Source organism: Rhipicephalus sanguineus, chromosome 8, assembly GCF_013339695.2.
Source record: "Rhipicephalus sanguineus isolate Rsan-2018 chromosome 8, BIME_Rsan_1.4, whole genome shotgun sequence".
NCBI lineage: Eukaryota > Metazoa > Arthropoda > Arachnida > Ixodida > Ixodidae > Rhipicephalus > Rhipicephalus sanguineus.
Window position 1 is genome coordinate 161,950,298 of NC_051183.1, and position 72,089 is coordinate 162,022,386.

At 49.5% G+C, this 72,089-nt stretch overlaps 1 protein-coding gene across 1 annotated transcript; it reads left to right on the plus strand.

Annotated features, from left to right (window-relative positions):
- The first annotated feature begins 4,514 nt into the window (after positions 1-4,514).
- LOC119403652 (trichohyalin-like) lies at positions 4,515-53,809 on the plus strand. The gene is made up of 4 exons (XM_037670568.1): positions 4,515-5,092; positions 36,466-36,595; positions 36,641-37,675; positions 53,663-53,809. Exons 1-4 carry the CDS (start codon positions 4,515-4,517, stop codon positions 53,807-53,809), a joined length of 1,890 nt encoding a protein of 629 aa, XP_037526496.1.
- Positions 53,810-72,089: the final 18,280 nt, after the last annotated feature.

A 72,089-nucleotide genomic window follows, 5' to 3' on the forward strand; every position in this document is an offset into this window, starting at 1 on the left:
GACATGTTGTTGTCGACACGATGGCAAAGGGCCCGGACGTCAAGGATGTAGGAGACGTATGATTCGGTCGAAGTTTGTGCCCGACAGGAGAGTTCTTTAGAAGCGGCCCGCTAGCGTCCGACGGCTCTACCAAATAGGTCGCGAAGCTTCTGTTTACAGGCATCCCAACTGGTTAAGTCAGCTTCATGGGCCTGAAACCACGCGCCTGCTGTTCCACAGAGATTGAAGTCAACTTTGGCGAGCATCATTGTAGGGTACCACCGGTAGACCACTGCAAACGGTTCGTACTTCGCAATCCAGTCATCGACGTCAACGTGGTCGGTGCCGCAGAAGTTACCGGGATCGCACGGTTGAGTCAATACGACCGGCTGTACCGGAATCACGGTCGAAGTGGCAACAGCAGAGTTGTTTCTATTGACATATTGAGGCTTTCCAGGACACGTCCGCTGCGGAGTTCCGTCTTGCGTAGTACCCAGCACCTCCACCAAAATCTTGCGAATATATTTATAGCTTATTTACAGTATGGAATAGTCCAGCAGTCAAGATGGCGGTTGTTATTTTCAGAACACCGACACGTCGTCTGCCTCTTCATCGCACACCTCACCATAGTCATAGCTGCAACCCCGCTACAAGATAAACATCTCTGGTTGCCATTGTTTTTGGTTTTCGCACAACTTCAACACATCTTTGCTTTGAAAATCCTGCCTGAGGTACACGCTAATACTGTACCCTGATATATACATAATTCTCACGTTGCATGACCTCAGTTGTTCCGGATTGACAAGCTTTCGCGTGAACTGAGAAAGTATTTAAAAAATTTCGGTTTAACTGCGGAACGAAATAATAGATGCAGTTTCGGTTACTTCTGTAATAATATATGGTGCGTGCGGTTTTCAAATAGCCAAAAACGAAACAGTGCGCCGTGCGGTGGCGACTTGTGTTACGACTTTTGTGGCCCTTTGAATGTGTGCGCCGTGCGGGGGCGAATTGCGTATGTGCCGTGCGGTGGCAAAGAGGACGGCGATCGTGTGCGCGGCGTGCCTCGAGACAGCGTGACCAGCACGTGGGCCGTGCGCGAGAGTCGAATTCCAAGGCTGGGATCTCCTTCGCTGGGCGTCCGGTCCATGGGAGAAACCACAGCCGTACCTCCTGGTGCCTCGACGTAACGGAGCGTTCCCGCTACGGGAAGATCGAGCCAGGGACCGTGTACGAGGCCGGGCCAAGCCTCGACGCCGTGTGCAGACGGGCACACTCAGGGTTCGGCCCACGAGCCGAGGCCGTCAACCCTGGAACGGGTCCCTCGGGCGCAGAGTTCCGACATCAACGGCCACGGAGTAGACCCCGTGACTTCACGCGGCCAGACCAGCACCGAGCTACGGCACCGACACGGTCTACGCACCACGCCGTCAACTCGGCAACCTCATAGGCTCCGACGGCAAACTGTACGCCACTGCTTGAGTGTTTCGCGTAGCAGCCATCACGTCGCATATGTAACTGTTTTTTATATTCGTTGAGTCCTTTCGTGTGTGTAAAGATGTCTTACGTGTGCTTGTCCACCTGCGTGCTGCGTCATTCTTTCTGGAGCGAATCCTGAACCCAAACACAACATCACAAACTGGCGAGCCTGCCAGGATTCGCTCAGTAACAGTGAAAGAAAGCAGTTTCGCTCGTGTACCAGCACACGTTCGGACTCCAACATGGACTTAGAAAAGCTTACCGCTATAGGCATTCAACTGGGGCTGACAGGCGCAGAACTGAGCAGGTGGATCGAGGCTCAGCAGGCAAAGCAAAGGGATGAAAGAGCTGCGGAACGAGAGGCACTGAAAGAAGCTGCGGAGATAGCGCGCTTAGCTGATGAGAGGCAGCGTGAGATCCTCCAGCTAAAGCTACAGCTTCAGGAAGGAGCTCGGAATGTACCGGCTGCAGCTAATGACGTTCTGCCTGTACCCAGCACTTCATCACCGCTTAATCCACAGAAACTACTTCCTCTCTTCGATGAAAAACGCGACGACTTGCACGCGTACTGGCAGAGATTTGAGCGAGTAGCAACCGGTCAGGACTGGCCGCAAGAGAAATGGGCCCTTGCTGTGAGCATGTGCCTCACTGGCGACGCTTTAACTGTTATCGGTAGGATGACTGCCGCCGATTCATTGGACTACCAGAAGGTGAAGAAAGCCTTGCTGCAGAGGTTCCAATTTACGGCGCAGGGTTACCAAGACAAGTTTCGCAAGGCAAGAGCTGCGGATGGCGAAACTGGAACGCAGTTAGCCGTGAGAATTGCGAGTTATTTTGATCATTGGATCGACATGGCCAACGTGTCGAAAACGTACGAAGGGCTACGTGATCATATAATCTCCGAGCAATTCCTACGCTGTTGCCAACCGAAACTAGTTATCTTCTTGAAGGAGCGAGAGGGCAAATCACTTGACGAGCTTGCTAAGCTAACTGATCGCTTCCTCGAAGCACAGAATTTGCCAAACATTGGAAAAGGTCCCGATACCGGGAAGGATTTCGGTGAGAAACCTAATGAAGCGCCCCGAAAACCGCAAGTTAAGTGCATGCTCTGCAATCATTTCGGCCATTCGGCTCCCGACTGTCGCAGCCAACCTAAACAAATGGTAAAGTGCAAATTGTGCGGCAAACCGGGACACACAGCTGAAAACTGCAGAGGTCAGCGCTCAGACAACAAACCGACTTCGTCCTGTGCATTCACAGAAGCACAACCGACTGGATCTCGTCAGGGCAAAACAGCAAAGTGGCCACGAAAGCAAGCTAGCCGCTCCAGTAACGACGACGAGAGCAGGAAACCCGCTGTACCTTTCCTAAGCGACGGGATGCCAGTAGTCGAAGGGCGATTGCTACGACGAAAGGTTCGCGTGCTTCGGGACACAGGCTGCAATACAGCAATTGTCAGGCGAGAGTTAATTCCTGAGGAGTGCTTGACGGGCAAAGCAAGCAATGTCGTTTTGCTTGATGGTTCAAGTAGTCGCCTCCCCGAAGCCATCGTACAAGTGAAAACGCCTTACTTTTCAGGCAACATAAAAGTGGCTTGTATGAACCACCCACTGTACGACGTGGTTTTAGGAAACCTTCCAGGAGTCAGAGGACCATACGATCCTGATTCTGACTGGGAGCGAGCAATTGCGACTGAGGAAGAGGAGGAGTTGTGTAAAGAACCGAACGTGACCAGAAACCCTCCACAGGCTTCAAGCGTGGCTAAAGCCAAGGCTCAGCAACCAAAACACAGCAAGATGCGTCTCTTGTGCGTCCAAGAAGTTGTGTCGAGTGACATTACCAAAGCGCAACTGATTGAAGGACAGCAGAAGGACCCCAAGTTGAAATCGCTTTTTGCGAAGGTGAACAGAGAATTTAAATCTGGAAAAGGCCACAGCTTTGAATTCGTGGAAGAAAATGGATTGCTCTACCGACGTTATCGCCTTGCGACAGGTAGAACATTTAGACAGGTGGTAGTTCCAAAGGCATTCCGACGAAATATTTTAGAAGTTGCCCATCAAAACATCATGGCTGGGCATCAAGGTATCAAAAGAACAACCGATCATATTTTGCAAGAATTCTACTGGCCTGATTTACACGGAGACGTAAAACGCTTCGTGAAGTCCTGTGACGTATGTCAACGAACAACACCTAAAGGAAAAGTAGGAGTCGCTCCATTGGGCAACATGCCTCTGATCCGCACACCTTTCGAAAGAGTGGCAGTGGATTTGATCGGCCCCTTTTCACCAATGTCAGACCGGGGAAACCGATACGTTCTGACCTTAGTTGATTTCGCAACTAGGTATCCGTATGCTGCAGCACTTCCTGCAATTGATGCCATTCATGTTGCCGAAGCGCTTATAGAAATGTTTTCCCGCATTGGTTTGCCCAAAGAAATAGTCACTGACCAGGGAGCAAGCTTTACCTCCGACTTAATGAAAGAGGCCAGTCGGCTTCTCTCTGTGAAGCTCCTCAAGACGACGCCATACCATGCCATGGCGAATGGCCTCGTCGAGAAATTCAATGGCACCCTGAAAATGATGTTAAGAAGAATGTGCCAAGAGAAACCACGATCATGGGACAGGTACCTCGCACCGCTGCTTTTTGCGTACCGAGAAGTGCCACAGACAAGCCTCGGGTTCTCTCCCTTTCAACTTATCTATGGCCGTCATGTCCGAGGACCACTGACAGTATTAAGGGAACTGTGGACGAATGAGGACCTCGACGGCGAAACACGGACAACCTACACGTATGTCTTTGACTTGCGGAATCGGCTGGAGGAGACGTGCAAGATCGCGCACGAACAATTAGAGAAAGCTCGCGCCAAGCAAAGAACATACTACGACAAGAAGAGTCGTCCTAGAAATTTGTGTTCAGGCGACAAAGTTCTCATATTGTTGCCTACTGACTCCAATAAACTTCTAATGCAATGGAAAGGACCATTCCCAGTAATTGAGCAAAGAAATGACGTGGATTACCTCATTGACGTCTTTGGGAAAAACAAGATATTCCTTATAAATATGCTCAAGAAATACGAAGAACGGGAGCCTAGCGAGCCCCAACAGGTGTCAGTTGTCACAGAGGTTACCGAGAACATCACCGAAGGACAAGACGACGAAGTGAATCCTATGCCAGTACTGAACCTGCATCGCACGCAGTTTTGCACCAATGTCAACCTTTCCACAGACCTTACTGCTGAACAGGATAAGGAAGTGGAATGCTTATTGGAAGAGTATGCCGACATTTTTTCAGACCTGCCTGGAAAGACTGCGCTCGTAGAGTGTTCCCTTCGTCTTACATCCGATAAACCGGTGCACGTCCCTCAGTACCCTATACCATTTGCCTTGCAAGAAAAGGTCGAAAACGAAGTGCAAGAGATGCTGAAGTTGGGTATCATTGAGAAGTCTAAGTCGCCGTACCACGCACCCATTGTTGTGGTGAAGAAACCAGAGAACACGCTTCGGCTCTGCATCGATTTCAGGGAGCTAAACAAGATACTCATCCCAGATTGCGAGCCAATACCACGCATTGATGTTGTGCTTGCGCTTGTTGGTCAAAAGCGGATTTTTTCCAAATTTGACTTTACGAAAGGATATTGGCAAGTACCGATGTCAACAGAAAGCCGTGAGAAAACTGCTTTCTCCAGCATGTCTGGTCTCTACCACTTTATTTACATGCCTTTTGGTATCAAGACGGCGCCGGCCGTATTTGCGCGCCCGATGAGAAATGTACTGGGTGGTGTCGAAAATGTTCATCATTACTTCGACGATGTTGTCATTGCGACCGACACATGGCAAGAACACGTAGACACCCTCAGGAAAGTGTTTGATCGAATCAAACAAGCCAATCTCACGATCAAGCCAACGAAATGCGAAATAGGAGAAAGCAGCATAGTGTTTCTGGGACATCGCATCGGGAAGGCTACAGTCGAACCCCTTCTCAAAACCCTGGAGAATATTCTGGCAGCTAAACGTCCTACAAGCAAGAAGGCAGTACAGTCATTCCTGGGCTTGACTGGCTATTACCGGAAGTTCATACCGAACTACGCCGAACTAACAAAGCCATTGACAGACCTCACAAGAAAAGGACAAAGTCACAATGTATCGTGGGGCCCAGCTCAAGAAGAAGCATTCGCAGCACTGAAGGAGAAGCTTGGTGATGCGCCCATCCTCCTCGCTCCCGACCTTTCGAAGGAGTTTGTACTTCGCACAGACGCCTCAAATACGAGTCTGGGTGTGGTATTGCTTCAAATGGGAAACGATCAAGTGCTACACCCTGTAGCTTACGCTAGTCGTAACCTATTGCCCAGGGAGACCCGCTATTCTACAATCGAGCGGGAATGCCTCGCACTTGTATGGGCCATACAGAAGTTCCATATTTACTTGTATGGAAAGTCTTTCATTGTGCAGTCAGACCACCAGCCCTTACAGTACTTGAATTCTGCCAAACACCTCAACAATAGAGTGTTGAGATGGAGTCTCCTTTTGCAAGAATATTCCTTTTATGTTGAGTACATAAAAGGCTGTGACAACGTAGGAGCGGACTACATGAGTCGTGCTTGACATGTTGCAACAACCTGAACCGCACAAACTCGAAAGCGTGCTGTGCACTAACTGTTTATTCCCGCGCTTCTATCTTAGAATAGTTGTAAACAACTTTCTTGAAAAAGGGGGTATTGTAATAATATATGGTGCGCGCGGTTTTAAAATAGCCAAAAACGAAACTGCGCCGTGCGGTGGCGACTTGTGTTACGACTTTTGTGGCCCTTTGAATGTGTGCGCCGTGCGGGGGCGAATTGCGTATGTGCCGTGCGGTGGCAAAAAGGACGGCGATCGTGTGCGCGGCGTGCCTCGAGACAGCGTGACCAGCGCGTGGGCCGTGCGGGAGATTCGAATTCCAAGGCTGGGATCTCCTTCGCTGGGCGTCCGGTCCATGGGAGAAACCACAGCCGTAGCTCCTGGTGCCTCGACGTAACGGAGCGTTCCCGCTACGGGAAGATCGAGCCAGGGACCGTGTACGAGGCCGGGCCAAGCCTCGACGCCGTGTGCAGACGGGCGCACTCAGGGTTCGGCCCACGAGCCGAGGCCGTCAACCGTGGAACGGGTCCCTCGGGCGCAGAGTTCCGGCATCAACGGCCGCGGAGTAGACCCCGTGACTTCACGCGGCCAGACCAGCACCGAGCTACGGCACCGACACGGTCTACGCACGACGCCGTCAACTCGGCAACCTCATCGGCTCCGACGGCAAACTGTACGCCACTGCTTGACTATTTCGCGTAGCAGCCATTACGTCGCATATGTAACTGTTTTCTATATTCGTTGAGTCCTTTCGTGTGTGTAAAGATGTCTTACGTGTGCTTGTCCACCTGCGTGCTGCCTCATTCTTTCTGGAGCGAATCCTGAACCCAAACACAACATCACAACTTCTTTGTTCCGGTCAAAAATATTGTTACGGAGAGGAAGTGAAGGAAGACGAAGGGCTGAAGAGCCTGACTAGCGCGCGAGTGTGGCGGTCAGCCATCTTGACTCTTTTACTAATTCCTCTGTAAATACATATTTTATATACTCATACAACCCCGTATCATATTGGTGGAGGTGTTGGGTACTGCAGCAGGCAATGGAGCTCCGCAGCGGACGTCGCATCGCCCTCCCAACCATGGCTAACGTTGAGCCTCCTGCATCAACGTCGCTGTCTCCATCAACGTCGCTATCACCACCACTTGTTTTTGTGCCACCTAAGGATCCCGGTACGTTCTGTGGGACCGATGGTGTCGACGTTGAAGACTGGTTGGCCATGTTTGAACGCGTGAGTGTACCGTACAGATGGGATCCCACACTTCAGCTGGCCAATGTGTTATTTTACTTGAGGGACACTGTGGAGGTGTGGTACGAAAACAACGAAGAAGAACTCACTAGGTGGGACCAATGCAAAGAAAAGTTGCGAGAGGTATTTGGCGAACCCGCCGGCCGTAACATCGCCGCCAAAAAAGGCACTGGCCTGCCGTGCCCAATCTGCCACGGAATCGTACCTCTCCTATATTCAGGACGTGCTCGCTCTCTGCCGAAAGGCCGAGAGTGATATGACGGAAAGTGAAAAGGTCGGGCATGTGCTGAAGGGGATCACCGACGATGCATTCAACCTCCTGATGTGCAAGGGCTGTTCCACCGTGGATGCGATCATCAAAGAGTGTCGTCAGTTCGAGCAAGCAAAAAGCCCCCGCATTCTGCAACCGTTCGCCAGACTTACAAACACCGCTGCCACGTCGACATGTGAAGAGCAGTCAACACCGCAACATCCTTCGCCGCCGGAAGACCTGACACGAATTGTTCGTCGTGAACTGGAAGCGATGGCGCCCTCAGCATTCTATTCGCGCAGTACCGATGCCACCCCTGTTACTGTTCCTCTCGTTCAAGCCATCGTTCGTCAGGAGCTGCAAAATATCGGAGTGCATTCTGTGTGTTCTGTCGCCACGCCCAGAGTCAGCGAACGCCTTTCTGCCACGCCCTCCTCAAACCGACGATTCTCTCCACGTTCTCGCAACCCGGCTGAATGGCGAACTGCAGATGACCGCCCAATATGTTTCACCTGCCACCGCGCTGGACATATTGCCCGCTACTGCCGCAGCACATGGTCCTCGGCACCTCGTGCAACGACCAATATGACCCGTTTTGACAGTAATGCCCACCATTTTTCACCCGCTCCCGAGTCCAACGCCGCTGACAATGCCGCTAGGAACACTTGGTACAGCCGCTCGCCTTCGCCACGTGGACACCAATCTCGTTCGCCGCAAACACGTCGCCCACCGTCCCGTTCGCCACAGCCACGACGCCTATCGTCCCCCGTGGATTTCGGCCGCACCATTTCGGAAAACTAAGAAATGCAGCCCCCGGAGGTGGTGCTGCATTGACGACTACGGCAGCAAATCCTCTCTCTGTACCCACCTGACGAAGTCTCCTCGACGTTAAAGTAGACGGCGTACCTGTTCAAGCACTTGTCGACACGGGAGCGAACCTATCTGTAATGAGTTCACGGCTACGCACACGTTTAAAGAAAGTCCTCACACTAGCAGCTACACAAGTGCTCCGTGTGGCCGATGGCGGCACGCCAATCGTTCATGGTATGTGTACTGCCCGCTTAAGTATAGTCGACCAACCTACTTCAGTCATCTTCGCCGTGATTGACCGCTGCCCTTACGACGTTATCCTTGGACTGGACTTTTTTGTCAAATCACTCTGCTCTCATCGATTGCGCTACCGGCGTCCTTCAGCTAGAACTGCCTCAGCTCGTCGCTGCTTCCAACACTACCGCGCCGCGACTGTGCTCTCTTCAAGACGTGCGTCTCTCACCTCAGGCAGTCACCTACGTCGTTCTGACAGCAGAGCCACAGGTTCCCGACGGTGAATATGTCCTCTATCGCCTCGTTGACGTGCTTTTGAGCCGGAACGTTGCCGTTCCGCATACACTCGTCACTGTCACTGACAACCATACCTCGCTACCACTTCTAAATTTCAGCTTGTGCCCTCAAGTACTTCCTCGTGGCATGTTCTTGGCCAACATATCTGATACTGAAGAATTTGAAATTGCAGCTCTCAGCGCCGAGACTGATTTACTTGCGCCTACTGCGACTCACTGCTCATCTTCTTTGCCGGCTGATTTCTCGAAGATGATTGTCCCGGACCTCAACCCTGCAGAGGCCAATGACATCCGTCGCCTCCTCGCGTCGTACAGTGACATTTTTGATCTTGACGACAGACCTCTAGGGCAAACGTCTGTCGTTCAGCACCGTATAAACACCGGTGACGCAAGTCCTATTCGTCGGCGCCCATATCGTGTCTCCCACACTGAGCGCAGAGTGATCCAAACGGAAGTCGAGAAAATGCTTAGCAAAGGTGTCATCGAACCATCAGACAGTCCTTGGGCCTCCCCTGTCGTCCTTGTAAAGAAAAAAGATGGTAGCTGGCGCTTCTGCGTTGACTATCGCCACTTAAACAAGATCACCCGCAAAGACGTATACCCGCTACCACGCATCGATGACGCGTTGGACTGTCTGCACGGAGCTACATACTTCTCGTCTGTTGATCTTCGGTCCGGCTACTGGCAGATTTCTGTCGATGCAATGGACCGCGAGAAGACTGCTGTCATGAGTAAAGGGGCACGGGGCGCGCGCCGGACAGCACAAGGCGTCGATGGTGTGCGGGGAATGGAAAAATACCCGATGGTGTGCACCCCCGCCACGTCGACGCAAGCCATTGGCCGGAGGAAGGCGCGTGCCACGCGACCCGAACTGAGGTGCGGAACCCCAGAGGATCAAGCAGTCATTGTTCGGTGGGGTCGTCGGGGAGCAAGGTGTGGCAAGCCAGCGTCGCACCCGCGACGAGAGCAGTAGGGCCTCGTTCTGGGGGCAGCGGCACGAGAGGCTCGGGAGGGTAGCCGTCGACCTTGGCGTCACCCAAGCGAGGCTCCCCGAGCTTGCAGCAGCCTCATTCAGCAGTTCGCAGGGCACTTACGGCACTACCACAGCTCGACGAGACGGCAACCCGCCGACAATCACCGGAGAGCCACGTCGGCAGTTTGACCCAGTGGCACCAAGAGGATAGGCCGAGGGTTAGGCCTAACCGGACGAGACGACGTTCTCGAAGAAAGACCGACGGGTCAGCGACGACGACGACTAGCGAGGCGGCAGCTTCGACGACGGCGACTCCCAGACGGCGAGGAGCAGCGTCGACGGGACTCAGCGTCGACTTTGGCACGGAAGCGAGGCGACGGACTCACGCGAAGTAAGAACGTTCTATTCGCGTAGCTGCGTAGCTAGACCGAGACGCCATAGTGGCCAGACTTTCGGGCCACTCAGGCCGAGCTTAGTTAGAAGTGGTTGTTGTATTCAGTTGTACCGCTGGGCGTTTTTGAATATGTTACTTCTAATTAATTTTTGGTGTTAACTTCTTGTTTGCCGTGCTGTGTGATAAAGATTTGTTTGCAGTGACGCCACGGTCTCCCGCCTCGCTCACTCTCCCAACTCCATCACACATTGCAAGCGCTCCCGAGATACGTGACAACTGCCTTCGTAACACCTGATGGCTTATACCAGTTTAAGGTCATGCCCTTTGGCCTATGCAATGCTCCTGCGACATTCGAACGGATGATGGACTCTCTGTTGCGAGGTTACAAGTGGTCTACTTGTCTTTGTTACCTTGACGATGTGATTGCCTTTTCTTCCACCTTCGACAGCCACCTGACGCGTCTCGCTGCAATTCTCGCAGTCTTCAGAACAGCCGGGCTTCAACTGAATTCCAAGAAATGCCAGTTTGGCCGCCGGGAGATTACCGTGCTGGGTCATCTTGTAAACGCTGACGGCGTCCAACCAGATCCTGAAAAGATCAGCGCTGTTCGCAGCTTTCCTGTGCCCTCCTCTACTTCTGACGTGCGGAGCTTCATCGGCCTATGCTCTTACTTTCGTCGTTTTGTGAAAAACTTCGCCGACATTGCTAGGCCACTAACAGACCTGCTGAAGAAAGACACCACATTCTCATGGGGCCCTGAGCAGGCTCAAGCGTTCACCGCTCTCATTGGCTTCTTGACTACTCCCCCCATACTTGCCCACTTTGACCCATCTGCTCCAACAGAAGTTCGCACCGACGCCAGCGGGCACGGTATCGGAGCAGTTCTCGCTCAACGGCAGCACAGTCAACAGTGCGCGATAGCTTACGCCAGTCGCCTGCTCTCTTCCCCCGAGAGAAATTATTCCATCACCTAAAGAGAGTGCTTGGCTTTAGTCTGGGCTGTCGCTAAGTTCCGGCCATACCTATTTGGCCGCATGTTCTCCGTCGTTACGGACCACCACGCTCTCTGCTGGCTCACTTCTCTGAAGGACCCGACCGGACGTCTTGGTCGCTGGGCTTTGCGGCTCCAGGAATTTTCGTTCACAGTCACCTACAAGTCTGGACGTTTGCACAAGGATGCAGACTGTCTTTCCCGTCATCCGGTGGATCCTCCTGATCCCGCTGCGGATGATCCGGACAGCTGCGTAATGGCTTTTACTGACATGAGCGACATGCGCACCGAACAACGTCGGGATGAGTCATTGCGCACCATCATCGATGCCATCCAGTCTGGCAGCACCGACGCCGCGTTCCGTATGTTCGTGCTGCATAACGGCATCCTCTACCGCCGCAACGTCAGCATTGAAGGCCCTGAGCTCCTGCTTGTCGTTCCTCGCCATCTACGGCCCGTCATACTTGAACAACTTCACGACGCACCGATGGCGGGACATCTCGTAGTTTCGCGCACATACGACCGCGTGCGACGTCGGTTCTTCTGGCCTGGGCTATACCGCTCCGTGCGTCGTTATGTTGCTACTTGCGACCTATGCCAACGCCGGAAAAGGCCTCCTCTGCCGCCTGCTGGATTTCTACAACCAATTCCATCGCGTCGGCCTTGACCTGCTTGGCCCTTTTCCGACGACGACTTTGGGAAGTAAGTGGATCGCGGTCGCTACAGATTATGCGACACGTTACGCCATCACGAAGACCATGCCAACTAGTTGCGCCACTGACATCGCCGATTTTCTTCTTCACGACGTCATCCTCCTCCACGGTGCACCCCGACAGCTGCTCACGGACCGCGGCCGCTCTTTCTTGTCCAGAGTTTTCGACCACCTACTTAGATCTTGTGCCACAGAGCACAAGCTGTCCACCGCCTACCATCCACAGACTAATGGACTTACTGAACGTCTTAACCGCACACTCACAGAGATGCTTTCCATGTACGTCTCTCAAGATCATCGCGACTGGGACGCCACGTTGGCCTATGTGACTTTTGCATATAATTCCTCTAGACATGACACCACGGGATTTTCACCTTTTTATCTTTTGTATGGTCGCCACCCCATACTGCCGTTTGACACCGTCTTACCTTCCGCGCCATCTGTTACCATGTACGCTCACGACGCTATTGACCGGGCTCACATGGCTTGTCAAGTCGCCCGATCTCGTCTCGCCACGTCGCAGGAGATGCAGAAAGCCCGTTATGACCACCGGCATCGTAATATGAAGTTTGCCGCAGGTGATTGGGTGCTCCTTTGGTCACCATGTCGCCGTGTAGGGCTCTCCGAGAAACTCCTGTCCCGCTACACAGGACCCTACCAAGTCTTGCGTCAAGTTAGCGACGTGAATTACGAGATTGCGCCGTTGCACTTCGATTCGTCAAGTACGCCACCTGTTGACATTGTGCATGTTTCGCGGATGAAGCCCTACTTCTCTCGTAATTCATCGCCGGACCTCCGCCGAGACGGCGCTACAATGCCCGAGGGTCCTGTTACGGAGAGGAAGTGAAGGAAGACGAAGGGCTGAAGAGCCTGACTGACGCGCGAGTGTGGCGGTCAGCCATCTTGACTCTTTTACTAATTCCTCTCTGTAAATACATATTTTATATACTCATACAACCCCGTATCAATATCGTTGCTTTTTTTTCGTTTTTCGTTTTTGGTTTTCGTTCCGTTCCGACACCCTGCACACTACTATTGTCTACAACTCGGGAAGCGGCAGCTGCTACTGACAGTGGCAAACAGAGGTAGTGTGTGGTACACTGCAAACGCAAACTACCCTAATTGGGCATTTTAAGTGCTACAATCCTCCTTAATACTACCTGCACGTGGACCATGCTCCTTTTCAATTTTACTTCTTGAAGAAATTATGTAAATAAAAGGTGAGAGAAAGGAGGTAAGTTCGGGATCTAACATCTTTCATCACGAACGAGACCAACAAAATCTCCAATTTCACCTTCTCTGTCACGTTTTCTGTCATTTGTATCCGAAGCTGCTACAATGCATTCTGTGCTGGCGGGCATGCATGCAGCTGTGCAAGGGAAAGAAGTGAGTCGTCTCGTCCTACGTTTTTTCGCGCAAATTTTATTTATCATGAATTACCAACTCGCCCAATGATCTATTCTTCTAGGAAGAAGTGTGTTATCATCAGAAAGCAGAGATTTCTCAGAATGCTTAATAAATTTATGAACGCGTTAATAAGTTATATCTTCGTCTCGTCGACTGATGTACAATATTGCACGGAATGCTGCAGGGGGCAAACTTTGGACCATTCGTCTCATATTCACAGAGCACTTCGACCACAGAATGACTTCGCTTGTCGTTTTTTCATCAAATTAAAATTCAGAATTAAAAGGAAAAGCCTACAAGCCCTGGATACGACCAATTGGCACGGTATGCACACTCAGTATACGCTTTTCGATAACGAGCTCGCCAAAGGCGGCGTGCCTCAACGCATGGTATAAAAAATTGGGGGACCCTTAAGCTTCGCTTTAAGGAGTTGAACGCGATAGCGAAATCCGGCCCCCAGTGCGCACTTCAACCACTAAGTGCATACTTATTATTGTGCACACACACACGCGCGCGCTATGTATCTATAGTAATGGTACAGGCACTGGTACAGGTTTTCGATCTAAAGCACTTCCCTGTGCTAGAGTCGAGGCATATTTCTCACAACTCCTCACTGATGGCAGCACATTATCGAATGTTTGCTGTTTGCTTGATCAACGCCTTCTCTAGAAAGGAGCATGGCCTCCAAGATGGCAGAGACGCCGTGCGCCCGCCATCTCGGAGGCCATAAAAGGAGACGTTGGCTTGATGTGTCTTCCGCTAGATGGACATCGTTGTCCATTTTTGGAGCGCTTTGAAAGTTCGTGTGTGTTTTTAGCGGCGATGGCTGCACTATCCCGGCTTTTTTTCGAAGCATAGCGTCGCCCAAAAAACGTAGTTTGATGGCCTCGCCAATGCGCCTACAAATCGCCGATTGGGCTCATTTGCTTCGTGACACCAGCCGAACAAAATGCGTTAAGGAGACTCCTTCCACTACATGGCATTTATGTACTGTTTTTTCCCGAAGCAGTTGCAAGTAACATTGTGGCTTTGTGGTAGGACACCTGCTTTGTCACGCAAACGGCCCGGGTTCGATCCTTGATGAGACCGAAGGTTCTTATTATTCACTTTATTCGCATCTTTCTCGATTTTTCGGTCAAAGACGATTTTTCGCTTACAAGCGACGTAGCGACACCGACACCGACGGCAGCATTTCTGCGAAACGAGCTCTCTAATACCCGTGTCGCATGGGCGCGCAAAAAGTCTTTTACGTAAGCGGCCATTTACTATGTTGAAAGACGTTTTAGAGGCGAAGCTCCTTAAGGCGGCACCCGTTCATCCCTCGTAGTCGTAGTAGTGCGTAACCAGTCGTAACGCTAGTACCAGATCTTCACCTCCAAGGTGGTGCCGGTGGGAGATTTTTCCTGTGCGTTGTTGAACAATAAAAAATTCGCAGCGTGCGCGTTAACTAAAAGCCGAATTCTTCTGTCTCTCATTCCCCATTAGCAGCCATTGGCATGTTCCAGTAGGAAACGTTAGTAGAAGTAGAAGTGTAAGTGTTAGCTAAAAGCCGACTTCTTCTGTCTCTCATTCCCATTAGCAGCCATTGTTTACCTCCAAGGTAGTGCCTGGTGAGATTTCTCCTGTGCGTGATTAAACAATAAAAATTTTGTTCAAAACACCGTTGACTGATGAAATAAACCAACGAAAGACGCCAGATGTTTCTAAAGCAAAACGAAAAGACGCCAGCTGCTTAACGAAAGACGCCAGATGTTTTATAAAGCAATGGTTTTCTAAACAATGAAAATTCACAGCGTACATGTAAAATTAAAGTGAGCTGCAAGTCGTCATAACTCATCGAACCTTTAGTATAAACGCGCCCGATCTCACGTCGGTGATGATGTACTGGGCAGAATTCACGGAAGATTCACGGTTTACCGATGAACCTACGCAGCTTCGCCCACTCATCATCATTCACTCCGTGGATATGCTGTGACTTTTTTATGAAGAGGTGTTCCCTCGTAGTCACACGGCACCGACGATCTCTTTTTAGAGGTTCCTGCCGAATGTGCTACCGAAATAGCGGTGCTCGCTTTCAAAACAGAACCAGCGAAAAGAAAATTATGTATCTCGATAGAAGATGTACAAATTCATTGTATGGCACGTTTGTTGACATGGATTTAACAACTCCAGCTGAGAAAAAAAAGGTTCACGCAGTAGTATACTAAGAAGCGTTTGCACAACTTGCGGCCTTTATACAATATTCTGGCAACAGTGGGCGTCTGTTTTCCTTGCTAGTGCTCTTTGCCTCGCCATGGATGATCGTAAGGAGGAAAAGTGACAACTGCAAGTCTTGTAGCGGACCATCGCCCCCTGGAAAACGAGGCAGACGCGGCGAGACGCGTGCAGGTTATCCTCCCATAGCCTAATTAATGTCCCGGTGTCCGCCTCAGACCATTGTACCCAGGGCTTCTTTTTTAAAGACGATAGCCTTTCTTGGGGAACTTAAACGCAGAAATTTTGGTCTGTCTGTCTGTCTGTCTGTCTGTCTGTCTGTCTGTCTGTCACCCGTTTCAGCCACCCGGCAAAAGTTGAACCACTTTCCCATGGGCGAGCCATCTTGAACTGGTTTGTAGGTTCATAATTGTCTACACTGTCGAACAAAAAGCAAACATTACGCATAACTGAGGCGCAATATTACTACGTAAGTATTAGGTAGTGTGTCCCTTTACCAGAAAATACATAGATACGTAATTCTAAAGACCCTAGTTTCTTAAGCTGCGCTTAAAATGGCGGCTGCGCTGAAAATGCGGCTGCGTTGAAAATGCAGGACGGCGACGAACGCCGTCTGCCACGGAAGGAAACCCTCTGTACAAGCTAATGTTTCCCAACGTATGCCATATGGCGCTGATATCTCGCGCAGCGCTCGTCTATCATCTTTCGGCGGGATTTGCAGCGTAGCACGCAGATACGCGGCCACTTTTTCTTGGGCTGATTGCACACCGGCGTTCGCCTTTCCGCGCTCACTCGCGCTACAGTGCCTAGAATATATTCTACGCACTATACTTGCGCCCATGCTCGCTTCTATGCGGGCGGCCATAACCCCAACCCTTTCACCCTGTTTACGAGAGTACACAAAAAATAAAATTTAAATGGTTTTCTTACGCTGTTTACAAATGAAATTTATTTTTATGGTGAGCCCAAGTGACACAGAAATAAATATTTGCCGATTTTTTTCACCACTTCATAAATGCTGGCGCGCACTTGTTTTGAGGCTACTCTTTTACCGCCGTGAAAGAGTTCGTCGAACGCTGTTTCCAGAAAAGACCGCTTGTGAAAAAGAGATCGATTTCTGTCGTGTGACAGCGCGTGGAACTCTTTATCGGAAAAAGTCTTCTTGCTTAAAATACTTTTTAGTGTCCGTGTGACAAGGGCATAACGCTATCGCGTTGAATCCAGTGCGGAGAAAGCCCGACGCAAGAAAAAAAGAAAGAAAAGCACGCGACTATTCTCAAAGGTCAACTCCGGCGATATTTTGAGGTCAATGGATCTCAATAAAATTTGCTGGGTACGTTCCTTTTCACGTTCCCGCTATTTATGCCGAATTACAAGCCGTAGAGATACGCAGGTTCATTACAAATGAATTTTATTGATTGCGCCGACTCTCCCCACCTCAATTCCCAGAATTATTGACAACATTGTGCGCGTGACGCCATTTTTTGGCAAAGCGGAAGTGCAGGAACCGAGGGGCCTATAGAGCGTCTGCTATCCGCAAGGCCACTATCGTGTGTGTTTGGCCAGCGCTTCGTTGGCTGGGCGTGCGAATTTTAGTTCCTTGTGGTAATGCGTGCGATTGGTGGCATGTAGTGTTGCGTTGTGGGCTGCACACAATTCCCCGTGGGCAGTCACGAAACACATGCACCTAACGATTACCCTGCGTCTTATATTAAGAGTGTTTTAGCTAGCAATGCCGATTCACTGCACGGAACGTGCGGTAATACCGCACCGGCTAAAGAATGCACAAGCGTGAATATTATTGTACGGAAACACTTTCCCTAACATATACAGGGTGCACCGTGACCGCGCCTATCGGTATACATAGCTTGCACGTGACGTCACAGAGAGGTTTTCTGCGCTGGTTCCAAACATGGCGGCCACCGTGACATTTTTATCTTATTAGAGTGTCATTTCAGCGGAGGACACCCAGTCGTTCCCTCTCCGCGCATTCTTTTGTGCTCTCCGCGCTTTCTTCTGATCGCCAGCAGCGCCAAGGGGGAACACAAAGGATATGAGGGGGCGCCGGAACTAATCCGATGTCACCGTTTGTTGCTCTGCGCGTTCGAGCAAGAGTTCACACTGCGTCTCAACCAGTGTTGTAGGCGTTACTGAAAAAAAGTAACTAAATACGTTACTCGTTACATATTTAAAAAGGAACGCGTTACCGCCCTACGTTACCTACAAAAAAATGTAACGCGTTACCGTTACCGTTACCGAAAAAAAAGTAACGGACGTTACCTCTGCCGTTACTCCGCAATCATAAATTTTAATCAACGTCTCTTTGCTGCAGGAACCCACAAGAAGAGTTTTTAAACCTCAAATTTACGTTTCACATAAAACTTATAACCCAAACAATGATTACACCCAAAATGCTGATTTAACGACATAGATAGAAAGAGAACGAACATCTTTATTTCGGTAATATTTAAGCGTCGTCTTCTGGGTGGTCTTCCACTTCCAGGAAAGCATAGGCTTTCGCAGCTTCGACAGCCCTCCCTATCAGCTGGCGCTGGTCTTAGAGGGTGGGGCTGGCTAAGGCTCACTCCCAAAGCTCAGGCGTCTAGTCTGGGTTGGATTATTTGCACAAATGTACCAGACCTTAGCAGTGTTATAGTGGCTTAAAGTTGCTTGTAGATCTACGTGTGATGACTTCTGATTCTGGCACATAGTGAAGCCATTTTTCTCAATTTGAGAATATACACAATATGAAATTCAATCATCAATGCTATCCGCAAAGAAATCATCACTGAACTCTCAAGAAATTTACAGTAATTCTAACGGCGTGCTTCTAGTAGCAAAATAGATGGGCAAATTTTGTAGTAGTAAAGAAATGCTTTAATGCCCTAGTCACGGAAACATATATCTGTGCATAAACATCTTTTGTTCACTTTAACCTGTATAATTACCGCAAGGATTGCGAGCGTTTATGTGAGGGTGTTCAAGATCAGCCTCGCTCGCGAAATTTAGCTGCAGTTGCGGATAAATACAAGCAAAACTTATTTTCAAAACAAAGTTGATCAGCGTTATCAACTCTGTAGCGACTATAATAAAATTTCGCATATCTTAGGCATTTTTAAAAAACTAGTTTCCTTCGCTCTACAAGTTTTAAACAATGTTACTTTACTATTTGTTGCGCACACATTTCATACACAAAATTTGTTTTTTTTAACGGAAATATTTGTGTTTTACATCGCCGTGAACTTTCTAGAACGATAGGTAATGAAATTGGTCACTCCGTATTGAATATGTTCGATATTTTCTCCCTCGTAAATTATGCTGTTAATAAGAAAAAAGTTCCTTCCCGGCCTGTTGGGTGGTATGTGCACAGGATGTAAAATACCCAAACAAATCTAAAATATCCATTTTCAGGTCCGTGTCTTTCTCTCGTGGAATTACTCGTTTGCGATAACCATGGTTAGGAGTCTGCCGTGTAGCTTCCTGTAACCGTGGTTAGGCCGTAACAGTAGTTAGCTTAACCGCGGTTAAGGCTGTTCGTGTGACAGCGGTACTAATGGGCTTTGGTTGAAACAGAGGGACGCCAACCAAGGTAGTGAGTAAAAAGATTTTTTTTTTTGCGTAACAAGGAAAAAATCCGACGTTTCGCGTCCCAGTCGCCTTCTTTTTCAGGGTTTTCTTCCTGCCGTGGTGTCACGCCTATTTTCCATGATGTGCAGAATTCCATTGAGGCAGACTCTCGATCGGCAGCGCACCTGTAGACCAGTTGACGTTACCGACTGTCGCCTGGATGGGCCAGGATTCCACAAAAAGACGCTTATGGTAATTGGCCTCTAAGTCGATGACGCGGGAGTTGTCAAATTCGATGCGGCGATCTTTCACCGCGCTGTGCTCGGCGAGTGTGCTCCTCTGTCACTCGAACTTGCGGACGTCGTTTTCATGTTGTCGCAGCCTTTCGGGGAAGGTCTTCGTTTCTCCCACGTACGAAGGTCACGATCAGCACATGGTATGGAGTAAATCAGCCCTTGCGCTTTCTCTTCGGGCGGCCTGTCTTTTGGGCACGAAAAGGGCAGGTGCTAGCAAGGAATGCACCTGCTACAAACCAATTCCACCGAAAAGCATGTCCGTACAGTTTCTCACGGCGGATTTCGCTGCTATCTTCAAGCTTTGCGTGGCAACAAACGATTCCGCCCGGACTTCCTTTGTCAATGCCTGGCAGGCGGACAGCAGTCCGACGCTGCGACAAAAGAATTCGTCGGGGCGAGCTCTGGGAAAAAGGCACCTACAGGATGAAAAAGTAACGAGTAACGTGACAACTCACGTTACCGAAAAATGTTAACCTAAGTACGTTACCCGTTACAGTTTCGAAATTGTAACGAGTACGTTACTAAGTTACCGGAAAAAGTAACGCGTTACCGGTAACGCCGTTATTTGTAACGCGTTACCGCCAACACTGGACTCTCAACCAGTTGGTTCTTAAAGATGGCGGCCACGCTGACGTCAATGCGAGCCATGTATACGGGGAGCTGGGCATCGTGCGAAACAACGTAACCTAATCTAGTAACGTTGGTGCGAAAGGTGGCTCGTACTTGACTTATAACAAATTCTTTCGACCCTACCAACGCGATGTGGAACGCTGCTATTGCCAAGCTCTCTTCCCATAGCAATATCAAGAAGCCTTATTTAGTCCTCAAACTTAGACATAATTATATCCATATAACGTGACAGACATCCGCTCAGTGACAGTGTGTATTGTGAAGCACACGCATTTTATGGTATTGTCACTTCATTAGTGACATATAAGCACTGGAACTTCCCAGGGTAACATGTGCATATTTAGAGCCTTTAGGAGGCGTGTTAGTTGTGCGAGGTTATTTTAATCGCGTTGATGTAAATCAGTTGAATCAGTTGAACCACGTTGTTGAATCACCTTGTTTCTTACCTCTGGTTATTTTGTTTTGAATTATGTTGCCATAGTGGTTATGACCTGTACACAGTATTCTCACTGTTGGAACAATTTCTGAGAAGGTAAAAGCACTGATGTTTTGTCCAGGTCTTCTTTTGTCCTGATTACATGTACGCTGTTAATTTTTGCGATGAATGAATACAAAATCGCCCAATCTTCAGTCCTAAACAGAGGAGCTGTGGTTGATCAAGAAGCTAGCGTCCAACGTATTTAAATGCAATGTAAACCTCACTAACATTCACAACCATTTATACTACATTGGTAACTTGACTGACATCGAAAACTACCCGAATGGTGGTACACAGGATTAAGAGTAACACTTCTGGCGTTGGTTCGCATTTCTTTACCTTCGTGTATTTCTTGCCCTGTGTACTTTCAGGGATAAGTTCACAAGAAAGTACTTAGCGGCCTCTCAATTTCGCAGTTGCTTCATATTTTTTTTTAAAGTCGAAAAAAGTGTAGTCAAGTGCGAGTCCTTGGCCAGAAATTCATTTTTATGGATACAGAAATCTGAGCGTACTTCTTTCACAGCGAAGCCCTTTAGCAAATCGTTCCTTGTCCGGCGAACCAAAAAACTATCATAAACGGGCATGTGATAGTTTTTTGGTTCGCCGGACAAGGACAAAACACGGTAATTGACTTTTGAGAAAGTAAATACTATGACTTTGAAGGGAATACTGGTTAGTGCTAGTTGGTAGGAATTCGTGGAACAGTTACTTTCGCTCCTCTGAAGAACGTGTTTTACCCCTGTCCCACTTTCTTAAGAGGAGGGCAAGTAACTATCAGACAAGTCCAATGTTTTTTTATGATTACCTTAAAGGAGTGGTGACAGACAATTTGTGAACCTCTGTTTTTTCCTTTTATTCTGTGGCAACTAACTCGTTAATAGCTTCAACGAAACTCATTTGCCCCAACGCAAGGCGAATTTTTTATATGCTCGTATGTTACAACTGGAGGCAGTTTTCGATTTCGAAGAGCAGTCGGTGGCCCCGTGACGTAGTCGGCACTACTCGTTAACAAATACTATCAGGTGACCGCGAGATCCAGTGACGTCACTGGCCAGGTTCTGCCAAGTTGTCAGCGCTGCTGTTTCGTCTGCTGTGTCGAGCATTGCCAGCGCTTGTTTCATCAATCGTCAAACAACACCGTTTGTCTAGTGAGGCGATGGACGAAAGAGCAGGGAGGAGTGTAAAAATCACTCAGAAATGCACGATTCACTTCACGAATCTCGCCGATCGCTGTAATTTTGTTCATGTCATCGTCGTCCAACTGAGCCGACGTTTTCCGTGAGGCTTGGAGCAGCCGCAGCATTAGACGTGCTGAAACATTTTCGCTTCGATCATTTGTAAAGTATCAGGTTGAGAAGTGACGAAGGAAGCAGTAAAATCACAACATTGGTGCTCTGTAACCGTGTTTGTGTGTAACATGCAAGTGAAGTGATGTACGCTCTATTGACTCGTATTTAGATTAGGCAACGCTGCGTCCTCAAGGCATACCGATCCCATGTACCCACGCCCGAACGCCGAAGCAGTTATCTGTCCACTACGCAATACGATCCAGGCAGTAGGTAAATTTAGCTTCTCTGTTGAATTCGTAACGTTAGCAGATACCTGGTTACCGGAGCTGTTGACGGCTGCAGCAGTAGCACCAGCCGTGGAGCCGGTAGAGCCAACTTGTGGCGGTTGGGCCTATTACAATAATTTTTTTTTTCCGTTTTCTCCGTCGCGTTGCTGTTCTTGTCGCAAAAAAAGCAACGAGCTGTGAGCTGTGCTGTGAGTTGCTAATTATCTCACTGTTAATGCTTTACGCAGAGTCAGTAAGCGGGTAAGTCGCTGCAATGTTATTTTGTAGGTCTCTGGTTAAGCCATGCATGATGTTTCGCCACCAGCATTGCCCGTCTCGTACACGCCTTAGGTATCTCGGCCGGAGCTCGTGACGTACTTTGTTTAAAAAAGGCCCCGCACGATGACATCATCGTTTTTTGCTTCTATTTCCCATTAGGGACTTTCATGAAATTCAAAACTCAAATAAATACTATTTAGGCTCTATTTGTGGCTGATATTGTACAGATTGCACGTATATACACCAATTAGTATGATGCAACAGTCAAATTATGTTCGAATTTTGGTGTTGGCATTCCTTTAACTTCAAATTTTTGCATACAAAAGAAAAAACGTTATGAACCGCTACCGAACATTTTTTTTTTTTTTGCTGCGGAACAGAACGGAACGCAACTTTTTGCGGAGGAACGAAACTAAAACCGAAACGAAAAATATTTCGTTCCGACACTCTGGCTGCGATCCCGAAAAGGTTGTGCGGCCAAATTTAGTTTACGCTCGAACGGGCACGGGCGCGTCGAGTTCATCAGACGACAGTTGGCCTCTGCCAGAAGTGAGTGAACTTCTTGAAAGCTCGCAAAGAAGTGTTTGCCTTTTTCAGCCTGTTTGTTAAACTACAGCAACTATTATACATAGTGTCAGGGAGAACAAGCGCATCTGATTCAAACACCAATCCCGGCTGTAGGCCAATGAGGATTCTATGTCTTTTGCGACGCGGAGAATCAGATACGTGACGTCAACTGACAGGCGCCCCGCCCACCGACCAGAGTGAGAACCGGCCTCTGTTGGAAAAAAGGGCGCCTGAGAAAACAGCAACTTTGCGCTCTGCTTGTAGCCTTTACGCGACGCGCACGACTGCAATATTTGGCTGAGTGATTCATAGCCGTGTCTGCTTTCCGCCGGATGTGTTTTTTCAACAAGCCCAAGGAGTGCTTCATGACCCCTTTAAGCAAAACTGCTAGTCAGCCTAGTTGGAACGAATTCATTGTAATACACCTTCCTTCGTCCCCGTTTGTTTTCGCGCAAGTACCACAATGGACCTCTTTAAGGTGCTGGATCTGATTATTGGAAGATGGCACGATCGCCTGTTTACACAATTTTCTGGGGGAATAATCTAGGCATGACATTGAAATTCAATGCTTGTCAATTTTACACTTGCAGGAAGCATGCGGCAGCAGCGCTTGGCACATAAATAATACTGCCAACTGGCTTGCAAGTCATGAAATTCCAGTCGGAACTTTGTAAGGGCCAAGGTGATCGCCAGGCATTTCAGGGGCGAAGCACCGTAAGGCCGAGCCTTGTCCGTATGGCGCCCGTGCGCACGGCACAGCACCATGTAGAATCGAAACACCACGTTTAACAATAGAATAATATCAATCATAATTGAGACGAAACAATATAAAACACCTACCAGCACAAACCCTTTATACTTGTGGGGAGGGGGGTCCCGGGCTTCCGGTCCACATGGCCCCCCACCCCCTTTGGCTACTGGCTTGTGTCACGGTATAAAGAAAACCGTCGCTATAGTCGAAACACATATGTGTAGGTGAATAAAAAAAAATGTTTACAGTAGACGAACAGCAATCATAATTGTGACAGAACAATATAAAACACCTACAAGCGCCAACTCTTTTTACTAGCAGGCGACTTCAACGTACACATTATGGTCCTTAGGACCTGGCTTTATCGTCGACTCCTCATGCGAAATCTAGAAGCAGACCGAAAAAAACGACGACAAAAATAGGAACACACAACAGGATGGGCGCTGTTTTTTTCGCGCTGCTTCTAGTTTCCGTATCATGAACCGACTCCCCCAAACTACAAGTTGTTGCTAGCAACTCCTTATGTCAATTTATGTCACTCAATTTACATTATATGGGACAACGCTCGGGTAACATACGGTTACTCACCCATACGATACCCAAAGGTTCACCCACTCCTCATGATTCACTTCGTGGACATGCATGGCTTTTTTTAAGCAGCTAAGCTGCTGTAGCTCGCCGTAGTTTGTGCGGCGTCACCAGAAAACGATCATAATGAACCGGCACGCGCTCTCTTCGCCCTCTTCGTCATCGTCGTCTTCACCTTCTGCTTCACTCCTAAAACTAAAGGGCCGATTTCTCCACGGGCGTTGCAACAACACTTATGGACGAGACAACGAGCAAAGAGAGAGATAAAGAAAAAAAGAAAGAAAGAAAAAGAAAGTTAAAGGAGCGATAAATTCTCGGGGCAAACATTTCTTCGCGAGGCGAGGTTCGAACACGCGTACGCTCCATTCGAATGCGAGCGGCTAGCGGAGCTCGGCATTGACTTATACAGTACAGTGTAGCAAGGGGGCGGAAAAGCAATTTGAGGGAGAAGACGACCGATGCGAGGATGAGGACGAGCGAAAGGAGGAGAACAGAGACTAAAACAGACTATAAAGAAACAGATGGAGAGACAGAGAGAGAATCAGAGGGAGATATAAGGATATAGACAGCGACAAAAAGCGATAGAAAGAGAACGGCAGAAATACAGAAATAGAGAGAAAGAAATAGAAGACAGAGAAAGAAAGATAGAAAGAAGAAGAACGAGAAAGAGAGAGAGACAGAAAGAGACAGACAGGCGAGGGTGAGGGGAGCGCCACCAGCTCCGCTGCTACCTCAGTCATCGCACCACTAGTGCGGAGCTGCCCAACTTTTTTTCGTGATGGTGGGATTGGCCTTAGTAAGCGCATGACTGGCTGACCTCCGCTCGGTTGGTGCCAGTGTATACTGGGGATGCCACCCGCATAGGTGGCGGAACGTCTATGTAATTTTATTATATTTTCGTTGCGTTAAGTCGGGGTAAATATTTTAGAATCATGAACCCACCCGGCTTTTGGAACATTTTTACCTTTATCCGAGTTCTGTACGAAAGTATTCTTCACACAGTTAGGGAGTACATCAGCAGTCTACGAAGACTGTGCGGCTAGAGTTTCATCTGCGTTCAAACTACGATTGCCTGAAGAACAACGTAATGTCCAGAAGTCTTCACTTCAAGACCCTAGTGGACACCCGTACGCCCGCAAGCTCGCCCGGGACTTCGGGCGCAACTGCCTGAAAGCCCGAATACAGTACAACAAGCAACAAATACAGCAAGTAACACGTCGCGTGTATGTGGCGGAAACCTATCTGCGCTCAAAGCTCCCTCTCAATGACTTCCATGACATTATCAGGGCGCGCAACCAAGTTGAATATTTGGAAAGGGCCAAATGCACCCAAGTCCATGGTCAGAAACTTGCCTGATTGTTGCATCACCGTTAGCCGCAACGTAACACTTGCAAAGCGGTGCATAACCTTTCCTCGAGACATCTGTCGGACAACCACATCAGTCTGCTGTCAAAAGGCCCGAACTTCGCGATAGCCCCACGGAGAATGCCAAAACGGGACATCATCGCGGAGGTTGAGGAGAAGTTGCGGCACGTTCAGGATACAAGTGGCGTGAACCTGGCTCGTAACCGAATTCCATGTGTCCTGGCGAATGCCAAAAGCCCTAGTACGAACTTACTGCTAGGGAACGCGCTACGCTCAACGACCTCAAGTCAGATAACTCGATCGCAGGGGCGTAGCCAGAAATTTTTTCATGGGAGGGGGGAGGGTTCAACCATACTTTCAGTGTGTTCGTGCGTTTGTATGTGTGCGCGTATACATATGTAAGCAAAAGTGCAAATTGTCAGGAGGGGATGCCCACCCCCTTGGCTACGCCCCTGCTCCATCGTCGTCCTTTCTGCTGACAAGGGCAAAGGCACGGTGTTGGTGGATCGAAAGGATTATGAGGAGAAAATGTGCGTCATCTTGAACAATCCCTTGCACTTTCTGAAGCTGAACTGTGATCCGACAGCAGTCACAACGACAGCTGGTTGGACAGTTATGGTATAGACAGTTACGGGCACTGCGCAACAAAAGAAGCCCAGATCAAACGTTGTACCGCCGACTATTTTCTTCGCACGGGACCACTCCCAACAATCTATGAGATGCCCAAGGTGCACAAAGTCGGTTGTCCTTTCCGTCCTATGGTGTCGTTCATTGAGTCACCAACTTACAACTTCTCGAAGTTTTTGGTTAGATTGCTGAGGCCGCTAACCAAGGACAATACCAAGTCACTTAATAACTCGCATCAATTTGCAACTGATGTACGCACGCAGCACCTTGATGATAAAAATGTGATGGTGTCTTCTGATGTTATTTCCTTGTTTACAAATGTCCCTGTTATCCTGGCAATTGACGTGGCGGAGGCCCGTTTGAATGAAGATCGGAATTTAGAGAGCCGTACGTCCATGTCGGTGGAGGAGATCGTAGTTTGCTGCGGTTTGCCCATAGGGCACCCCTCCCATAGGGCATCTTTCAACTTGAAGGGTGCCCTATGGGATTCCCTGTTTCCGTTGCCGTGGCAAACTTAGTGATGGAGAACGTCGAAACACGTGTACCGAACTCACTACCCTTTCAGGTTAACGTGTACTATAGGAATTTGGATTCATTCATTCACAAAACTTTATAAGGAGTCCTCAAGCCCGTTCTTTTCAGACCGAGACGGTCCGCGTCCACGTCGCCATCGTTAGGCCGAGCCTTCTGGAGCCATCGCGAACCCTCTGGACAACCCGTAGTTGATCTTGGTGGAACAGCTGGAGATCATCTTCTGCCAGTGAAGCCATTTTTCTTCGGGGTTGGCGAGAGTCGCGGGACAGCCCGCCAGCATGTGCCTGATTTCAATGATGCCATCGCATGCGTCACATTCCTTTCGAATTTCCTTTTCGCGGTGAATATTATTTACGAAATGCGGAATGGGGTATATCCCAGTTTGCAGAAACCGTAGCGTGACTGCCTGAGCCCTGTTCAACTTTACATGTGGCGGTCGCCATTGCCTACGCCCCGTGTAGTAGTATTTAGTGATCTCGTTGTAAGTTAGTAAATTATCTTTATGATCCTCGGAATGGTAGTGGGCGTCGGTTCGGTCTGACGACACTTTTGTTATCTTGAAAAGAGCAAATCAACAGGCCTTCCACGAGGTGCTCAACAGTGCACAGCATGCGATTGAGTTCACGTGCGAAACTGAAAAAGACAATGTCTTGCATTTTGTCGATGTGCTTGTACGTAGGGCTGATCATGACAGTTTCAAAACGACAGTACACCGGAAGCAATGTGACACCGGGAATTTTTCGTTCGTTGAATCTCATCACCCGACCGAACAAAAACGGTCCGTCGTGAGGACTTTCTTGCTACGTTGTGATGCTGTGTGCTCTAAATCAGCAGTTGCGGCTACATGAAGGGGAAAGCGAGGTTGGTGCACTGGAACGACGGCATTATCAAAGGACGTTTATTAACACCCAGAGGCGCATGCGAAAAGGAACGAGGAGTGCGCCACGAGAAAAGACGACGTCCAGTGTGTCTATTCCTTATGTTCAAGGTATATCAGACTCTCTTCGGAGAGGTATGCGTCCGCTGGGTATAGAAACCACTTTTAAGCCTCATTACACCTTGGGAAACGTGTTCGCTAAGCCCAAAGATCGCACACCTGCGAACGATCAAAGTGGGGTCGTTTACTGAATACAATGCGTGGATGGCGACGCTATTCCTTACCAAAACGGGTTTAGACAGTCTATAGGCTGTCTAAAACCATTTTGAGACAGTCTATAGACTGTCTCAATACATTTTTGTAAGGGATTTACTTCCGCCAAACAGGCAGGAAAAGATCAACAAGGCTCAAAGAACACAAAGGGGTCGTCGCTAAAGCCACCCATGCCACGCGTTCCAAGATGCAGCTCGTTGAACACTGCTGGACAGCAGGGAATACCTTCGACTTCAACAATGCGACGACGCTGGCTCGGGAACAAAGGTTGGGGCAAAGGAAATTCCTGGAATCGTGGTTCATCCGTAGCGACCAATTGGCTTGCAACAACAACCGCTGCCCCCTACCGGACACTTACAGGGACATAGGTGACTAACCGTGGACTGGGCGATCTCCGCTCCGTTGGTGCCAGTGTATACTGAGGATGCCACCCGCACAGGTGGCGGAACGTCTATGTAATTTTGTTATATTTTCGTTGCGGTAAATCGGAGTAAATATTTTAGAATCATTCACAGAAGTCTAATAAGCATTGCATTTCTATCGCTCTGATTCAGCAAGCTCTATTGAAGCGTTGCTCGACCTTGCAGGAATACGCTAACGGAAGTTACGTATGATATTCACATTATCGCACCGTAACGTGCACTTCGTTTTGATAATACTGACGTCTTTGCTATAACGTGAGTGCTAATGTAATGCCACACCAGAAGTTACCATTTAAACGCCAGCGTAGTCGACGTCGTGTAGAGCAAAATTGGCATGGGAGGGTAAGACGATTTAACGAATATGATTGTCGGGTCATAACCCGAGAGTCATATTCGAGTTATTGAGATTTATTGAAAGATACCTTACAGGACGAGACATATTCAGAGAACCCTAGTCCGCGCTGCGCAAGGACAGCACCGAGCTCAGCACCGATGGAGTCCGTGTGTACCTCTGTAGGCGCCGTAGGGTCGTAGTGACGTAGTAAGGCAGGAGACGTCAACAAACGACGGAGTTCAGAAGAGTTGCTGATCGGGCGAGTTGCTCATTCATGAACGTAGCGTGTATTAGCGCGGTACATAAGAGAAAGTAACACGACACAGAGGTAGACATAGCTAGGCGCTAATTAGCGCCTACCTATCTCTACGTCTCTACCGCGCTAACACACGCTACGTTCATAAACGACGGAGCTTTGCGAACACGTCGTCGCACTCTGAGGACCACAAATTGAGGGGCTCGTTACTTCCAAGGAGCTTCGTTAGCGGCGACATGACAGTGGCGAAGTTACGAATGAAGCATCGACAGTAGGAATACAGTCCTATGAAACTGCGCAGTTGTTTGACGGACGTAGGTTTGGGGAGCCCGACCACGGCCCGAAGCTTGTTTGGATTAGGGGCTAATTCCGTCCTTGAACACGACGTAGCCTGGTATTGCCAGTGGCCGAGCTGAAAATCAGCACTTCTTCTAATTCAGTTTGGACCAGCCTTGCTCAAATGCGTCAAAACTCCTCCATCTAGCACCTCCACCAATTGTAAAGGCGTTTATTGAAGGCTAGCTTAAGCTTCGACCGGTAGCTTGATCAACGGTTGAATTCACGGACCCCGAGAGCGAGCGACGTCCACGAGCAATGCACGGTAGCGACAGACCCACTCGATGTAACTGGAGAGGTTGACCCACTGTAGCCTCCCTTTCTCTTCGCTCTAGAGTGGTGGAAGAAAGTATGGCATTAGAGTAAAAAAAGTTAGTTACCCGCGCTGGTATTTCATCCCGTGCTCTCACTCTCCGACGGCAAGTGTCTTAGCAGTTAAGCGACAAGCACACGCTTGCCAAGTCTTTATATATGTGGACCACATGGATGCCTTGTAGTTTCTACCACCAAAGTCTCGAAGAGCAACGAAGAGACCGCACCGGGAATGTCAACGGCGCCAGAGGACTCTGCGGGTCAACAGGAAGCAATGAGTAATAATGAAACACGACCGTGGGCGTTATTTTTTTTATTTATGCACTAGTCGACCAGCAACAAGCTGAACGACTAGTGGATTATGAAAACAGAAGCCGAAGAAATAATCTACTCGTTTTTGGGATTCCCGAGGCCAGAAATGAGGTCGAGGCAGATTTGCGAGATGCCGTTGTTGATAACATTTGCAGAAGCAATTTAGGGGTAGACGTTAAATCGCTAGAAAGAATTCATCGAGTAGGTAAACGAAGACAAGGCAAAAGCAACACTAGTAATTAAGAAATTCATGGATTACCGTGAGAACGAGAAGGTAATGCGTAATTGCAAGAAACTAAAGGGTACTTCTTTCAGTGTCAGTAACGACAACGCAAAAGAGACAGTCGAACTAAGAAAGAAATTATGCGAAAGTTCAGCGCCAGACCGAGCTAAGAGAGCGAGGGTCTCAATGGTGCATGATAAACTGAAGGTAAACGGGCGTATGTTTGTCTGGGACGATAAAAAAAATGAACGCCGTCTTTTTCAATACCGGAGTGATAAGTACGATAACAAAGTTCAAGCGACGCCAGTAGCGAGTGCGCATGACCGACATGAATCCTTTGACTCCGACAGCTCTGCTGGTAGTTCAAAAAATCAATCCCAATCATAGCTACGAATTCTTGTCCAAAATGCTCGTAGCATCGCAAATAAAGTTACAGAATTAGAATATCTTTTATTGGCACATAACCCCCATGTTGTATTACTAACAGAAACATGGCTGCGCGAAGAAATACGCAGTGATTGCATTGTTCCTCCAGGGTAAAAGCTTTTCAGATGGGACAGAGATTCACGAGGCGGCGGTGCTGCTATCATTCTTAGAAGTTCCGTCCCAACTTGCATGATAGAATGTGATGTTCGCCAAACTGTATGGTGCAAGATTGCATTCAGCAATAGAGTGTACATTATTGGCTCAGTATACAGACCACCTGCCTCTGAGCCTCAGTTTCTGGATTTGCTAAGTGATTTTTTGTGTGGCCATGTTAACGGGAGCCCGAGGTTGATAATCGCCGGAGACTTCAACTTGCCACACATTGACTGGCAAAATTTTTGCTGGGTGAAACTGAAATAATTAGCTCCGAAAAACGTTTGGAATTTAAATTCTGCCATGGCCTAGAACAAATTGTGCATGACCCGACGAGGGTCACAGGTTCACCGAAGTCATTATTAGACCTCGTGTTCTTGTCCCAAAACATAACAGACAATGTTTTAGATATTTTAGATGGCATATGCGACCACAAAATGTTTTCTTTAGTCAATAAGACTAGTGCATGCAGTTTAGAGAAACCGTTCCTTCCGGTAAAAGTAAAAGATTTTAAAAAGGCAGATGACACTTCCATCATAGATTTTTTTCGAACTACAGCTTCATGATTTCCAGCGAGCGTCACATTTCGAATCAGTGGAGCAATTGTGGCAGACATTTAAAGTTAATGTCGTAACTTGCGTTGATCGCTTTGTTCCTACTCGTATTAAGAAAACGCGTAAACGAAATCCCTGGATAACACGCAGCATTACACATGTGAAACGGCAAATTAAAAGATTAAGAGAAAGGAAAGAAAGAGCGACGGAAGTTGCAGCTATAAAAATCAAGCTGAAAGAAGCCCTTGTGAATTCCAAAAAAGGTACTTTGGCCAAACGCTTGTCAACTTCCTTAGAAGTTCGCCATGCAACTTCTGGCGTTACTTCAGTGACAGAAAGGAAATAATGGAGCAGATCGAGCACGAGGGTTGTATACTGAGAACAGTTGAAGACTTGGCCGATACTTTTATTCGCTTCTTTCAGCCCGTTTTCACAATAGACCCGGGCGATAAGATAGGGGCCTCCATCAGTAACCACGGTGTTAGAAGTACAGGTGGAACGACGCAGCACCGGCGCCGTGCGCTCGCTGCGTCGAACTTCGGTTCCTCCGCGCCGTCACGCCGCGAGGTGGCAGGAGCAGTCAAGAGGCTCACAGCGGCGCGCGCCGGCCTCTCTTCCGACCAAGCCACGGTGACGAAGCAGTTGTGGCCACATTGCTTCCTCGTTTAATTCTTGTTGTGCGATGGCAGGTCATGCTATTCGAGTGAGAAAGCCGTGAAATGGGCAAAAAGTGTTTTGTGCCGCGGAGCAACTCTGTGTACAAGACCTGCACTGAAAAGTCGATTTTTCTGCACCCCGAGATGCGGAACGCCTGAATGTTTGGCGCCATGCGATTCCGCGCAAGGACCGCGTGCTGCAGTCGACTGATTACGTGTGCGAGAAGCACTTCGAGCCGAGGTACATAACGAAGACGTGGGAAGCAGTGTACAAAGGGCACGTTCTTGTGAGCACATCACGAAAGGCGGCTCTGGCTAATGACGCCGTGCCGACGAAGTATTGAGTTCGTTTTGAGTTCATCGTCTTGAGTTCATCCACGCCGTGAGTTGGCCCGTTTTTTTTTAACACCTACGTGCGTTTGCAGTCTTTCTCTCTCTGTGCGAAAGCTACGCTTGTTAACAATGAGAATATATATATATGGGGTTTTACGTGCTGAAACCACGTTATGATTATGAGAGATGCCGTAGCAGAGCTCCACAAATTTCGGCAATGTGGTGTTATTTAACATGCACTGACATCGTAGAGTACACGGGTCTCTAGCACGCCGCCTCCATCAAAATGCGACCGCCGCGGCTGGGATCGAACTAGGGAACTTCGGTCAGCAGCCGAGTACCGTAACCGATGTACCATCGCGGTTGACAGGCTACGCTCGTAAAGACTCCGCACACCGCGATCGACGTGTTCCTTGAAAGACGAAGTAGTAACGCTGTCTTCGGGTGACTATGCGAGACATAAACAGTGAAATATATTCCTCAGTTGGCAACAGAGAATAATCGGAAACATATATCCACCATTCATAATTTCTCCCCTTCTCGCAGTGCCAAACCAGGATGCTTTTTCATATCCTTCGTCGGTGCCTCAAACTTAGCTGCTGGCATTCGCTAAAATTCAGTATTTTATGCACGACCAGCTAAACAGTCGTATTCGTGACACATTTTTTTATCCGCGATCAACGACCGCAAATTACTTCGAATGTTCGCGACAGCAAAGACACTGTGCATTTTCTGTTGTAATACTACGGCTAATGCGGTATTTTTTCTAACTATCTAAACTATACTTCTACAAATAGAACTAATTTTTGTCATATTTCAGCGTGACGTCACTGTCATATCTTTAATTGTCCGAATGAGGAAAGCATATGTTGAATTTGCCACCGCCAACCTTCGCGGTGGCAAATTCAACATATTCAACAGGTAGCGGCTGTATCGTCCAAATTTCGATTTATTCGAAGCTATTATTTATTTATTTATTTTTGCGCTCGTTATAGCGCGAACGCACAGTTTTTTTATTCATTTCGAGGGGCGGTCGCGGTTCCGAAGCGACCACGCCTGATACCGCTCTTGAGCCACCAGTAGTGTAGCGCCATCTAGGGCCCTGTGAACAAGACGCCACAAACCGCGGACAAAAGTTCGCCGCTTCCGGAGGCGCCGTCGGTCCACCTATAATACTTCTAACACCGTGTCAGTAACGACGCAACAACCGCAATGAGCTTTTTTCGGAAGCCACGGAAGTGGCTATTTCGCGCAAAGAAAACACAAGTGGAGGGTTAAGGGGAGCGCAAGATGGTATTGCGCTCCCCTTAACCCTCCCCTTGTGTTTTCTTTGCGCGAAATAGCCACTTCCGTGGCTTCCGAAAGAAGATGAACCGACTAGCCCAACAACATGTGCTTCTGAACCGCAATGAGACCTGTTATGATCAACCGCGAAGGTGTTTTTCAATTACTACTTGAACTAGACGCGAAGAAAGGAAGTGGTCCGGATAATCTACCAACAGAGTTTGTCAAGAGATACGCAGAATGAGTCTTGTTTTATTTAGAAATAATATTTGTGAAATCGGTTCAGACGCGATCACTTCCACAAGACTGGCGCAAAGCAATTGTAATTCCCATTTTTAAAAACGGTAACCGTACGTTAGTAAACAATTACCGGCCCGTATCCTTGACGTCGGTTTGCTGTAAACTTCTGGAACATCTAATAGCAAAACATAATCTTAGTTTTCTCGATTCTAACCAGTTAGTTTGCGCAACCAACATGGATTTCGGCATAGTCTTTCTACGGTCACACAATTAGCAGAAACGCTCCATGATTTCTATAAGAACATCGATGTGCTTCTGCAGACGGATGTAATTTGTGTCGATTTTAGGAAAGCCTTTGATAAGGTTTCTCATCGTAAATTATTTTCAAGCTTGAAATATTAGGAATAAGCGAAGAAGTATTAAAATGGATAGAGGTCTATTTATCTACGTGTCAACAGGCTGTAAAAACTGAAAATTACACTTCAAGACCACTGCGCGTGTACTCGGGGGTTCCCCAAGGATCTGTTTTAGGACCAATTCTTTTTCTGACATTTGTTAATGATCTATGTTCGATAGTTGAGGCTCCTATTAAAATGAAACTTTTTGCAGATGATTGCTTGATTTATTCCCCAGTTACTTGCGAAGGTGATCGAATTATTCTGAACAGGTGCTTACAGGCATTAGATCAGTGGTGTATAAAATGCGACATGGAAATAAGCTATAGCAAGGCGACATTTACGCATATTCACTCAAGTGCGCGGGAATTGTCATTCATGTATCACATCGAAAATCACCGTTTAAATAATGCCACTTGTTTCAAATACCTAGGAGTTATTATTATGCACACATTAAAATGGCACTCGCATATCAATAACATCTGTTCTAAGGCAAACAAAAAACTGTATTTCCGAAAGAAAAAACTGGAACATGCCACACCGGATGTAAAGCTAACTGCTTACAAAACATTCATACGTCCTGTCTTAGAGTACGCTAGTATTGTGTGGTCGCCTCACCAGAAGGTGTTGTGGACATAAATTGAGAGAATACAGAAATTAGCAGTCCATTTCATATGCGGTAAATACCGACGCTTACAGTGAAACACACAGCGCGAAACAACGACGGGGACATCGTTGTTTCGCGCTGTGTGTTTCACTATGCTACACCAACATGCCCAAATTCGCTCTATTGCACGCTTACACTCAGTCACGGCTTTGTTAAAGTCCTGTGAGAGTGAGTCTTTGGAACATCACAGCCGCAAACATCGACTAAAATTTCTTTTTATGATTATAGGCGGGCAAACAAAAATAAATAAGGATTTATATATTCAGCCGCCTGGAAGGCGATGTGACCGTTTTAATAATAGTAGAGCAATTCAACCTTATTTCACACGCACGAATGCTTTCCGCCACTCCTTTTTCCCAAACACAATAGAAATGCGGAATAGTTTGCTCAATGCGGTTGTTGAAAATACAACGTCAGTGAATTTCGAAAAAGCGTTAGACAGTTTTCTTTGTAGTGATGCGCGCTAAATTCTGCGTGAGCATTCATTCGTTGATTTTTATCTGTATAATCACTGTTGTTTGTTTGTTATTTTTCTGTTGTTGGTTATCTATCTCTTATTTCTATGTGCTTTGAATGTTTCTTTTTTCTTCGAATGTTATGTATTATGTGAAACCCTCTCTGTTTTGACCCCAAGCACGGGGTTGACAGTATCAAATAAATAAATTTAGGATGGCTTATATTGACCTTTGATAAACCGATTCCCAGGAGTGCATTCGCATTCAGAAGTGCAGCCGACTTTGAGGGTATCGATGGAATCTCCGTTTTCTAAGCTGTCTTTCCCGGATAGATGTTACAGTGAAGCATAAACACAATGTCGATGGCAGTGTCGTCGTCGATGTGTCTCGACAGACTCCGCGCAGTGGCTTGAACGTTCATGGGCATGTTCACAACCGGGCCTTTCGTATCAAAATGACCATCTTATCTCTTTGCCGTAGACTAAACAGCTACGTTTTTCATCCAACTTCAGAGTGGAATGGCTCCTAAAACATTCTTGGACTGTACACCTCGGTGCCACATGAACCCTTGCCGTTTAGATTGTGGAAGAGTAGGCCTATAGTCATACAGTCATACATTTAACGCCTTTAATGGCTCATGCTCACGGCTTTCGACCGTCCGTGCCCTGGAACGAGGCCAGCTGTGGCCTCTCCCCCCTCGCAGTCTCTCAGCAATCACGTGATGGCACAGCGGGTGGCGCATAGCAACAGTTGCGCCACCACAGCTGTGGCCTCTCCCCCTTACACTTTCAGCAATCACGTGATGGCAGAGCAGTGCGCGCGGCCACGCCCCTTCGTCAGATGTCTCATTCCACCAGTCAGTTAGTCGGATGGCTCCCAGGCGGCCCGGTGGTGATTCCACGGAAACGGTTCGGAGAAGCGCCCCAGTAATGTGGATTCCCCCTATACCAAACGCCAGAAGAAGAATGAGCGAATGCGCATGCGGTGGGCTAACATGTCACCGGGCACCAAGGCCAGGGAAGCGGAACGGAAGCGACAACAGCGTGTGGCCACGTCACCGACCACCAAGGCCAGGGAAGCTGTAAAAAAGCGGCAGCAGCGTATGGCCGTGTAACCGGGCAGCAAGACCAGGGAAGGGGTAAGAAATCGGCTGCAGCGAGTGGCCGCGTCACCGGGCACCAATGCCAGGGAAGCTGTAAGAAAGCGGCAGCAGCGAGTGGCCGCGTCACCGGGCAGCAATGCCAGGGAAGCGGTAAGAAAGTGACAGCAGCGAGTGGCTGCGTCACCGCGCACCAAGGCCAGGGAAGCGGTAAGGAAGCGGCAGCAGCGAGTGGTCCCGCCACTAGGTATCAAGGCCAGGGAGGCGGTAAGAAAGCGGCAGCAGCAAGTGGCCGCGTCACTGGGCAGCAAGGCCAGGGAAGCGGTAAGAAAGCGGCAGCAGCGAGTGGCCGCGTCACTGGGCACCACTGCCAGGGAAGCTGTAAGAAAGCGGCAGCAGCGAGTGGCCGCCTCACCGGGCAGCATGGCCAGGGAAGGGGTAAGAAAGCGGCAGCAGCGAGTGGCTGCGTCACCGCGCACCAAGGCCAGGGAAGCGGTAAGAAAGCAGCAGCAGCGAGTTGCCGCGTCACCGGGTACCAATGCCAGGGAAGCGGTAAGAAAGGGGCAGCAGCGAGTGGCCGCGTCACCGGGAACCAATGCCAGGGAAGCTGTAAGAAAGCGGCAGCAGCGAGTGGCCGCGTCACCGCGCAGCAAGGCCAGGGAAGGGGTAAGAAAGCGGCAGCAGCGAGTGGCTGCGTCACCGCGCACCAACGCCAGGGAAGCGGTAAGGAAGCGGCAGCAGCGAGTGGTCCCGCCACTAGGTAGCAAGGCCAGGGAAGCGGTAAAAAAGCGGCAGCAGCGAGTGGCCGCGTCACTGGGCAGCAAGGCCAAGGAAGCGGTAAGAAAGCAGCAGCGAGTTGCCGCCTCACCGGGCAGCATGGCCAGGGAAGGGGTAAGAAAGCGGCAGCAGCGAGTGGCCGCGTCACCGGGCAGCAAGGCCAGGGAAGGGGTAAGAAAGCGGCAGCAGCGAGTGGCCGCGTCACTGGGCAGCAAGGCCAGGGAAGCGGTAAGAAAGCGGCTGCAGCGAGTGGCCGCGTCACCGGGCACCAATGCCAGGGAAGCTGTAAGAAAGCGGCAGCAGCGAGTGGCCGCGTCACCGGGCAGCAAGGCCAGGGAAGGGGTAAGAAAGCGGCAGCAGCGAGTGGTCCCGCCACTAGGTAGCAAGGCCAGGGAAGCGGTAAAAAAGCGGCAGCAGCGAGTGGCCCCGTCACTGGACAGCAACGCCAAGGAAGCGGTAAGAAAGAGGCAGCAGCGAGTGGCCGCGATCAATAAAAAAAGCATGACACTGGTCGAGTGTCCCGCACAGAAAAAAAAGAAAAAGAAAAGATTTGGCATAGTCAGTCGAATTGCCACAGGCTTTCGCCCAACACACTTTGCAATTCACAAAGTGTCCTTCAATTCTTTTTATATATCGTAGGTATCGCACAAGAAATTAAGAGGGAACACAGAGTGACAGGAAAGAGCGCTGTGCCCTTTTCTGTCTTGCTTCCTCCGTTTGATGAGCTGTGCGTGTGATATTTCGCATGAACTAACTCGTCCAAATCGACATTTTTGCTATAACTTTTTAAGTTTGGTATAGGTCTTCGGATACTCTTTTTGACTTTGTCGTTACCTTGAAAATTGTCTCAACCATTACAGCACAAAAATGAACAAAAAAACATAAAACAAAAACCAACTCAATAAAAGAACCACAAGAAAGGCCGAAGAGAACTAGTGCTTGTATTATTTGTCATCGTTTTATCTCCCTTTTTTTAACACAAAAGTGTTTTATGCCGGGGTCCACCGAGACTTTCATGACGCATTCCGTCTCGTCAGCAAAATGAACGTAATCAGGTGGCAAACAAAGAACCTATAAGAAAAAGTTCCGTTTACAAGAGTCGAACCCGTGACCTCTCGGTCGACTACAATGGCTGACGGGCGTTTAGACCACTGAGCTACCGCCGAACTCATAACGGAGGCTACATGAACGCGCCTTTTATCTTTCACACTTTCCTTTCATAGTGCTATTGATGTATGGAGTGATGTATGGATGCTACGAGCGTTCTTTTTATAACGGGGCGTTGACATGTGTGCCGTCAGGCTCGGAAAAAAAAACGCGCCGTTGCTACAACCTTTCCATTCGGCGCGTTTCCAATAGAAGTGTATTTTCGTCAACGCTTTAACACACCGCGAGATGGTCCTCGCTGACTGCATCCATCCATATCGAAACAATTGCAGTGGCTTAGCTCGGCTATGGCAGGATATACGTAGCATTTGCAAAGGTCCAGATGATTATTTTTAGCTTTCCAGATTGTCTAGCTTGATTCTCATGCTTACAGCTGCTCTAATGACACACACAGTGTATCCGTATTATGTGGCACATGCATATTTATTTTTGCTCAACGGCAGGTTGCTTCTCTATTGCCACAAAGACGGCTCGGTGGTCAGTGAAGTGACACGCTGCCGTCTCTATGGCCTCAACACAGTAATCGCTAATTGCCAGGCAACTACTTCAGCATCCGATGAGATAAGCTTCTCTGCACTTCTGCGCCGTCGAGCAGCATTTGCACTCTCCTTCTTCATGGCGTTACCCACCTGCAAACGATAGTCAGGGGTGCTATCAAGCGCCCTCGGCGCATTGTCAGACGGCGACTGCACAGCGAAGGCGAATAGCTGCGCGCGCTGGCGCCACTGTGTCTACGACGTCACTCCTCTAGAATGCGGCGCAGATGGCGCAGACCAGCAGCGGCGAGCCGCGCACAGCGGTGTCGGAGAGCGCGTGAGATGCCAGCTCCGGTGACCCAGCTGTGTGACATCACTGATCCTCGCGCATGCGCAGCATGGCTCATGACGCTCAACGCGAGTTCGGCTCCAGCTAGGCAAGTGTAGCTAACGCTACAAAAAAAAATTAACACCATCTTCCCAAAGGGAACCCTGATGAGATGCGAAGCAGCAGCGCTGCGCACGGGTGGCGTCAAGGGCTGAATGGCGCTAACGCGGGTGCTGCGGTGAGCGCTGGAAGATTCCTTTGAAGCGATGGCTAGCGTAGGTCTTGTCACGGACGCTGGACCGGAGCTGGCGCAAGTTTCGCCTTGACTACCACGGTCTTGTGGTCGGTGAAGTGCACGCTGAGAGGTTCCTGCAGACATTCGACGTCGAAGTTGGCAAAGACCAGATCGATGCACGTTCCCTTTATCGTGGTGGGTAGTTTCCGTTCCGCCGACACGCACTCTAGCGAGTGCACGTCACGCATGTAATCGACGAGCCATTCTCCTCCTCCTCCGCTGACGTCAACGTTGAAGTCTCCCGCGACTATAAGAGGCACGTGTCGACACGCCTCGCCGCAATCAGTCAGCGTCTCCTCCAGACATCGCTGAACCTGGTCCGTCGGCAGGTTGGGAGCGAGGTACAGCGCGAGGATCGCGACGTCGCCGACGCGCACGGCAACGCACTCGGAGCAGGAGCGTCTTCGAGAGGTTCCGGATCGTTCTTCCAGGTCGACGCGCGTAGCGCACGTAGCGCACGCCGACTCCGAGCGTAAACGGCGACTCCTATAAACGAGCCGAAAGAGTGTTACCACTCGACGTGCGCTCGAGCGTTGCGAGCGGTGGAGAGGGTGAAGCGAGAGAGAGGTGCACGTACAGACATGTTTCAACGCGTACGTTAGGCGCGCGTCAGGTTTATTGCGCGTGAACCGACAAGTCGGCGGTGTAGCGTGCGGCGGTCGCTGTAGGGAGCGAGCGGCGGTAGCGGCAGGCATGGAGGAAGGAAAAACTAAGGAGAGGCCCTATCGTATCCCAATGCATTGCGAAAAGTGTGGCGGAAGTGACGTCAGATTTATGGGGCAAACAAGCCGATATGGGGCAAACAAAACAGCAGACGCCCCGCGGCGTGCTCTCTGCGGTGGTTCGCTTCTGTTCGGATTTGTAGTCCCGGCGTAAACTTAGCGCGTATTGTGCGGTTCGCACGCAGTAAAATGTTGCAAGCAGACGTTTACCAGGCTGTTCGTGCGCGGCAGGCCCGAGCGTTGCGTGATGAATTTCTTCGAGGAGCGTTTTTGTGCAACAGTACAGAAAGTACCGGTACGTGCCGTAATCAAAAACATTCAGCCCCTGCCTCATCGTATTCGAACTCACCTAGCAGTGACTTACGCGTTCTGCTGGGCGTTAGGCCTTTTTTTTCCTTCCTTGTAGCCCGATTTCCAGATCTATTGCCCGATTAGCGGTTCTTTGCTCGTGTATATGGAGTGAGCGCAGTAGCTATTCGGCGCAACGCCAACCTATAGTTGACGTAACTTCACGTCGAAAAGAAGACACAGCTGTATTGTATACGCGATCGTGCACGTAAGGTTTATAATTCCAGTGCGCACACAACACAAGCACGCAGCGAGCGCACACCGCACGATAGACGTCAGACTCTGCCCAGGCGGCGCTGCGAAAAACAGCGCCACCAGCGCCCTCATCGTAGCCCTGGCACTAACTGGGTAGTGCAAAGAGAGCCGCCCGCAAGCGAATGTGCATAGGCCGCAATATAACCCTCCTCTTTCGTTGGTGTCGAGGCGCGGTTTCCTGAAAATCAAGGACCTGGAAAGCTTCTTCCGCCAATCCACGCTTCAGAAACAACGGAAGCTGATCAAAGCGAACTGCGAGTACAATGCAAAATAAGTTTTAGTTATTCCCGCGCGCTGCAACTCGCAAGTACAAGCGAGCATCACACGACACCGAGTTCGAGGCAAGCCCTCCGACATCCGTTCTCTAGAGCCTAAATGCGTTAAAATCGGTTATATACGTATGCCACAGCGATAAAGTACCTACATACACGATCAATTTACTTAGCTATGCATCTTACGATCAGTGGTAAAAACGCGGTTCATCAGGGGCGAATGGCTCCGACGATTTTCGCCTTTTCAGTTGCATTCTCCCTTAATTCATCTCTCGCTTGCTGTGCATTGGAGTGTTTTTTTACGCATCCTCAAATGGTCTCTTGATGGTCGTCTTCCGTTTGTATGTACTGCAAATGGGGATACGTGCGTGCCCACTTTCGCGGGGTACAACCAAAGGCAAACCGTGGCCTCCGAGATAGCTACGGCAACCGCGGAGGACACGGGCGAAACAAACCTGAAGGGGGTCACGACCAACATTCTGCGATTTACTTGTATGACGCACGTGGTGTTAGCTAGTTAGAACCAGAACTCTGAGCCTTCAAAACGTACTACATACGTCCGCGATGCTGTGTTGTGACGACCAACTCGTCGCGGTGTGCGTATCACGCGTCTCCAGTCTGCCTCTAGCTGCTGACTTCGTGTTACACGACAAGCACCGCGGTCAGAGCCTCTGCTGAGCTTCATAGTCAAGGTTACCACGGTTTTGCATCAGGGCCTCAGGGCTACGCAAAACAACAGCAGAGCCACACATTCATGCCACCGGCTGTGGAGAACGCGGGTACTTCGCTTACCCAACACGCTCGCAACGGCCCGCATCCAGCGCTCTCGCCTTTCTTCTTCGTACGACAACTATGGAAATCGGTAAAACTGAACGTTGTTATTCAGTCTTTTACGTCCGTGGCAATTCACAACGCAACAGTGCGTCTGTTGCGGAGTTTCTTCGTAGCGTGCGGAGGGCTCTCGTCTGCTGCTGTTTTCGCCGTCGTTCAGGCGAATGATCCAACAAGCAGTTCACGACGGTTCGGTGGCGCGTCCGACTAGCGGAGAGCAATTCACAGCTCTCGTTCTGAGTGCTAAATGCGCAAACACACGCGATATTAAGCTCAATCGTTGTTTCGCACTCGCTAGTTGCACCTGGTCCCATAGCAAACTGTGTGAGAGAGTCGGTCTATGCACTACTCAATACTTATCCGACAGGTGGCGCCACACATCTTGGAAACTCCAGAGTCTGACGTCTATACATACATCACGTAGTCTGATAATAACAACAAAAGTTTATTGCCCTTTCGTTGAACGACACAGCCTCTAAAACGTACGCTGGCTTCAGCGCATGTTATGTACGGCGCGTCAGACGCCAAAAACAAAAGTTCACGTGAGTTCTGAGTTGACAGAATGAGTAGCAAGCAACAGAGCGCACATCCGAGAGCTTCGCACGCAAATACCGTGCCTTAGTGATCAGCAATGAAGCGAACGTATACGTACACATGAAAAGTGACACCCGGTACTGTCCGCAGTGCACGCGAGTTGCACCGTGTATACGCAACAGCTGGGCATTGCGTAGCTTTCCTAAAGAACACACACAAAGAGCAGCATGCGTGAATCGACTACGCCGCTTGCACGGCGAAAAACAAACAAACAAAAAAAGGCTGCATAGTTTCGCGATGCGTGCATGCGCTTGCAAGCGTCGCAACGGAAAGCGCGAAATGTTTCGCTGCGCCTTCGCTAGGAGGCGATCCGGGTGTTTGCGATGTGGGGGCTTCACGAATGTGAAGTCAGGGCCTCTCCTTAGTATTCCTTCCTCCATGGCGGTAGGTGTTGTGGGCGAACCGACGAAGCGGCAGCTGCGGGCTCTGCGGCGAGCGCGCGGCAGGCGAGGGAGGGAGTGAGGTCAGCCAACGCCACCTAGACAAACTTCGTCAAGGCCTGGAAGCTGTTCGAGTGACGTGTCACTAGTGGGCTGACGCTCGACCTGCGTGAGCTACAGTATTCGTACTTTAGCGGCCGTTTAGTTCATTTAATATACACCGAAATCGGTATGGCGGAACAGGAGTGTATGACAAAAAGGACTCATAGGCTGTAACATGTAAATTATGACATGCATGTCATGTAAGGCTTGATTTACATGACACACTCTTGGAGCGCTCGCTGCCGTTTCATTAAATGTATGTATACCAAAATTGGCATAGCGTTACATGGTTGTATGACGAACATAAATGACAGGTTGTGACCTAAAAATCATGACATTCATGCCACGTGCGGCATGACTTGCATGCGACGCTCATGGTGGGCTCGCAACCGTTTGGCTAGCAAGATGTGTATCAAAACTGGTATGCCGTGACGTGACTGTATGAGGAGCATAAGTGACAGGTCTTAGCATGCAAATGATGACATGTTTGTCAAGTAAGGCGTGAATTATATGACATTGTCAAAGTAAACTTCCGGCTGTTTCGCTAACTGGATTTATACCAAAAACGGTAGGACGTGAAATAAGTGCGTGACGAATATAAATGAGCAGCCATGTATTGTATACACGAGAATGTAAGCTCTATAGCATGGTATTTAACGAAATGTGCATGCATGAATGCACGACAAACATTCAATAGTGAACCCGTTGTTATGACATGAAGGCCTTCATTTGACTCAGACAAATCATGCGATATATGCAGATCCTTGCTGACTGCTACGCATTACATCAACTCCCACAGTGCGTGACATGTGCCGACTTTTATATTCAATTGGAACCCCCGTTATTTGCGTGCCGAATCTTCTAATAATGAAAAACAACGCATGCTTCAAAGTACTTAAATAAGCATACACATCGCGTTCCGCTTTTGTGCCTTGTTTATTGCAAACTTTTCGTAGAATATCGTCCGGACTGAAGTGTTTTTCGCACACCTGCAAGTGACAAGAGAGTGACAACTTTACGATTAGAGTTTCTGCAGTTCACCCTAACATACTGCGAAACGCACGCACGTGACAAAAACGAAACGTAATACCATCATACTACATGAAACGGAATACACGAAAATCAAAAGAGAAGGTGTGTATTTACCTTTGAATGCTTTGTCGGGCTGAAATTGTCTTTTGGGTTAGCACGTATCCATGCCTTCCGCGTGTCTTCATCGGTTGGAAATCCAAATACGTGTACCTTGGGCCCCGAGTCGTAGTTGCCACAACAATGTAGAACACAACACTTCCCTGGCATCACAGCCTAGCCACTCAACGACCAACACGCGCACAAACACAAGCAGCACACATCACAGCTTCGAAGGAACCGACGGCACTCAAAGCAACGCAGCATTAGCGTTTCTTCCACTGCTTTCAACTTAACTCGGCATCGGATGGCAGCCAGCGCGTGAGAGATTCGATACACGTCCAGCTTCGAACACTAGTAATGCTGAAGTGACCAAAACACCGATGGGAACGCGCCGCCGAACGCGGGCGTAGGTGATGAGCCGCCACCAAGCACAGCGCACAACGCAACCAGCGTCGCAGCCCTGTAGTGATGCATGGGTGCTAGCGTCCGCCGAGCAAGAGCGGCCCACTGAAAAAAGTCAGCCCACTACCTTTGACGACACGCGACAAATGGAGTTCAGCTTCCCGGCCTTGACGAAGTTTGTCTAGGTGGCGTTGGGTCAGCGCGCACTGCGAGGGGAGCGTCATGTCAACGTGCAGATGCAGCCTGACCTACTTGGCACCGCTCCAACACCTGCGGCGAGGGGAGCTAGTTGCGGCGCATTCGTACGGACGCACGGAGGGACAGCGTTACACAGGCTAGTCAAAGAGCTGCTTCGCATCTAATAACTCTCCAACGCTCGTCTGGCTGTCACACCGCCTTCCCCGCTTGACCTGTGAAAATTAACGGCCAGGATAGAGGGAACACACGAAGCCCGTAGCGTTTCGCTTCGCGTTTTACGACGCTTTGAAGGAGTGCATATAACGTATGAGTGTTTATTATGTGCTTGTTGATGCCATATTTGCGCGGGATTCACCATTTGCGGTGTCAGCGTATATGTTCAGAACTTGAGCTACAGCGAGGGTGAAATCATGATCATGGGCGTTAGTGGTCGGTACGGAGATGTGCCACTAGGCGTCGACGTGAGTGCGCCCACATAAATTGGTGCGATATCTGCCAAACAGCAGAAGACATTGTACGAGCTCTCATATACGAATGCACTATGAACAATCAACTACTCCTGTGACGACACGTTTCACTTTCGTGTTATACCGATTCCTATGACAGAGGGATCACCTATGTTTTTTTAACACGAAAGTGTCTTATGCCGGGGTCCACCAAGACTTCAGTAACGTTTTCCGTCACGGAAATGACGTCGAAAAAATTCACACGCTCAGATGGGAAAGAAAAAAAAGTTCCGTCAACGGGTATCGAACCCACGACCGCTCGGTCCGCAACAACAGATGCCGGGCACGCTATCTACTGCGCCACAGTCATAGACTCTAGAGCCTTTACAAACGCGCCTTTTATATCTCCCACTCACCCGGTCGGCGAGATTGTTTCGCCCTCTGGGAGCAGTAAAGTAAGGTAATTCGTCATTACTGTGGCCTCCGCTATTAGCACAAGCAATGCGTTACCCGTCCGTCCCATTCAGGGCGTTTTCAATAGAAGTTCAATTTTGTCAATGCCTTAACACACCGCGAGGTGGCGATCTTAACCAAGCGTCGTAAAAGCGTCGGCCTCGCTCATAGCATCACCCAATCCAAACCAAAAATAGCTCTGCGACGCGCGCCTGCCTCACCTGGCTGTAACATCGCGTTCCCCGCTCACGCGCTCGCCCCGACAAAAATCGCGGCCGGGCTACCGGCGCGGCACGAGGCGCTTTGCGTTTCCCTCTAGTCCGGCCGTGGTGTTCAATCCCATTTTAACATGCTGCGGGATGGCGACCACGTTCTGCGTCCCATATGCGACGCTCGCCTGGCTATCACAGCTCGTTCTCTGATTACGGTTTCACCGTTAACTACTACAGCTACCACAAGGGTTTGTTTAATCATTTAACATGGACGTCAGTCATCGGGATGGAGTTGTACCACCAATCATCAAAGTGGGTGCATCCACGTTAAACGGTGCTATAGCTGCCAGACATCAATATGCATTGTACAAACTCCCTTATATCAATGTACAGTAAACATTCGGTTACTTCTGTAAAGGCACGTTTTGCTTTCGTGTTATTCCGATTCCAACGACGGCGGGATCAACCATCTTTTTTTTTGGTACTATGATCGCGTACCAAGAAGCTCTATTTTGTGCGCGTTTAATGTTTCAACGAGATTTTGCTGTCGATAACGCTCAAGCACGTGCTCTGATCCCTAAAGTTGCGATTACCGAGCCAATATAGGTACATTCAACCACATTTGAACATGGTGGATGCGTTACAGTTACTGACAAAATTATGGTTAACGAGACGTTGAACCGTTGCCTATGCCGTATCAGGCATCGGCAAAGACTGTATAGCGCTAGAAATGGAAGGTGGGCTGACATGTCGAATTTTATCAAATGGCCTGCACTAGCACCGAAGAATAAGTGGGCGTGTTTAGGAATATCGAGTTTAGAGTATGTTTAGGGACATCATACATTTGTATGTTGTAGGTGGCACATAACTAGCAATCGAAAGCGCTGAAAAGGGACAGATGCAAAAGAAGATAGCAAGAAGCGGCGACTGCCAACTGAAATGTATGTTAACTTATGAGCGATTTGATGCGAGCTAGTTGGTACAAATCTATCGTGAAAAAACAGCGCGACGTAGACACAGACTAGGAAGTACACAGGACCAGCGCTGGTTTTGTGTACTTCCTAGTCTGTGTCTACGCCGAGCTGTTTTTTCACTACGAAATGTATGATCATGCCACCTGACGTTTGTGCGTCTAATGAGGAAAATAAACCCAGGAAATGCGAGGAAAACACCAGGAAAGGTGACAAGTTCGACGAACGCCATCATCGAAGAGTTAAGCGATTTCTTTTTCGCAATGCGCCCTAGCAGGGCCGTTGTCGTGAATGTGTTTTTTTTTTTTGGAGGGGGCTGATAGTTGGGGTTGGAGGGGGTGGGGCGGGCTCCTTGTGCGCCCCCCCGCCCTGGCTATGGGCCTGCGCCTTAGATAGAAGACTGACGCATTTCGTCGCGCTGCGATCACTTGCTGTGTCCTAATTTTCATTGCTCCTCACTAGCTTCTGAGGATGCTAACGCTGTCAGCAATAACACTGTGACATGGAAACACACTGATGAGGGAAAGGAAGTACACCGACCAAATAGAAGTTTAAAAGAAGCGACTTTCGTAGCAAAGCCTAGTTCACAATGAGGCCGAACGACTAGAAGTGTCTCCGATATACATTTCCGCACTTGGCGCAACCACCGCGCGTAGGACGAGGGTAGGTTTGCAGCATTGCGATTAAAGGGACACTAAAGGCAAAATACAACTCGGCGTTCGCTTTTGAAATACCCTTTCAGAAACCTCGTAGTGATTGTTTCGTGCCAAGGAAATGCTTAGCTTGAAAGAAAATCACGCTTCAGTGGCCCGCATAGTACTAGCTCAACTCAAACCGCTCGCCTCTCAGGGATTCGCGACGTAAGCACTCCCCAAAGCAGCGTTTAGCGGGCGCTACGCCAGCACCTTCCGTTATCTGGCAATGGCAACATTGCGCCCCCACCGGAAATGCGCGCAAGAATACTTCTTGTTATGCCTGTTTTGCTGGCCACTGCTGCTTGCATTGTGATGTGATGTTTTTCGCGGAGCGATGATACTCGGACACTGCTGTGTAATGACCGGATGCTGACTGCGATCTGGCCGTCAGTGCGGGAATACGGCCGCCTCATGTGCGTGTGTGTATTTGTATTGGCGCCGTTCAGTGAGCCTCTGTTTACGCCGCCTATGAGCCGTGCCGACGAAATGCGACACGATCAACCCATGTATACCATGGAATCTGAGTGCGCAGCCTTCACTTGTGTGACACACGTCCGACCAATGTTTATCCCCTTCGAGGAGACGTGCAGAAACGCCTGACGACTCATTTGGCTTTGAGGTGCGGAGAGTGACGGTTCACGAAAACAGCCTCAAGAATGACATGCAGTCCTTTCTATTAATACAGTTTTGCTTTTTTAAAACCCGGAAACAATTTCATTATTCTTCCATCTCCCTTACGTGGACATGCAGTATCCTGACAAGACCGACGAAACAGCGGTGTGGGCAAGCAGTACATTGAAGGGCGGGTCAGACGACTTATCTTACGGTTGATATCGTAGTCCTCTGCACGAAAATGCAGTGAGCACACGAGTAGATTTTGTAGTAGTTCATCCCACTGTCGCAGAAGTGCGGCACTTCCTTCGAGCACAGAATTCCCTCCGTGGCGCCCACTGGGAACTCTTGAATTTCGTTGCTGCAGTAAACATTACATAGACCCGGCATTTTCCATAAATGGCAGTTATGGCGAGTTTCGCGAGCCAGAAAAGCCCGCGCAGCAATGTGCGATAATGAAACTACCCATGAAATGCGACTACGCAAGAGAAAACTACCACTGAGACGGGACCGCGGGAGCGGAGTGCAGCCCGGCGAAAACTGAACTTTTGCAGCTCCCATGCCGTTCGCCATGGTAACGCTAAGCTTTGTTTTCCATGAATCGAAGAGAGACGCACAAGCAGTATTTTATTATGCTTTATAATACTGTCATGAGGAAGCGCCGTTCAGAGGAAGAAAGACGACGATGACGGCATGCTGACCACGTTCGAAATGGCGCGAGCGCGCGCACCATAACGTGGAGAAGCCCAAGGCGCGTGAGCCGAGATGTTATCGCGACGCAAGCAGCGACGCGCTGGCATTGGCTACGTGCGCTTGGCAGGAGAACGGTGTCTCGCCAGCAAGCGCACAGGCGATGGGAGTGGCAGGAGTTGAACTCGGCAGCCTCTGACGCGGGCGTCTCGATAGGTGACCGGAGACCTCGACCCGGTTCGAGTGAGGCTGCTCGAGAGGCAACAACCGCGCGCAGCCATCACCGTCGTTCCTGGCGCAAGCTCCCTTTGAAGCAAGCCGCCGAAGACAGTCCCTGGTTGGCCAGGTCGGCTCTTAGCACCGGACATCAGCGACCGCCGCTAGGCCTAATCTCGGAGGCCTCCGCCACATCAATGTCGACGTGATGTAATGACGACGACGGACGACGATTCGGCAGCGGCAAGGACGGCGACGGTCGTCAAGACCGTAGCGATCTCCGACTGGGAGACAATGCGATCGATCCCGGATATTGACGAGACGCGCATCAGCTGGGGCAAGTAATTAGACCAGCTTTTTTCATCATGACGACCAACCCGAGACATGAACAGCACTAAGGCGAGAGCCATGTCGAACAGCTTCCCGACTTGATTTTAGGACGGTTTAGCTTGTAGTGTGGTTGTGTTTAGGTTTAGTTAGCATTTGCAGTTATTGGTATTTCTTTTGTACATTTTTATATTTTAAAGTGCCGTGCGTGTGTTTAATAAAGGTATTGTGCCATTACTTTCTGAATTCACACCGCCATGCCGGATCTCCAACGAGTGCACCGTTATCGCGACCACGCCGTCGCTGGCGTCAACTGGCGACCTACTCGCTTTGTCGAAGAGGTGCCCAGTTTGCGTGTATGTGGCCTCTGTCGCACGATACCGAACAGAGTCCGGTCTGAATACATCGTTCGCAACCACACGAATCTGTGACAAATACACGGAATGTTATTTCTGATTATAAGTAGTTTGAGGACTAGTGATTAACTTTGCTCAGGACTATTGACGTTATCACGCTCAGGCTAATGTGTCCCACTGGAGGTGCATATCCTGTCCTGCATTTACCGTAATTTCTACATCAGTAGAGCACTGCTGTTGATAATTTGACGTTTCAGGCGTTCTGAAAAATGGACCTACGCTCCGGCATAAATTGTTATTTGCCTTTAGTGTCCCTTTAGGTGTTTCATTAGTAGATTCCATCTCGAGTCCCTCGAGATTACAGGCGTGATTTCCAGTTTCTTTCCTCCTGATGATACTGACATTCAGTGGTGTGATGAGTGCATTAGACACCACTTCCTTCTTTAACCGATCGTTCTGATGCTGGGAGAATTTTCCTACGCTACGTAGACTGTTTTTGTGCCATCAAGCGCTGTGTTTTGGAAGCATTCGCCCCACATCTAAACAATCATGTGAACTCCATGCAGTTCAACGTGGAATCGGAAGCTGACCAGAGGCTACCTTTCTTGGATGTTGATCTTAAAAAGAACAATGTAGCACTATTTTTCAATATTTACAGGAAAGGCACGCATGCTGGCAGGTACCTGAACTTCAGGTCAGTCCATCATGACACTCACAAGAGGTCAGTGGTAGTCTCCTCGTTAGGTCGGGCGAATCGCATTTGCAAGAATCCGGAAGACCTGACCGCTGATGTGAAGGCACTTCGGGAGGACCTTTCGACGTGCGGTTACCCTCCAGCGTTCATTAATGCGGTTGAACATCGTTTGCGTGCTCTCTCCCAGCCTGCCAGTGTCCCACAGAAGAAACTCGCTCCTGTCCCTTACGTGCCCGGGATAAGTGAGACCTTATCACGCGTACTGAGTAGCTACGAAGTTGAAGTTGCCCACGTCCCTGTACGCAAGTTAAGGAAAGCACTTGTGAGCGGGAAGGACAAGCTATCGAAGGAAGCCTTTTCTGGTGTTGTGAACAAGAGGACCTGTGCGGATTGCGGAAGTTTACATCGGGGAGACCGGCAACTTCAGACAGTACTTGAACATGTTTAACTTAGCGCAGCGACGACGTCGACACAAGAGAAGAGGAGACAAACCTTCGTCTTCTTCTTCTCTTGTGTTCACGTCGTCGTTGCGCTAAGTTAAAGATGTTCAAGTATTGTTTTCACTTGGCCCAGCTGTCAGTTCTTCTATAGCTGCAGACAGCACCTCCGGCAGGATTATAACGATGTGGAAAAAAAGAAAGTGACGTCTAATGCAAGGTAAATGTAACTGGTAGCGACGCTTCCATAGGAGCCTATACGTTCAGAAAATTGCGGCTCATAAGCTGCTCATGGGGCTTAGCGTCATCTGTGTGAGGAGGGAACACTTCGGCGGAATAAAACATGAAGCGGATGTGGCGCAATATGTGGTAAAATAGGTGACGGCATTTTGTTTTCAAAAGTGCGAAATTTGACCTCAAAACAGTTTTCTTAGACCTCTGATTGCTAAGGACTCGCGATACGGGGAGCTGGCAATTTTTATATGCGAAGCACCTTTTGCGCTGGGCTTTGTTCGTAGTTCCATTGGCGACCGTCCGCTTTTTGAAACCTACCGTAGCCATCTGTAATATATCGAGCGCGCGCTCGCGCCAAGAAGTCTTCTTCGCCTTGTTCTTCGCCCGCCTTGATGATGATACGCGCAGAACACTTTAGGGGCCCGGGCTGCCGTATGCTGGCCTAGCTTGGTGTAACGCAGACAAAACTACGTGTACTGGTACGCGCTAGCGCGTTCAGGCCTGTGTAAGGGGCTGTGTAAGGGTAAGACACTGTGGCTTTTCCCCCTTACACTCTCTCAGCAATCATGTGATAGCGTCGGCAAATGATATTCTGCAGACGCGCGCAGAACCAACGCGTTGTATCCTAGTCAGATCGCACTGGCACGCGCTAGCGCGTTCGGGACTGTGTAAGGGGCTAAGAGGCTGTGGCCGCTCCCCCTTACACTCTCTCAGCAATCACGTGATGGCGTCGGGCAACGAGATTTTGCAGACGCGCGATGCACCAACGCGTTGTATCCTAGTCAGATCGCGCTGGCACGCACTAGCGCGTTCGGGACTGTGTAAGGGTATGGTGTACTAGAATGGGGTAGTGTGCCGTCTGGCGGCGGAAACGTGGCTCTTTTTGCGATGACAGCCTGCGGTGCCAGAGCACACCGTACTTCTGTGTCGCCACCTGACGTCACCCCTTGAAGTAATTTATGGTAAGTTGAGATACAAAGTCTCCGAGATCGCTATTTGTAGTTGCAGCGCTGGTCGTGAGTGCACGTGGGAAAATTGTTGATTGTTCCCTTCTGTTTCTCATCACGCGTTAGCGAATTTTTTCGTGTGCGTGGCAGACTCGGTGTTTGAGGAAGCCTGATGCATTCAAGTTCTTGCAGACCTATTGGAATTGTGGACTTATTAACATAAGATACATCGCGGTGCGTTTAGCTGCATTCCTGCGCTTTAGCGCTCCTTTGAGGATTAAAATCTTTACCGAAATTGAGCAGCATTCGTCATTGAGCGTTGTATTTTTTCTGTACAAAACCTTGGGACTGCTCTTCTGGCTCATGCAAGGTGACGGGTGGTCCTGCAACTCACCCGATATTGTTAATGTTAGCCTTCCGGACTTCCTCGTGAGTTTCGACGCATGACTTCAAATTACTGTGATAGCCAGACAGGCGTACATAGGCATGGAATGAACAGCGATGCGCTTTTTTATGCATTTTGCAATCAAAACAGTAAGCATGCAGACGGTCCGGGACGCTGCTATGCGATAGGAATTGTGCTAGCTCAGACGACGCAGAAGCATCTTTATTTATTACAATAGTGCAGCCAAATGTGTTTGTGTTTAAATGTTACAAATATATTTAGTTTCAATCGTGTTAAGTGACCATTTTACAGAACGGCAGACCTTTTCGCAATTCTGATTTAAATTTCGCGCGCCTGGCACACCGTTCGACCGTGGCGCCCTACTGGTGGCGTCATCGCAAAAGTGACCATCGTTCTCCCATTTGTTTGCTGTGAAGATGGCACACTACCCCATTCTAGTACACCATAGTAAGGGGCTGGGTAAGACGCTGTGGCCTCTCCCACTTACGCTCTCTCAGCAATCACGTGATGGCGTCGGGCAACGAGATTCTGCAGACGCGCGATGCACCCGCGTGGCGTGCTCCAACAAGACTTCGGGACGAGTAACAGCAACAGCAACTACAGTGAATTCATGGTGTGCTTCGCATGCAAGGACGCGTTAACATCGGGGAAAGTGCTCGTGGTGAATGGAACTTTAAGTCGACCCATGCGCTCCTTCGCATCCCCACATGGTTCAATTCAGTAGGAGATGGTGAATTTTGTTTTGACGAGTGCGTTTGAAGGCAACGTTACCTAAACTAATATCGACTCGTGACTAAACAGCTGTATTTAAGTGTACCGCCGCTTAATTCGCCTTGGTTTTACCAGGAAACCTTATTATTAGAGCTTTTACTCTGCGTTCGTGTCATCTTCCACAATGGGATTAAAGTAGCAGCATGCAGCGTGCTTCTCATGTTTGCAGCGTTGGTTATTGGCTTCGCACATGCGCAGGGGCGTCAAACAGTGCATTGCTTATGTGCTTCAGTTATAACGAGAAGAAATGACGCCTGGTCAAAATGAAAACTTCAGTTTTATTCAATGGTCACAGTAAAGCAATTTCATCACACCCTACACAATGAACAATAAGTGTCGTAATAAATACACAATGTGCGTACACTAGGTGCACTACGTTTTGCCTTATGTTCCGATAAATTAACCTTACGTGTAACGTATATAGATATGGCGACACACTGCGAACAAACCTGCGCAGTCTCCGCCTCATCACTAGCTAGCCCTGCGCGACACGGCTGCATGGTACGCCACGCCTCCGACAAGGGACAACGCCACCGCAGCGTCACCGGAGGCTTACGTCACCGACGGTAGCGTTAAAACCAAGCTGACAAGCTCGGAGGTTATTCTTTCGCTACCCGACTGAGCGCAGTGTCGGTATGGTTGCCCCGCTGCTGCTATTTCGCTAATAAACAGTCGTTATGTTTTACGTAGAGATGCGTCCTTCCATCGACACGGCATACCACATCTGGTGACCCGCAAACCGAAGAAACCGCACCGCCATGGCGGACCCAGAAGCCCTCACCGCTTTGCGCCAGCAAGTGCAACAACTTCAACAGGAACTGCAGACCCAGCAACAGCAGCATTCCCGCAACGCCTCCACAACCGAGGCTGTGCCTGTCGGATCCGCTGAGAACGTCAGAGCTCCCACAGAAGGCATCCCGCACGCTGCCTCATACGACACCTGGCGTGTCGCTGTCAAGCTGCCACCGTTTTGGACAGACTCGCCCGAGGTCTGCTTCGCCCAGGTCGAGGCCCAGTTCTCCCTGGCGCGCAACACGCAAGACCGGACCCGCTATGATTACGTCGTCGCCCACCTGGACGCACGGTATCTCAACGAGGTCCGGGATATCCTCGCCAACCCACCAACGGCCAACCTGTATCAACACCTCAAGACTGAACTTATCCGCCGCCTGTCGCTCTCAGAAGAACAAAAGGTACGACAACTTCAGTCCGCAGAGCTTGCTGAGCGCAAACCTTCGCAGCTCCTGCGCCACATGAGTGCGCTCGCCAGCAGCATACAAGTCCAGGATTCCTTCCTGCGAGCGCTTTGGCTCCAACGACTCCCACCGCATGTCCAGGTAACTCTGCAGGCTCAAGTTAGGCTACCTCTCGATGAACTCGCGGAGATTGTTGATCGCGTCATCGAGGCCTCCTTGCCGCAGTTGTCGCCCACCATCCAGGCTGTCGCCGCACCGCTGAACACCACAGAGCTTGCGCGCCGTATCGACGACGTTTATCGACAGCTCACCTCCATTTAACAACGCCTGGGTGAACGTCTACCGATGCACCAGCGCCGCCACTCGCAAAGCCACGACCGTAACAACACTTTGTCGCGGCAACCCGATAACCACGGCAAGTGTTACTACCACCGACGCTTCGGGGACAAAGCCCGGCAATGTCGACCACCCTCTTCCGCTGGGCATTCGAAGAACGCCGACGGCAGCTCGTACAGACGGCCGCAAGCCGCCTACCCGGAGGCCGTCGCATCTTCGTCACCGACCACATCACGAAGCAGCGATTCCGTGTCGACAGCGGTTACGACATTTGCTGCTACCCGCCATCCAATCTTCAAGGTCCTCGTCCGCCTATGTCTTTCGAGCTCAGCGCGGCAAACCGCCCCACAATCAAGACGTACGGCTCACTCCGCCTGCACATCCAGCTCAGAAACTTACGCCGTGACCTCTAATAAAATTTTGTCATCGCCGACGTCGCCGAGCGAATCATCGGCTCAGACTGTCTGGCGCACTACAACCTCCTTCCGGACTGCCGCAACGACGTCCTCATCGACGCGACAACGGGTCCTTCCACACCAGGCCAGCGAACAACCGCCCAACAGCCAAACATAAAGGTACTCAGTGTTGACATTCATTCGCCGTACCACGCCACACTCGCCGAATTTTCCGGATTGACGCGCCCCAGCAGATTGCCACGCAAAGTGCAGCACACCACCGTGCACTCATCCGGGCCTCTTCAGGCCCCTCGGTTTTCTGCCGCGCCCATCGCCTTGCCCCGGACCGCATGCGCATAGCCAAAGCAGAGTTTGAGGCCGTGCTCCGCGAAGGAATCGTCCGCCGTTCTGACGGTCCATGGGACTAGCCGCTTCACCTTGTTTCGAAGAAGACCGAAGGCTGGCGGCCCTGTGGGGACTACCGTGCCCGCAACAAGCGCACCATCCCGGACAGGTAGCCAGTCCACCACATACTGGACTTTGCCCATCGCATTCATGGCTGCCACATGTTCTCCGTGCAAGACTTGGTGAAGGCCTACACACACACACACACAGATTCCCGTCAATCCGGATGACGTCCCGAAAACGGCAATCATCACTCCCTTTCGAGTTTCCCTTCATGAGCTTCGGCCTGAGGAATGCTGGACAAACCTTTCAGCGTTTCATTCACGAAGTCGTCCGCGGCCTCGACTTTTGCTTCATTTACCTCGACGACATACTGGTATTTTCCTGCGACGCTGAAGAGCACCACAGGCACCTTCGTCTGCTGTACCAACGCCTCGATGACCACGGTCTACTCGTCAATACCCAAAAAAGTACGCTAGGCGCTTCCGTCGTGCGCTTCCACGGCCACGAAGTTTCATCTGAGGGAGCTCGGGCCTTGCCCCAACGCACCTCGGACCTTGCCCACCACTGCTAAAGATCATCGCCGTTTCCTCGGCATGCTGAACTTCTACTGGCGTTTCTTGCCACACACAGCCTAGGCTCCCCTGCATGATACTTTGTCTGGCCTACGAGGAAACCAACCCGTCACGTAGTCATTCTAAAAAGACAGGGCGTCCAAACAAGGACACAAGAAAGAAGTCAGGACACCACAAACGCCGACTAACAACTGAAGAGACGCACAACGGCTGAAAAGGAAAGAAAAGGAAAGACGTTGTTAGTCGGCGTTTGTGGTGTCCTGACTTCTTTCTTGTGTCCTTGTTTGCACGCCCTGTCTTTTCAGAATGAATACTTACCAACTAGCTCAGCTCTCTGTTATTCTAACCGTCACGTAGACACCGACGTTAGCGAAAACTTTCGAGGAATGCAAAGCCGCCCTCTGCATCGCCACGCTTCTCACTCATCCTGTGCCAGACGCTCCCTTGGGACTCTTCACGGGCGCATCTAGCTTCGCCATCGGCGCCGCCCTCATGCAACACGAGGACAACACCTGGCATCCCTTGGCGTTCTCTTTCATGATACAGGGAGCCCGTAAAACGACCCCTTCAACCTTCAGTTCCGCTGACGAAAGCACGACCACCGCCCCGGCAAGTTTGCCAGCTTACTACAGAGAACGTCTGGCGATACACGAAGCAGTGAAACATTTTCGCCATATTCTCGAAGCACAGAACTGCACCATCTATACCGACCACAAGCCTCTTACCTACGCCTTCTCTCAACGTCGCGACAAACTCCCGCCTGTACAGCAGAACCAACTCTCGTTCATTGCGCATTTCACCACCAACATCCAACATGTCAGCGGGAAAGACAACGTGGTCGCCGACGCGCTTTCACGTGTAGCAGCCATCAGCTCTGTGCAGATAACAGCGGACGTCCTCGCCGAGGCTCAGACTATGGACGCCGAACTGCAGGAACTTCTCAAGGGCAGGTCCTCACTACAGCTGCAACAAGTCCCCATTTCAGGGTCGACAACCACAATTTGTTGCCACATGTCGACAGGACGAAACAGGCCTTATGTGCCCCTGTCCCATCGCCGTGGTCTTTTCAACCAGCTCCACAACCTCGGCCATCCCGGCACACGCGCCTCTACACGCCTCGTGGCTGACCGCTATGTCTGGCCCTCTATGCAGCGGGATTGTCGTACCTGGGCGTGCTCCTGCATTCAATGCCAACGCGCTAAAGTCACCAGGACGTCACGTCACCACTCGCAACATTCCCAAAGCCCTCCGGTCGGTTTGAGCACGTCCACCTCGACATCATAGGACCCTTTCCCCCGGCGGAACCCTGTCGCTACTGCCTCACCGCCATCGATTGGTACACACGATGGCCCGAGGCATGGCCCCTCGAGGGAATCACCGCGCAAGACATAGTCTCGGCCTCCTTCACCGGCTTGATTGCTCGTTTCGGCGCCCCCCGCCGCGTAACCACCGACCAAGAACGACAGTTCGAGTCGCACCTTTTCAGGCTCCTCGGGCTGACCATCGGTTTCGAACGCTTGAGGACCACCAGTTACCACCCCTGCGCCAACAGAATGATCGAGCGTTTCCACCGACAGTTCAAAGCAACCATTATCTTCCACCCGGACTCAACCTGGCTCGAGGCCATCCCAGCCGTCATCCTCGGTCTTCGCGCCACCTTGCAAGCCGGACATCCATGCTACACCAGCAGAATTCGTCTACGGGAAACCACTCCGTCTCGTAGGTGAATTTCTCTCTGCACTGCCATCTAGCACTACGAAGTCAGATCCCACCGACTTCGTCGCCCGTCACCTGCAGCCCACCACTGCAACCCCACACCTTTCGTATTCAAGGAGCTAGCATCGCGCACGGACGCTTTCCTCCACGACGACACCGTCCGCGGGCCTTCCCAGACACCCTACAGTGGACACTATGTGGTCGCCCATCGGGACGACAAAAACATCACTCTGTGCCTGAACGGGAACGACATCCGCTTCTCGACTGGCCGGCTCAAGCCCGCATACATCCTTTCGAACGAACCGGGCAGCGCCACTCCACCTACAGGCATCTATTCACAGCCGCCGACGTCGCAGCTCTCTCCGGTCACGACATGCTCTGGACGTCTGGTACGCCTCCCAGATTTCTACCAGACCGTGAAGGCTCTGCACTCCGCGGGGGGGGGGGGGGTGATGTGGCGACACACTGAACACGAACCGGCGCAACCTCCGCCTCGTCACACGGCCCGGCGTTACACGGCTGCATGCTACACCGCGCCTCCCATAAGGGACACCGCCACCGCAGCGTCACCGGATGCTAAAGTCACTGACGGCGGCTATAAAACCAAGCTGCGAAGCTCGGAAGTTTTCATTCCTTTGCTGCCCGACTGAGCGCAGCGTCGGTATGCTCGCCCCGCTGCTGCTACTACGCTAATAAACAGCCGTTACGTTTTTTTTGTTGGGATGCATCCTTCCATCGACACGGCATCCCACATAGGCATGCTGATTGTAGCGCGACAGATAAACTTAGCGATGTGCTCACAGATAACAGGAAATAGAGTAGGCACTGCGTGTTAGCGAATGAAACCGGGCAGCAGGAATACTGATTCATGGAAATCCAGCAAGAACACAACTGCGACTCGTTGCCCCGGTGTCTAATCTAGAAGAAATGGGTCGCCATGCATACGCGTGTTGCTATTGCATCCTTGAATACCACATCGTTTACGCGAGTGTTAGTCGCGTCGTCAGGTTGCCCGTTGAACACCGTAATCAACACATTCACCAACGTTGAAACGCATCTCGCAACTCCGAGCACAGCAAAAATCAAATTCTCACCATAATAATTAAGAGAAAACACGCAATTGTGAAACACCAGAACATGTGAGGGGGTGTGTCATTGCAGACGAACTTTACGAGAGCACCTTTCCATGCACCGCACGGGCTGCATTGAATAACAATTTGAGCACCTCACTTCACTGGGCGCTAGGAAAAAGGTTTTTCGTAACAATGAACACTGCCGTATATTCTTAGCACATTGCACCTACATAATATTGTTCGGGAAAGAAATGTCATTTGTAAAAGATAAAGATTGCCTTGCCCTTGAAGAAAACTTGGGTTTTTCGCTATTAGTGTTTGTTCCCTTCAAACGAAGACGCACTTCAATTGCAGCACCTATAACTCGCCTTGCTGGTGTTGTTGGCAATATGTTCAGAACCGCTTCTCGCCCGAAGGTTCGCGACCTGTTGGATCGACCTTGTCTGAGTCACTGGCAGAGCATTACGCTGTGACTTATCACACCACTGAATGGATGAAGGCGAGAATTGTCGGGAGGGAGAGAAACTGGACATCACGCCTGTGTCTCGAGTCCCTCGAGATGGAACCTACAAGGCAAACACCTAATCGCAATGATGGAAACCTTTCCTCGTCCTACGTAACGTGCTGGAGCATTTACAGGAGACACATTTAGTCATTTAGCCTCATTCTGAACAAGGCTTCGGTACGGAAGCCGAAACGCCGTTTCTTTTAATATTGCCACGCGCTTAATATGCCAGCGAGAAAGAGGCAGACGAAGACGCAGTAGCTCTCGCGCCAGTGCCTTTGTTTTGGCTGTGCTGTGCCGACCCCGTTCGGGACTTGGGGCCTTGTATCGCCGCCTTGTGCACGTCGCCTTTGTATTAAACGTGACATTTTATTGGTGGAGGTGCTGGGTAATCTCACCTATGCAACAGACCCCTTCCAGTAGCAGGAACGCGAACCAGAAACCGGAACTTACGCCAGTACACCGTGCTAGCCGGAGAATTCGGGAACTGGCCCCCGAGATTGTGCCCTGCTGTACAACTTCAACGTCGCCAGGTATGGAGGATACTACTGCGCTCACCCCTGCTGCCATCCCTGCTGCTGCAGCTGCAGGTACACCCGCTTACTACACACTGCAAAAACCGCGCGTGCCGAGTCCCTTCCGTGGTGGTCTTTTTGAAGACGTGGAAGACTGGCTGGCTGAGTTCGAGCACGTAGCGGATTTCAATGGATGGGACGAAGACGCGAAACTCAGGAATGTCTACTTCAGTCTTCTGGATGGTGCTCGTACATGGTTCCAGAACCGCAAGGGCCTCCTAACATCATGGCGCGAGTTCTGTCGCAGGCTCCTCGAGACGTACTCCAGCCCTGATCGTCGAGAGCGAGCTGAATGGGCCCTCCAGTCCCGCATTCAGATGCCTAATGAAGGTGTGGCTATGTACGTGGAGGATATGGTCCATCTGTTCAACCGAGCCAATCCAAACATGCCGGAAGACAAGAAGCTGCGACACTTGATGCGAGGTGTGAAAGAGCAGCTCTTTCGTGGACTCATTCGTAGTCCGCCGAAGACGGTTGCGGAGTTCCTCACTGAAGCCGTCGCCATGGAGAAGGCGCTGCAGCAGCGGAACCAGTATGATCGGCAAGTGAATGCTACCTATACTACCAGCCTAGGATCATTCCCGACTGACGTGGAAACGCTTCGGCAGCTTATACGTTCGGTTGTCCGCGACGAACTGCAACAGTTGCACCAGGCGCAGCAGCAGCCTACCACTAACTGCATGGCCAGCATCATACGCGAAGAAGTGCAGCATGCGCTCGGAGCGCATCGTCGCGAAGCACCTGTTCAGGTTCCTGCACCACTTCAGGCGTTCGCACCTTCAAGTGAACCTCGACGTGTGACTTACGCCGACGCTTTGAGACGCACCGTCCCGTCGTCGGTGACACCACCTCCGGTGAGCGGCTTCCAGCACGCCAGTTATGCCGACACATTCGGACACATCTCACCTGCAACAGTGCCGCTATCGGCAGCAACCCCGTATGCCACACTTCAGTCTGCACAGGCGGTTCCTTATTTTGAGGACACTCGGCCCGCAGCGCGTAAATCCGACATTTGGCGCATGCCGGACCGACGACCGCTCTGCTACCACTGTGGTGAGGCGGGTCACGTGTACCGAGAGTGCCAGTACCGGCGACTTGGCCTTCAGGGTTTTCCTGCCAATTCACCCCGTCCCCGGTTCGGACAGCGACTACCCGAAATTGAAGATTTTATCGCTCGGCAGCGTCTACCACCCAGGCGTCAGTCGCGTTCACCATCACCACGGTCGCCATCCTATTCGGGCAACAGGAGTCGGATGCCGCAAGGACGATCTCCGAGCCCTCACCTGGAAAACTGACGCCAGCGACCTTTCGAGGCGAGGCCGCTGATTATCGACGTGATGAAGACCTCGACCTCCAATCGACGAGACATCGGACCGACGGAAATTCGACGACACATGTATCCCAGCCTGGCGACATTTCAATGGACATACCTGTGCTTATCGACGGTCGGAATGTAACTGCTCTAGTAGATACTGGCGCTGACTACTCGATTATTAGCGGAAAATTGGCCAGCCTACTGAAGAAAGTTATCATGCCTTGGACAGGGTCCCACGTACGCACTGCTGGAGGACATGTTGTCACGCCGCTTGGTGTGTGCACTGCGAGGCTACAAATACGAAGTTCCACGTTTTTGGTCAGCTCCCTCGTGCTACGCGAATGCTCCCGCGAATTAATTCTCGGAATGGACTTTCTTCGGGAATACGGTGCCATAATCGACTTACGCAGACGCTGCATTTCCTTTTCTACAGTCAAGGCTACGTCAAAGGACACCTGCCGCCGTACAGCCGCCCTTCGTGTTTCCGACGACAGTGTGACAATGCCACCTCGTGCAAGTATCATGATTCAGGTGTCTTCCGAAGGAACAAGTGATGGTGAAACACTGGCAGAGTGCAACGTCTCCCTGTTGCTGGCGCTTGGAATTTCTGTGGCACGAGGCATCGTTGACATTAGGAACGGTCAAGCCGAGGTCATGATCACGAATTTCACAAATGAGCATCGTCACCTGTTCCGTGGCACTGCCGTCGCCTACGCTGAAGCCTTGGAGGACGTCATTGAGTGTTTTACGTGTGAAGACAGTAGCCGCGATGGACAAGCCGTAACAGATGTTGACATCAACAACGCACTGTCAGAAGAGCACAAGAAGGCCTTGCGAGAGCTGTTACTTGAATTCAGGACGTGCTTTGCTCAATCGTCTAAAGTGAGTCAGACGCCAATCACGCAGCACAGGATAATCACTTACGATGACGCAAGACCTATCCACCAACAGCCATACCGTGTCTCGCAGAAAGAACGCGCAGCCATTAAGGAGCAAGTCAAGGAAATGATCGACGATGGCGTTATCCAGCCTTCGAACAGTCCGTGGTCATCACCCGTCGTCCTGGTCAAGAAGAAGGATGGTACGCTTCGCTTCTGTGTCGATTACAGAAAGCTCAACAACGTCACAAAAAAAGACGTTTATCCGCTGCCGCGTATTGATGACTCTCTTGACCGGCTACGGCGAGCGAAGTATTTTTCTTCCCTTGATTTGAAGAGTGGCTATTGGCAAATCGAGGTTGATGAACGCGACCGTGAAAAAACAGCCTTTGTCACGCCGGATGGCCTCTATGAATTTCGAGTGCTCCCGTTTGGTCTCTGCTCTGCGCCAGCTACCTTCCAACGCATGATGGACACTGTGTTAGCCGACTTAAAGTGGCAAAGCTGCCTTGTCTACTTAGATGACGTGGTCGTATTTTCAGCCAGCTTCTCCGAACATCTGAAGCGACTACGACAAGTACTCGAGGCAATCCGGTCGGCTAACCTTACGTTAAAGCCACAGAAATGCCACTTTGGCTACGAAGAACTGAAGTTCCTTGGGCATCTTGTGAACGCGGAAGGCGTTCGTCCTGACCCCGAGAAAACCACCGCTGTAGCAGCCTTCCCGACTCCTGCCGATAAGAAAAGTGTTCGGCGGTTCCTTGGGCTATGTGCATACTACCGGCGCTTTATAGGCAATTTTTCGAAAATTGCCGAACCACTTACTCGACTCACTAGAGCCGACACACCATTCGTTTGGAGCTCTGAACAAGAAACTGCATTCACCGAGCTTCGCCATCGCCTGGCATCACCTCCTGTTCTTGGGCACTTCGACGAGGAAGCCGAAACAGAAATTCACACCGACGCCAGTAACATCGGTCTGGGCGCGGTACTCGTGCAGCGGCAGGAGGGAGTTGAAAGAGTCATCGCTTACGCAAGTCGCACCCTATCACGCCCGGAGTCCAACTACAGTACCACGGAGAAGGAGTGCCTTGCCGTCGTATGGGCACTTGCTAAATTTCGACCGTACCTCTATGGCCGCCCATTCAAGATAGTGACGGATCATCACTCGCTGTGCTGGCTCGCGAACTTACGAGACCCTTCCGGACGACTAGCACGGTGGAGCTTACGTCTGCAGGAGTACGACGTCACTATCGTGTATAAGTCAGGTCACGCACACGAAGATGCAGACACGTTATCTCGCGCGCCAGTTGAACCTCCCGCTCAACACCTCGAAGATGACTGCCCTTTTCTTGGAGCCGTAAGCATAACAGACTTAGCTACACGGCAGCGAGCAGACGCTGGATTGCGACCTATAATGGAACATCTAGAAGGCCGCAACGTATCTCTGCCCCCGAATATCGCCCGCGGATTGTCATCCTTTTGTTTGCGACAGGGCGTGTTGTACAAGAAGAACGCTGCTGCCAGCAACAAAACTTATCTATTGGTCGTTCCAGCAGGGCTTCGTGACGAAATTCTATTTGCCTGCCACGACGAACCTTCATCTGGCCACCTGGGCATCACCCGAACCCTCGCTAGGGTACGCAAGTCATACTACTGGCCGAAACTTGCCGCTTGCGTTAAACAATACGTTCAAGCCTGCCGCGAATGCCAGCGCCGAAAGTCCCCATCTGTTAAGCCTGCGGGGTTACTTAACCCTATCCAGCCACCCAGAACACCCTTTGATCAAGTCGGCATGGACCTCCTGGGCCCGTTTCCCTTGTCGTCTTCGGGAAACAAGTGGATAATCGTCGCTACAGATTATTTAACCCGCTACGCTGAAACGAAGGCTCTTCCCAAAGGCACAGCTTCCGAAGTCGCTCAGTTTTTCACAGAGAGCGTTGTACTACGCCACGGCGCTCCATCCTGCGTCATCACAGACCGAGGAACGGCGTTTACGGCAAGGCTCCTTGAGCAGGTTTTTCAGCTAAGTTGCACCACGCATCGCAAGACAACAGCCTATCACCCACAGACAAACGGATTGACCGAAAGGCTGAACAAAACGATAACTGATATGCTGTCTATGTACATAGACGTACAGCACAAGACGTGGGATGAGGTGCTGCCTTACGTAACATTCGCGTACAATACCGCTACGCAAGAGACCACACGCTTCACGCCGTTTCGTCTCCTATACGGTCGTGATGTTCAAACGATGTTGGATGCAATGCTCCCCTGCGACATTGACAACATCGACAATCTTGACGAAGATGCTGAGTGTTTTGTGCAACGAGCCGAGGAAGCACGCCAACTGGCCCGCGTGAACATCAAGAAACAACAGGACGTCGACACACGGCGCTACAACCTCCGCCACAGACAAGTCGATTACCAACCGGGTGACCAAGTGTTGGTATGGACCCCCGTGCGCCGCAAAGGTCTTTCTGAAAAGCTTCTCAGTCGGTATTTCGGCCCTTACAAAGTGCTACGACGAGTGAGCGACGTCAACTACGAAGTCCTTCCGGACGGAAGCCAATCACCACGACGCCGACAGCCACGACTCGAGATTGTGCACGTGGTGCGGTTAAAACCATACTACACATTGTGACATTGATGACATAAGGTTTTCGTTTATGTTTACCGTGAATGCTTCGTTGAGCATCGAGGCGATGCTCCTTCGGGAGGAGGGGCAATGCCACGCGCTTAATATGCCAGCGAGAAAGAGGCAGACGAAGACGCAGTAGCTCTCGTGCCAGTGCCTTTGTTTTGGCTGTGCTGTGCCGACCCCGTTCGGGACTTGGGGCCTTGTATCGCCGCCTTGTGCACGTCGCCTTAGTATTAAACGTGACAATATATTCTTTGGTGGGTGTGCTTCCTTTCCTTCATCATGTTTCATCCCGACCAGACGGGTTTCCGTCGAACGCTCGCTTTCATGGAAACACACTGCAGAAATGTGGGCGTAAACGTAATTCTTTATAGTATACCTTTCTGGGCTAGTTGGTTCATAATTTTCGAAATTGGATAGCGCGAAATCGACAAAGGAACACACATGTACAGGACAGCGCCTGTCCTGTACATCTGTGTGCCTTTGTAGTCCTTGTCGATTTCGCGCTATCCAGTTTTGAAAACGAACTTGTCAAATTCAAGCGTTCTGAGAGCATTTCGGAAGCCTAAAATATGGAAGTTTACGAGGCCATACCAATGATTTGCAACACACCAACATGGCTCAGCGCTGCATCTGAAGTGCTAAGCGATAGGAAAATCACTGATTTTTACTTTGATGTACTATTCCAACTTTGAGACTTATCAGCACTCCTGCGTAATGTTTATCGCGTTACGAGGGTTCCATGCTCCTTTAGGCTCATAACAGCCACCTTGCGTGAATAAAATTTCCAAGCAGGCACTCAGTGTTTTTTCCTGTATTGTTCTACACCAGTATCAGCTCTTCATGATTTGGAGCAAAACTTTTCAAGGTGCACCTATTGCAAGAAAATATCTACGCTCGCAATCTGCCTCCAAACGAGCGCCATGGATACACAGGTGGGTGCGCGTTTTCATGCGTAGGCACATGTTTGGCCACCTGTAGCAAACTTTAACCTGAAAACTACACATAATAAATAATAAATGTTCGTATTTGCGACTGGTTCTTTGCGAATTATTTTGTATGAACCATCACCAGTAAGCCACCAGAACCGATTGCCTGCCTACAAGTCAACCACTCTTTTATTTCTACATGAATTACTCGAAGCGTTTCAGAAAACTCCGGGTGCTTCTCATGAAGATCTAAAGCTATGATTGAGTTAGTTCTATCATGTGGGCAATAAAATCAACGATGCTAGAAAAGGAAAATGGTGTTTTCAACACCCCTGAATAATACAACCTACAGTTTTGAGAGCAGTGCAGGTAAATATAAGAGCCCTTTACTCTTGGGCAGAATTCCCACTAATATCTTTCGCTGCTCCCCCGACCCTCAATTTTTAAACAGGTGGCAATCCGAATTTTACAAGCGCTGACAAGCATGACATTTTTCGCAGATCACCAAAACTAATCCGTGCTGCCGCAAATAAAAAAAATGTTGAACGTATGCTTACTCCAAGTCTTCGGTGGCTGAAATAAAAAAAAAACAGTTTATTTAGAAGCAGCGCAACGATACTAGAGCTTTCTGAAATGAGTTACGCACTACTTCGTGACAAGTAAAAGCAATGTGTCATGCTTCAAAACGAATTCGAAGGAATTAAGCATATCGCGATAAGTGCTAAAAAGGACAGGGAATTGCCCCATATTAAGGAGTATTCATACAGCGTGAAACATTTGCTATAGCGTTAGCACTTTCCGCAGGCTAGGTCCTTGCGGATATCAAAGGTTGTCTAGCTTATGAGTGGATGCGCCGTAAGACGCGAATTGACGCAAGCATGGGAGCGTGGCGAAACGATAATCGATGCCGAAAACAAGCTATCTTCCGTAAAGGCGCAAAATGCCCCGAAGTGTGAGCGCGCAGAATCACTCACCGAGCGTTCAACGTGTGCTGCACAGGGTGGCAGACAAGACGACCGGTGAGATGCACGTGGTCACTACCTCGAAGGCGCCGCCACGTTTGCTACGCTAAGCGGTCTTTGCGAGCGTTGGCGTCTACCACTAAGTTCCTCAGTAGGGGAGGTGTACGTTCCCGAATAACGTAGGCAGGGTTAGTTCCGCGCGCCCTTTAACCACGCATGTCTTATCGTGTAGCATGGTGCCCCTTACGCTGTAGTCAACGTCTCTAATGCAAGAAAAATTTACAGTCAGTGTAACTTAACACAAAAGCATCCGCGTTTCAGATTAAAAGAGCTGTTTCAATGAGGCATAAGGAATTCTCGAATTTCATGCACATTTTCGTAAAAATGAACGCATCCTTGCCGTGGACATATTTATTTATTCGTTTGTTATTTATTTAGTACCACCAATCCGATGACGGTTTTTACAGGAAGGACACAAACAATAATTACGTAAAAATCAAAATCAGAACAAGACTAGAATGTGAATTCAAACATGAACATCGGTACACGTGAAGACTTAACTACACACCACTCATCCAATCATACTACGCCATTATATGTATAATCATAGAATCATAGTCACAGAGATATATAGAAGAGTTGCCGAAAAATAGAAAACAATGTCAAACATTTTAAAAGTATTTTGTGAAACCTAGATAGCGGGATAAATGCTAACAATAATACACATCACTCCAAAGAAGGCGCGAATAGTTCGTGGTTTTTATTTGTCTATTGTGTAATTTTCGAGGAGAGACAGTTTGTGACGTTCCTCTGCTTAATGGTCGGTGGCAAGTCGCTGCTCTGCTTCATGGCAGGCGGGAAGAAAGAGTAATTGAAACAATAAGTATGGAAAGGATATCCCTTTGGGGTGTATGAATGCCTCAGTTGAGTATTTTTGTGCCTGCGATAGAGACGTACTTATAACTAGAAGCGTTTAACTTGTCATTAATTAGGTGATAAAGCAGTTTCCATCAAGCGAGTGTAGCACGGTTTCCAATTGTGTGTTTTCCGGGCGATTTGATGAGAGCACTTCAAGAGTCTGTGAGTCAATGTTTATCGAAGACAAATGTAACCCCTTTTCTTCGCACTCCCTCTGTATTTGCAATTAATATGCCAGTATTTGGAAGCGAAGCGGAGGTAGCGTATTCTAGAACCTATCTAAAGAGTGTATTATAAGCTAGTAATTTCTTGCACGGGGCACTTGACGAAGGCGTCGCTTAAGAATGAAGAGCCGCTTAAGTGCCATTAAAGTAATGTTATTAACATGGGAGTCCCATCTGATGTCCGACGTTGTTGTTAGTTCGAGGTACTAGTGCTGTACGACTACTGTAGCCGGGTCATTGTTTATGGCGTAAGGAAGCTCGTGCACATGATGTTTTCTTGTTCCTCTGAAAAAAAACGGCTTTTTTTAACAATAGTAACAATTGTTGAGGTTCAACGTCCGAAAACCACGATTTGATTATGATAGACGCCGGAGTTGAGGACTCCTGAAATTTTGACCATCTGGTGTTCTTTAACGCGCTCCTAAATCTAAGTACACGGGTCTGAAGCATTTTCGCCTCCATGGAAAATGCGGCCGCCGCGGCCGCGATTCGCTCCCGCGTCCTGCTGCCCGCGTCAGTAGTCGAGCACCATAACCACTAGACCACTGTGGCGGGTAGTTTTAACGTTAAAGGTCATTTGCCATGAGGAGACTGTTTTGAGTGCAATATTTGGTGTTACGGCGCCAATTGGAGAAGTATTTAATTTGTAGAGTATACAGTCGTCAGCAAAGAGTCTTACATTCAAGGGCGTCCGCAGAACTTTTTCCAGGGGGGTGCATCAGCAGAGGGTGGGGGAGGGGGACGGGGGCATACAGCATAGGTAGCTTTTGTTTCATTGCCGTGACGTGACCGGCAAGATATTAGTCCATAGCACTATGTAACGTGAAAAGTTGGCTGGTAATCCTGAATGATGTTTCACGCGGATATGCGGGACTGGAGTGTTCTAATCAAGCTGTGTAGTTTACTGCTACTGCATAGAAAATTATTATCCAAAATTCCAAGGGGGGGGGGGCAGCTGCCCCCCCTTGCACCCCCCTCCGGACGCCCATGCTTACATTGATGGGATATGGCAAGGCGAATCATTAATAAAAATTAGAAATAGTGCTGGAGGCATAACGCTACACTGGGGCACTGCAGATGTGACATGACTTAATTTAGAATTAGTATGGGTAATTTGTGAAAATTTGCGTCTGGTTCAATAGGTAGTCTTTTATCGATCCACTAACCCTTTTATCCAGCCCCTTGCCTAAGGTGTGTTCAAATTTTGGTACTAGTTTTTGATGTGATATGCCATCGGAAGGTTTTGATAATAAATCAAGAAAAATAAGGTTTGTTTGGTATTGGTTATCAATACTACATGAGATATCGTGTTCGACTAGCTGAGTGACTGTGGATGACCCCTGCCCGAACTCTTACTGCACGTGTGATAGAATGCTGTTGTGCCCGACGTAAGTATTTACAAGTTAGGTGTGATATGTTCAAGCAGTTTCCACGAACTGCTTGTAAGAAAGATGGGCCAAGAGTTAGAATTTCATTTTTTTCCTGACTTGTGCACTCGGATAATTTTTGCGATCTTCCAGTCCATTGGTAGAGTACAAATAGTTAAAGATTTTTGATGGATGATAGTTATATAACGGGCTATTAGCTCATCCTTTCTCCTAAGAGAGACGTTAGGAATTTTGTCTGGTCCTGGGCTTTGTTGCTATCTAGTCTCAGTACCGGGCTTAAGGTTGAGGACAAGTGGAGAAAGAGATTTTTTATTTTCAAAACGTATTTTGTTTGTTTTTTTCATGTTAAATGCGCAATTTATCGCCCTTAATTTTGCTGCATAAAGGTTCTATCTACGCTATTTTTTTCAAAAGCTACAAGCAAAAACGTTAGACCCCCCCCCCCACCTTTTACGAAACCGAAACTGAATGTGCCAGTCTTGCGTGCGTCATAAGATTAGCTTGATATGTAGTTTTTTGTTGGTTATTTAACAATCATATCAAGTGCGAACGTGTAATAACTTTCTAATAGTATTATTGCGATAGCAATTATATGGACAGTCTCGGCTGATTTTTGCCGTCGCCTTCACCACCGTCATGCACCATATATATATATATATATATATATATATATATATATATATCTATATATACATATACATATACATATATATATAAGCCACAAAGAAAAATAATTCAGAAAAACTTTCCGACGCGCGGAATCGAACGGGCGACCTCTCGCTTTGCAGCGCGCGGCGTTAGACGGTTAGGCCACCAACAATTCCCTCTTTCAGCGTGCTAACGGCGAGCTATTTATATACGCCATTTACTTCAGCATGCTTTCTTATTCATCACATAGATGGCGCGATGTGCGCGCGTTAAAGAGCGTCGCGCCGCTCCTGCGAACGCCGTTGCTCTTCAACCTACAGAGCGTGATCGCCTTCGTGCGCTTATCTCGAGGAATGAAGGGGGCGGCGGGGGGTGTGGAGCGCGGGGTTGTATGTCTTGTGCTTTCCCCGCGATGTCCGCGCTGATGTCACAGAGCGTACGAAGGTCACTACGCTCGCTGCAGCGGCCCGCGTTTGCGAAAAGAGCGCGCTGTTGAAACAGAAACAAGTAAGAACTGTGACAGTTAGTTCGCGCTCGTCCTCTGTGTACCTGTTCGTTCGTTTCGTGCGTCCTGCTTTATGTTCGAAGAGTGCGCTTCAAGTGTCGAGCTGTGACGCACGATAGTTCGTGCTCGTCCTGTGTGCGCTCTTTTCGTGCGTCCTTTGGACTCGAGCGACGCGCTGGCGATTTCGAGCTGCTTTCCGTTCTTCGCGTTACATTCCAATTTATTGATATCGCATTCATTCCTTCGCCGTTGCGGCGAAACTGTTACTTTTTTTAAACCCATCATTCTTAATCATAAAAGTCAAACTTCACACCAGTTGGACGCGCAACGTCGTACATCTCAAGGACACGTACGCGAGCCTGTATATGATCAAATTTGCTTTGTGTGACGCTGTGTGTCATTTCATTATTGGCAACAGAAGCACATTGGATATTTTGAAGCAAGCTGGCATTGAGCCTGGCCTCTACACTTCAAAAACTTGCTTCACAAGTCATCGTCATCGCATCTCGAAGGCGTCTCATCACGGTACTGATGCTGCAAAACAAGCTAGAAAAAAAGGAACTTGCCACTTGAGCAAAGGCACACAAGAGTAAGGTCTAGCATGGAACTAGCTACAAATATCGAGGATTTTAGCGCTCTTGATCACTTTGTGCAAGCACTGCATCTGTGTCAAATATTTTTTGCTCATTTTCTCACAAGTTACATTTTTGGCATTTTTTCGTACGCGAACATTCATAACGTTCGTGCTAATGAAAATTTTTCATTAAAACTTGGCACACTTCCTCATCACAATTCTGGGTGCGCAATGAAGCTCAATAAGCAAAATCGTGCCACAAGAGTCAATATGGCTGCCTGTTATACGAATGCGCACCTAGTGTTAGTGGATATTTTTTGGTTATTTAATCACTATAATTTTATTATTCATCGGATCTCACTTTTTTTGGTTCATTGCACTGGCCACAGCCTGCTTTATACCTCTGCAAAGGATTAGGTTTTTTTTTAATTGAGTGGAATTTGAGTTAGGACTGTTCGCGTAAGGCCCACAATTAATAATATTTTTAATTTTGAAAAATAAGCAAAATTGCAGACTTGCTTGATAATGCTCACATGCTGCTAAAACGTGTGCTTTGTCATGTACGCTAGTAATATCTCGTGATTATCGCTTTAAAAAAATTTTCCCTCGCTTGGCTTATACCTTAAGCACTCCAGCTGCTAGAGTTATATTAGACGGAAGTCTGCGGCAGGTGCGGTAGGCGACTATCGTTTACTCTGAAAGCAGATTCAAAGTAGTCATTTAGTATCGCAGAAAGAATAAGGCAGAGAAGAAGATGACGAACAAAGGAGAGCACACACAACGACTGGTTCAGCCGTTGTGTGTGCCACTTCTCTCCTTTGTCCCTGGTCTTCTTCTCTGGTTTATTCTTTCAGCGTTATGTACCAAATGACCCAGACTTCGACCTTGCCCACTTAGTATGTTAGCTTTGCCTTCGTCTTCTTCCCATACAGACCCGGCACTGGGGTTGGTAGCAGTTAATCCCAGAATTTTTGCGTGGAGCACTTCAGAAAGTTACCGACGGTATTCCTTTGGAGGTAGTCATCTTTAGCTGCGTTTACTTTGGCTCACACAGTTTTTATGGCTAGCGTGAGGCTGTGATTGTGTGTTGCCTAGAAATTTGTTTTCAAATACTTTCTTAATCTCTCACGTTTTTTTTGCGTAT

Bases quoted from the DNA above. Each gene is read 5' to 3' on its own strand.
- LOC119403652 (XM_037670568.1), top strand. From the start codon at position 4,515: ATGCTCAAGAAATACGAAGAACGGGAGCCTAGCGAGCCCCAACAGGTG. The intron at 36,596-36,640 runs GTAAGAAAGTGA...CCGCGCACCAAG, and splicing joins GCAGCAATGCCAGGGAAGCG to GCCAGGGAAGCGGTAAGGAA. The intron at 37,676-53,662 runs GTAAGAAAGAGG...CCTCATCACTAG, and splicing joins ACAGCAACGCCAAGGAAGCG to CTAGCCCTGCGCGACACGGC.